The 72,089-nt window shown below is 43.2% G+C and overlaps 3 protein-coding genes across 7 annotated transcripts in view; 1 reads left to right on the forward strand and 2 right to left on the reverse strand.

The window, feature by feature from the left end:
* Positions 1–2,151, reverse strand: part of LOC122878964 (transmembrane 4 L6 family member 5) — a 6,080-nt gene extending 3,929 nt beyond the window's left edge. Inside the window, exon 1 of one of the 3 annotated variants that reach the window (XM_044202538.1) lies at positions 1–210. This exon is cut by the window's left edge and continues 471 nt beyond it. The gene's annotated coding sequence lies outside the window, so the exon portion shown is untranslated. Of the gene's footprint in view, positions 211–2,120 lie in introns of those variants that run through there. The other 2 variants (XM_044202541.1, XM_044202540.1) reach the window with 2 other exon arrangements.
* Positions 2,152–8,122: 5,971 nt separating this feature from the next.
* Positions 8,123–25,838, reverse strand: atp1b3b (ATPase Na+/K+ transporting subunit beta 3b). Its single transcript, XM_044203078.1, has 7 exons — positions 25,482–25,838; positions 19,305–19,433; positions 18,726–18,824; positions 17,418–17,605; positions 16,846–16,896; positions 16,369–16,455; positions 8,123–9,983 (listed from the first exon to the last, which is right to left on the reverse strand). The coding sequence occupies exons 1-7, from the start codon at positions 25,690–25,692 to the stop codon at positions 9,816–9,818; spliced, it is 933 nt and encodes a 310-aa protein (XP_044059013.1). The 5' UTR covers positions 25,693–25,838; the 3' UTR covers positions 8,123–9,815.
* A 4,374-nt stretch (positions 25,839–30,212) lies between these two features.
* Positions 30,213–53,217, forward strand: nyap2a (neuronal tyrosine-phosphorylated phosphoinositide-3-kinase adaptor 2a). Of its 3 annotated transcripts, none has more exons than XM_044203245.1 (7): positions 30,213–30,657; positions 37,821–38,038; positions 38,784–39,097; positions 44,444–45,523; positions 48,592–48,714; positions 48,929–49,038; positions 52,410–53,217. In XM_044203245.1, the coding sequence occupies exons 2-7, from the start codon at positions 37,836–37,838 to the stop codon at positions 52,635–52,637; spliced, it is 2,058 nt and encodes a 685-aa protein (XP_044059180.1). In that variant the 5' UTR covers positions 30,213–30,657; positions 37,821–37,835; the 3' UTR covers positions 52,638–53,217. The 3 variants fall into 3 exon arrangements, with proteins under 3 accessions (XP_044059180.1, XP_044059182.1, XP_044059183.1); XM_044203247.1 differs by having other exon boundaries at positions 37,821–38,035; XM_044203248.1 differs by lacking the exon at positions 52,410–53,217 and adding an exon at positions 49,245–50,822 and having other exon boundaries at positions 30,214–30,657.
* Positions 53,218–72,089: the final 18,872 nt, after the last annotated feature.

A 72,089-nucleotide genomic window follows, 5' to 3' on the forward strand; every position in this document is an offset into this window, starting at 1 on the left:
TTATATTTTCAGTTTACTGTCAGTGTTTAACATCATGGTTTTCATTTATTTGTGCATAAACCATCAGATCTCTTCTCTGGTCACTCACTAACACACAGCTCATCCTACCTAAACATCAAAACAGATTGTTTGTCAGCAACTTTAAAATGACCATTACAGAATTATGTATATGAACATTTTGTAATCTGACACTTATACAGTTAAATTGGGAATTGTTGGGTCTCTGTAAATAATATTATGAAGAGTTCGGTCTAGACTTGCTCTATATGAAAAGTGCAATGAGATAACTTCTGTTATGAATTGGTACTATATAAATAAAAGTGAATTGAAATTAAATTAAAGTTTAGTTCAGTTTAGGCAACTAAAACAATTTGGTTAAAGCTACATTCATTTGGTTTTTTGGCTACTTTATGGCTAACATGTTAACAAACAACTGTGACACCCAGCAGACACAGAGCAACATGATCATCACCTTGGAGTGGTTTCACTATGAAACTTAATCCCTTAATATTTAACTTTAAATTATATAAATGTACCCAACAATTAAGATGTAATTATGGCATTTTATTGGATAAATTAATGGATTGTAATTTATTCCATAAAAAGGCTTTTAAGGTTCCCTGTAGAGTTTCAGACCTCTAGTAGACTAGAGACTATGGGGATGTTTTTACATGAGTGTGTGAGTTTATATCTGTTTTTGTGCACCTTCATTGAAATATTAAGGCAGAAATTAAGTGGTTTCAAGGTGTTTTCTTACCTGATCCAATCAAAAATCCCATAAAACACCTCCTATTACAATTAATGTATCAATTAAGTTGTCTCAAATTGGGCAAACCTGTTAAATACCTGAATACTGAATAAGAATCATTTAAAATGTCATTAATTGGCAGCTGAAATGAATGACACTCACCATTCATGGATTTGTCAAATATTTACAATTAATATGTAAATTAAGGGCTTTTGAAGTGAAGAGGTTTTAACGGCTTTAGTTTTTCAAATTTATGGACAAATTAAGAATTTCTGACTACCAAACACACTGATTTAGATGAAAGTGTTTATGTTCTAAGGGTAAATCAAGGATTGATTAAAGGTATTTTAGGGGGGTTTTGTTTCACAGTGTGATGGACGTCAGTCCGGTCTTCTCTCTGTCAGCTCTGTGTTTGGTCTCCAGCAGCTGCTGAGGGAAACATCTGGCTCTTTAGCAGCTAGATGCTCCGCTATGTTCAGCAGCTGCTGAGGGAAACATCTGGCTCTTTAGCTGCTAGATGCTCCGCTATGTTCAGCAGCTGCTGAGGGAAACATCTGGCTCTTTAGCTGCTAGATGCTCCGCTATGTTCAGCAGCTGCTGAGGGAAACATCTGGCTCTTTAGCAGCTAGATGCTCCGCTATGTTCAGCAGCTGCTCTCTGACTGCGTCTGGCTGCTGTTTGCTGCTGAGCAGGAAGCGTTCAGAGGCTTTTTACAGCTTTTACTCTGAAAACAGCTGAGACCAAACCAGAAAGGAAATGTGCTGCAAAACCAAAACTAGGAGCTAAAAGAGGCTAAAAATCTCTAAAGAGCAGCAGAGATGGAGATTATACACTGTGGGTTCAGAATGACACATTACATAGAGATTAAAAATCTTGGAAAAAAAGGATGAATAGGGTTGCAACAACCTATTATTTACATTATTGCCTATTTTTCAGATTAATTGACTAAATGTTTAGTCAATAAAACACAATTTAAATGTCCTTCTCAGTTTCTCAGAGTCCAACATAAAGATAATCAGTTTAATTATATAAAACAGGGAAAAACAACAAATCCTCACACTGGTGAAACCTAGACCAGTGATTGGATGGTGTTTTTGCATCAAAACATTAACTGGAATAATTAATTAATTAATTAACATCAACAAATCCATTAATTGACAAATCATTTTTACTTTTGAAAAAGTATTTTAACCTGGTTAAACATGATTATTATTCACCAGTTTAAATGGAAAAATAATGACATCATGTTAAATTAATAGATTTGTTCCTGCAGCATCCTGAGCTCAGAGCGGAGAACCTGCTGCTGATAAAAATGGTTCACTGTCTGCAAGTGAATCACTGTCACATGTTGATCTGTTTGATAATAACTCACCCTGAAGAGCTGCTGCTGTGAACAGACGGACGATCCAGTTTAGAGTCAGTCTGAGGAACAAACTGAGACTTTTATAACTGCTAACACACAGAGACACACCCACTGCCATGTATGGAAACAGGAAGCATCCTGAGCAGGCTTCTATGCTTACATTTATTTTTAAGAATTTTTTTGAGAAATAACATTAATGCATCTTTTTTAACATTAAACATACAGTGCGCACAAGACGGAGGAGCAAACTAAGAGATTACTAAAGAATTTAGAAATATAGGATGTACATGGGATCTGAATAAGGTCAAAGATGCATCGTGCTTCATTAATGCATCTGTTTCCAAACAGCGTTGAGGCTACTAATTCTAGTGAGGCGTTGCAATTAATATTGGGGTTTGTTAGCATATTATCCAATCCGAATACACTTACTTAATCTGGTTGCAGTATCAAATCTGAATCCATTCACGCGAAAAGCAAAAACACGAAATTCATACGCCTTTTGGTGATACCAGGCTGTCTACAGGAATGAATGGGGCACCATCTTGGAATGCAGTATGCAGTTTTTCATAATAAAAACATTGCTGACACACACAGTCAACTCTCAAAGCATCCTGGGTAAAATAGAACAAGATAAATCCTGGTTAATTTGGAGCATTTTTGTCAATATGTGGACAATAGCTCCAGGACAAGAACACAGACTGAGAAAGACCTTCACCAACAGTATGAAGGAGGTCAGAGGTCACTGAGGCAGTAAATACAGGGATCTTGCTGGATGGAGAAGTGAAAGATATAAAAGTATAACATTTAATTTTTTCTCTCGACTCTCTCAGAAAACTTCTAGAACGAGTCCACGTCATCTTTTTCTCTATTTTCAGTTCTTCTAAAATCAGTCGTCTTATTTTAGCCCATCTGTGACACTGTGAGTCACTCTGTTGGTATAGAGGACAGCAAAGACTCATGGGAAACCTGATCATGTTTGACCTATCATCCAGTATTGACACCATCAGCTGTATGTGCAACACACACACACACATGGGATGATGTGTTCTGGTTTAACTGATCTGGTTTCAGCACTGAAACTGATGCAGATTGTTTCACATGTGACGATTCTGAACTGGTCTTGGTCCGGTTGTTTGAAACGTACCAGAGTTTGAATGGAAGTGGACCGAGAACCTCCTTTTCTTCAAACAGCTGGACTGAGACCTTCAATATTTGGTTCAAGTAGCTTGTGAAAAATAAGTTGTGTCAGATTTAGTATCTACAGCTGTTCAATGTATCAGATGCATTTTTAATATTAATTTAAGTAAATATAAGTATCAGATCAGACTAAGTATCTGCAGATAATCAATATTAAAGGACTCAGATCTGGGCCAAAACAACCTTGACCGGGACGTCCCTAGAAAGGACTCAAATTTGCAAAATATCACTAACATGCTTCCTGCTCTGAATCACAGGAAACAAGACGCTGAAAATGAAACTATTACAGAACTTTACAATGACTAAAGAATATCAAACATAATTTCTCAGCATGAGTCAAAAACACAGGAAACCAGGACTTGTGGGAAGTTGAAAAACTGGATACACGGGACATTTTATAAGCCACAGTCCAACCCACAACCCAGCAAGGACTGACACAGTGTGAACCATGACGTCTCTGATCCACGAGGACGGTGGTTTGGTTTGATGAGCAGAGCTTCAGACGCCTTCAGGGTCACATGACCACAGGGAAACCACAGAAACCTCAGAGTGGTAAAGAAACTTCCTCAAGTGTTGGCCTGCAGACAGAAGCAGCTTCACGTCTTACACTGGATTATATTCTGACAAGAGTCAAGACTGAGGTATGGAAGCACATTACAAACAGGAGAAAAAACATACAATAACAAAAAGTGAATGAAAAGTGAGGAATGAAAAAAAATATTCATGGAAAGTCATGAATATGATTTCGTAAGGCAAAATTACATATATGGACAAAAAAAAAGCTCCACCTGTCTCCGAGGATCTTAGTCAACTTCTATCACTGCACCGGACCTGCTCTGCTTCTGACTGGCTGGTGAAACCTCCTCCTACGGTAGGGCAGGGATAGATAGGGTGTCTACCCTATCTGCAATTTTAAGCAAAACAGTTAACACAAACCATCGTAACACAGTTAGCAAGGTTGCATTTGCTGTGGGTGAATAGGCTAAGATAGTAGGCTAGGCTAGGCTTGGAACTAAGCTAACAGGGCAGCAACAGAGGTTACCCCCTAAGATTGTTTACAAAAATGAAAAAAAGCAAGTCTAATATGATATGGACTGAAGATTAAGAGAGGAGTGAAGATTAAGGAGAATGAAGAGATTAAAATACAGAAAATCGAGGATGGAGAAAGAGTAGACAGCGGTTGCCAATCTCACGAAAATTCCAGTGTGCGTCACAGAAAACAGCCATCTTGTGCTCATATTGTAGATCCTGTAGTCCAATAACACATGAAACTCTAGTATAGCACACAGGGAAAGACCTTACTGCTGTGGAACCTAGTTTTACGGATTTGAAATGTCTCCTCTCTGGCTGGGAATAGGCCGGATCTAGTGCAGGTGGTGGATTGATACAGACTTCATATACTTGGGCTCCCCTCACCGAATCTGGAACCAAACTCCCGGATGGGCGCAGGACTTTTTTTTCCAGAGTTGCAAGGTTGAAAGGTGTCAGGCAGGTATGGGCATACTCAGGAGCCCCCACAGAGGGAAGCTGTGTTCGAAGTAGTTCAGAGTATCTGGCCTTCTTGTAGTCTCTGGGTGGGGTCCTGGAGAGTACGCTGTCTGGAGACTCCATAGTTCTGCGGGGAGACTTCATCGATCACACTTGCGGGAGTTGACCAGCCTGTCTGATCTGAACCTGAGTGGTGACTTGTTGATGGACTTCTGTGCTGGTTGTGGAGAGTCCATAACAAAGGCCATGTTCATTAATGAGTTACCTGCTACAGAACACCTCAGGATAAAGGCTGATGATGTTGAACATCTTGGAAACTCAGGGAAAGAGAGGTCAGCTGATGACAGAAATTACGAAAGTGATCAAATGAACAAATGCTTACCCTCAAGATAAAAAGTATAGATTTTATTAAAAGTATTTAGAAAAATTATAAAATTTGGTGAACTCTTCAGGATTGTTTAAAGAAACCGTTGGACCGAAAGTCCAAAGTTCGAATATATGATTTAAAATATGATTTAAAAAGAATACTAGTTACCAAAAAGAGTTTATTCTCTTTTAGACGTTACATATCATTAAGTGTTCCAAGTTCAAATGTTGATAGTCAAACTAATGAAATTAAACAAGTGAATGTGAGCTGCTTCACAGTGCAGAGTGTGTGATGGTGGACACAGTGAACTTTGATCTTCAGTCAGCAGCATTTCTGTACAGAGGAGAGACTCAAAGCCTCGGAGCCAGAACAGAGCCTTAACCCAGGATAAAGAGGTTCAGTGGATGTGGGGTTGAAGGTGTGGAGGTGATCAGTGTGTCAGAGGAGACTCTGTAGAAGGACAGAGTGCCAGCAGGACTGTCCACATACACTGCTACTCTGCCAGAGGAGGAGGTGGAGGAGGATGTTTCTCTCTTAGTGTGACAGAGTAACGACCATCAGAGCAGCTCAGACTCTGGGACTGATCATTCCTTCCAAACACTCGTCTTTCCTCTCCTGCTGATTCCTCTGTAAGTCACTGATATAGAAACTCTTCCTCTCCGCTCGACCTCCCAGTAACAGCGACCAGTCAGACCATTTCTACACAGCAGCTGAGGCCAGTACTAATATCTGTCTTGATGATCAGGATATGACTGATCCTCCTCCACCAGTGTCGCCTTCCTGTTGTTGTCAGACAGTTTGAGGTTTCTGTGTACTGTGTTTGTGTCCAGTTTCAGTTCACAGGCATCGGATGGAGAGAATGAGACACAGTACAGCTGCAGGTTATCATCTGTTGATTTGTAGGTTTTTAATCACTGATTTATTAAACACATCCAGAGAAGAAAACAAAATCTGTCAAACTAGTGAAGTATGAACTTACGATCAGCACCTGAAGGCACCAAAACTCTATAATTGTCATGGCCGACCGACCGACCGACCGTGAGACTTCGAGTCAGCCTCTCAAACCCCTTGCATTGTGAAATAAACCATTTAAACTTAGAGCCTTTGTCTGAGTTCTGTTTTGGGGTCCTGAGCATTACTCAACGCAACAATAATTTAAACTTCTGTAATATCAATGACAGTCAAAAGAGCCAGAAGAAACTGAATTAGCTTTCTGTTGGCTCAACACTAAATGTGTTTATTACTTTTGTTGGCTCAATGTGTACGGAAGCCCTGAGAGACAAGTGAGGAAAAAATTCTGGCGATCCCTTTTCTAAGTCTGATCTAAATGATTTTCTCTCTTGTGTTTATGACCAGAATAATCTTTCTAAGTTACTTAATTTTTTTTAATCTGTGAAAACAAGTTAGGGTTAGGCCTAACCCTTTTGTCAGGATAATTTTTCTAAGTGCTTGTTGTTGTAATACTTATTTTTGCCACAACAGGCTGAAGTGCACAACTACCCCATGTTCTAAATAGGACTAAAAACATTCATGTTCATTCATGCAAAATGATCCTGACAAAAGTTTTTCACCTGTTCTTAAGTCATAAACACAGCAGAGAAAACAGTCTGATGTTCAGCTCCTACTTGAGGTCTTAGGTGATGATGGTGCCCAGGAAGCGGAAGGTCTCCACAGTGTCAACCGGGATGTCACACCGGGTGATGGGGGCGGGTGGGGCTGGGTTCTTCCTAAAATCCACAACCATCTCCACTGTCTTTAGAGCTTTGAGATCCAAGTTGTTCTGACTGCAGTAGGTCACCAGGTGGTCAATCTCCCACCTGTAAGGGGACTCATCCCTACCAGAGATGAGCCTAATGAGGGTGGTGTCATCCGCAAACTTCAGGAGCTTGACGGACTGATGACTGGAGGTGCAGCTGTTGATTTACAGGGAGAAGAGCAGAGGGGAAAGGACACAGTCTTAAGGGGAACCGATGTTGATGGTCCGGGAGTCAGAGACTTGTTTCCCCAGCCTCACGTGCTGCCTCCTGTCAGACAGGAAGTCTGTGATCCACCTGCTGGTGGAGTCAGGCAAACTCAGCTGGGAGAGCTTGTCCTGAGCAGAGCCGGGATGATGGTATTAAAGGCGGAGCTAATATCCACAAATAGGATCCTGGCGTAGGTTTCTGTAGGTGAACGGCAGGGGATCTAGGAGTGGGTCAGTGATGGTTTTGAGGTGGAACAACACAAGGCGCTCCTACGATTTCATTACCACAGAGGTCAGGGCGACAGGTCTGTAGTCATTAATTCCTGTGGTCCTTGATTTTTTGGGGATGGGGATGAAGGTGGAGGTTTTTAAGCAGGCTGGAAAGTGACCAGTGAGGTGTTAAAGATGTCTGTGAACACCGGAGACAGATGATCAGCACAGTGCTTCAGGGTGTAGAGACAGAATCTGGTCCGGCTGGAGGAGGGAATCACAGGGGATGGTGTCAGCACTGTCTCATTGTCTTTCAAATCAACAGTAGAACTCATTCAGTTTGTTGGCCAACTACTTGTTAGTGGAGTGGGGGCCTTTAGGTTGTTGGTGATCCGTCTGAGATCCCTCCAGACATTCACAATGGAAAAGATATTCCGAGCAACTGAGGACTGCAAAAATAAGTCCAAATCTCCAAGGAATAGAAAAGAAAGTTGGTCAATTTGACACTGCTATAACAAATTTGGCAGAGCATGTCAAGATGCAACAAAGTGTGAGTAAAGCCGATGTGGCGGATGCACTAAAATGCAAATATTAGAGAAGAATATAGCATCACTACAATCAGAAATGGACTATATGGAAAATAAGAGCAGACAGTCAAACCTGTTAATTGTTGGAGCTCCGGAAGGATCCGAGGGAGCTGATATGGTGGCTTTCATTCATTGATCAGGTCAGAGTTCATATGGTCAGTAAGACTTTGAGTGACAAAAAAACTCTAACACACAGAAGTAAATAACAACATTGCTGGATCTTTATTTTCTATTTGCAGTAGTGTAGATGCATCTTCATCTTGTTTCTTGTCACTGTTCCTTCAGCAGACAAACATAAATAATATAACCACAATTCAATCTATTTCAGACGAGTATCTTTCATTCAGGATAGAAACCACTTTAAACAACACAGATGTCATGATGAAACTTATTTACTGAAGATTGATTGATTCTCTGCTGATGATGTCATCTTGTTCAATAATCACAAGCAGTAGTTAGAATCACACTCAATTCACATTTTAAAAAAAATGTACATTTGGTTGTATAGTTAGGGTTTCATTGGGAGGAACTCATTAGATCTATAAAGTATTATTAGTGTTATTATTAGTATTGTTCCTAACAGATGACCAGACAGGTGGGGGATGGGGGCAGCACCAAGGCAGCGTTCTGCTTCAGTGTAATGTTAATCCTCTAGATGGCGCTCTTTAGTGCAGTTATGTATCTGCCTTTAATCCCCGTACAGAGCGCCCTCTAGAGGACCTGTTATGGCATCATCATCAATAATAATAATAATAATGATAATAATAATTATTATTAATAATTATTATTATTGTTGACCCAGATTAATGTATTTTCTACAGACAGTGTTACACTGGAATATTTTAAACATTAAACACACAGGAAACTAGAATTAGCATTCAGGTGAAACATTAAACACACCATGAGATTTCTTTTTACTCATCTATGAAAAGTTTGTATTGACAATGAATTTTCTTTTAGCAGTTGTTTGCATAAACTGCAATATGCTGTTTAATTATAAAACCTTTACACACAGGCAATCAGTAATCAGATGACTGTCATACGATCCTGCTGCTACACTGACCTGTTCTTTGTCAGGACTTTTTAAACAAAAACCCTGACAAACATTATTAAAAAGTTTACATGGTCAAAATTTTCAGCTTTCTGCTGCAGAACTACAGATCTGTTTTCTCTTCATCCCTGAACCTGAAAATGTTCACAATCAGGTTACAGTTAAAAACTGAGAATAATCACATCTTCAGTATGCTAAATATTGTAAAGGCAGTTCCTGTGGCATTAAGTGGAAGGAGAGTAATGTAATTACAGACCAGCTGAATGTTAGCCTAACTTTTAAAATAATCAGAGCAAATCTAAACTGATAATTTAGTTTTCTGTCTCAGTGTGATTTCACTGAAGTTTCTGTAGTGAAGTTAGTTTCTGCTGCGCTGCTCTGTTACAGACTGCTGGGATCATATCTTTGTTTTTATTACATCACTATTATACATACGTTTGAAAATAACACATTGTGCAGCTGGCTCACATGTTTCCAGAACAGACCTGATCCGCTCCAACTGTCTGAACAGGTTAAACTGGAGTCACACTGGTTTCTGTTTGGTCTACTAAGGAGGAGATTTGTAATAAAACAAGTAAAACATCTGGAGCAGGGTTAGGGTTAGACAGGTCTGAACCAGATCAGGACTGAACCAGGATCAGGTCTAAAAGGGTTCTGGCAGCGTAACCATATTTAGCTCTCATTGGTCCAGATCTGGTTTCCTCATAAGAGTCTGAACAGGATGAACCAGATTCAGACATCCAGGATTAGATCAGGTCTGGATTACAAAGTTTGCCGGAACTGGAGATTTATTTCCAGTTTATATCTAGTTTGTGGTATCCATGGAAATTGGTGGGTCCGGTTACTCCGACACTTTGACCCGGAAAGTGACACGACCCATAAACTTGTCCCGGTCGTCGTCGTTACGCAGGTCTGAACCCTCAATTTTACACTCCACCGTCTGCTCAACGTTATAGTCTTCTTTTGTTAACAACAACTGCACTGCGACCACAGGCTGCACGTAGTCGGGCTGTCAACAGAGAGAAAGGTGGGGTTAACATGAGAGAGGTGGGGTTAGTATGGGGAGAGGAAACCAATTTATAAGGCAAAGTAAAGAAAGCTATTTAGATCACTGGAAAGACGAAAATAAAAGACAAAGTAGATTAGAACGTTTTCTGGCCGTAAAAGAGATTATGAATTGGCAGAATATCAAATGGACTTCATTGGCAAGTGTGGAAAATTATTTGTTTTGTGTGTGTTTTTATGTTTTGTAAAAGGATGTAGTAGTGGTTATGCAGTACAATATTTGTATTAATTTGTATGTAATTCCATTGTGTAAGCAGCCCTGCTGAAATTGGCTGTCCTGTGTGTTGAGGGAAAAACATTTTAGATTCTGCACTCTCGTTGCGAGCACTGCCAGACTACACATCAGTGTAGAACAGACGGCCTGTGACCATCAGAACAGCTCTTGATGCCAGATCCAGTTGAGGCAGGTTCTGCTGCATATGCAATGGACATATGGAATGTTTTCATATATCATAGATGGTTATTATTTATTTATGTTACTGGTATGATAAAATACATAATCATTTTTAAGAATCAAACTAACTTGGGGGGAAACAACCTTTTAGTTATGTAAGAGGGCGACACACACAGGGAGGTTTCATAGTTTAAAACTTTGGATATTATGTTTAGTTCCTCAGTTGTAGAGGCGACATTAGATTCTCTCTCTCTCTCTCACACACACACATGTAACAAATTAAAATAGAAAAAAATTTAGACTTGCACTTAAATACAAATAAGTGAGAACTATATAAAACACTGCAATATTTTTTTTTTTTATATGCATGAATGTAAGTGTGTGTCCTCGGGTTGTGGCATGTTGATACATATTGATCAGCAGGATCGGCCCCGCCTCCCTCTCCTCGGAGTATTTTTAATGTTGAGCTCATTGAAATCTGAGATTACAGAGTTGAACTTCTTAAAGTAAACGTTCCTTATTTCATTGAATGTTGTACATTGTAGGAGGAAGTGCATGTGTTTCAGCCTCACCTGTCCAACAGCGACCACAAGTTCTGCTTTCTTTTGGCTGCCAGGATTGTCTGTGTCTTCCTGTTTGGATGTCCAGTTTGTGGACACTGAGCCTGCACTTGGTCAGGATCTGTCTCTGCTGTCTGTCTCTGACAGCAGAGAGAGATTCTGCCAGTTCATCGTCTCTTTTTAGGGCCAGATAACTTTCTAATCTATTTTGGATTTTACTTTCTTCTGTCCAGTGATCCAGATTCAAGTTTCTTTACATCGTGTTGTAATTTGGTTTCCTCTGATTGGTGTTTGGAAAGCAGTGCTGCTGTGAGACTGGTCAGAGTGTCTGAGGGGGGGCAGTGAGTGTCAGCACCAGCTGACATAGGGGACTCTTTTCTGGGCTCAGCTCCTGGGTCTGGAGGGCTTTGGGATGGAGGGGGTCTCGGGGGATTTAAGGTGATTAAAACATGCGAGCGCTCTCTGTTGAATGTTAATTATCAGCGGGTCTCTGCCTGATTCTGCTCCACATGCATCTGTTGGTGTTTTTCTGTGTAAAATATATCTGCAGAGTTCTGCATGTAGAGATTCTGTTGGACGTTTGTCCCGGCGGGTAAAGCTATGATGACTGAGTGGACCCCAGACTCACCACCAGACAGTGTCATCCAGCCCACTGCGCTATCAAATATTTGAAGCCAAATTTAATTGGAATTTGGAAATTATAAACTTCTCTCTTAATTGCATTTAGAGCTCTTCGAGCTTTTTCTTTTAGTGCATTCACTGCCATGTTGAAACTCCCTGATGCCGTTATTGTCATGGTTTTGGGTCTTGAGTCATTTCCTGTTTTATTTTGTAATCCTCACCTCTCGTGTTTTGTGCTTTACTTCCTGCCTTTGTGTCTTTCCCTCCAGGTTCGTCTTCGTTCTATATGTCAAGTGTTCCTGCGTTTTGGGATTTTCCTTTTCTGCCTGTCAGTTTGGATTTTGATTCTTGGTTGCTTGGACAACTCCCCTGGTTGTGACCGTTGCCTGCGTGGATTCCGTGTAAGCTTTTTTCCCCGTAATAAATCATTGAACCTTACCAGCTCTGCCTGCATTGTCAGTATTTGGGTCCAATCCCTTGTTTTCCCAGCCACCCTGCTTGACAAGCTGTAACAGTATGAACCGACCATAAAATGGACCCAGCGACTTGCTTTTTGATTTGGTATAGATTAAAAACACCTAGAGGATTGTCACCTGTGGAAATTCTAGACAGTCAGCTCTTGCCACTGCTCGCAGAAAGGTGTTTACTAAACCTTGGCTGTGGAGCTCATTACCAGAGTGGGTGATGAGATGTATTAGCAAGCCTTCACTCAACCCTGCTACAAACCAACCAGCTAGCAACCTGCCTGTCCAGAGTTGGCTAACCACCTGCCTGCTTCCACCTTGGACAATTCCCAGCAGTCTTTTTGGAGGACCTGGTTAGACTCAGCTGCTCAGTACCACAGAGACTCAGCTGTTCGGTGTCACAGAGCTGTCATCAGTCCTGCCGACTCCTGCTCCAGTTTCCCTGTTGGTGGACTGGTCAATTCCTGCTCTTGGTTTCCAGTCAGCAGCCTGGCCAACACCTGCCGGGGTGGTCACTAGTTCCTAGGTCGGAGCTACGTCCTGTATTAACTGCAGCAGCCTCCTGATCCTCCCGAGCTGCAACAGCCCTCTGACCCTACTGAGCAGCAGCAAGCACCTGTTCCTGTGCTTCAGCAGTCTCTTGTTTCCCTGGCTCTCAGCTCTGCACTCCAGCCACCAGCTCAACCTCCTGAAGAGCTTTGCCTCCGGCCTGCAGTCTGACCTCCAGCAGGTTTTCACCTTCATTGCTGGCCTCCAGAGGGCTTCTGTCTTTGTCACCGAGGAGACATTTTCACTAGTGTCCCTTAGGTTACAGAAAGATAGTATTCCCATCCACCAAACTGAAAGGAGTAACCCAGGGCAGAGATTCACTACAATAATTATAAAAAAAAAAAAAAAAGTGGAAGGTTGTCGCTCAAGACAGTCATGTGTGCAGCATATATCCTACCATCAGAATCTTCTTATTATAATGAAAATAGTTCCTCCATTCTTGAAGATGAGATCAATCACTACCAGGCCCAGGGAAGCATACTGATCTGTGCGAACCTTAATGCCAGGACAGGTATAGAACCAGATTCTATGAACCCACAAGGAGCCAAACATACCTGCCCATATCAGCATCCCCCTCCCTTCACATTCACACAGGAAAAACTTGGCAAAAAGCGGGCACCAACTACTGCAGCTATGTCTAACACTGGATCTGTAAATCTCTAACGATCGGCTTCGAGGGGACTCCTCGGTCACTACACACACAGCTCTCTTGGCAATAGCATATTAGATTATAGCATTACAGACCGAGACCCCTTCTGTGAGAGCATTCACAGTCAGGCCCCTAACACCCTTATCTGATCATTAATAAAATTACACTACATTAGTGGGACAGTAATAGCCCCTCATGCAGCAGAACCCAGTAAAAGGAACTATATGAAAACAACAAGAGCAAGACGACTACCAGAAAGCAATAAGACAAACAATTCAGTTAGACCATTTTCTTTCAACCTCATACCTGATTTGGGAGGAGGAACTTGGCAGCTATTGGCAGAAGGTCTTATCGTTAAACTGAACACTCTTCTCTTCATTTTATTTTCCTGAGACGCTGAGTGCCCACGCAGGTGTCCAATTTAACTTAATGCGCCAGCTAAAGATGCTCTATAATTACAGATTGTATAATTTTCTGAACTGTGACTGAAACATTATTTTGCTCTCTTTCAGCTGTGCACTGATGTAATAGCATAAATCAAGATCTTTTTTGTTCTTTTCATGTAGACATGAAATATCTTTATCCAGAAAGTGTGATATTATTTACTTATTGTTCTGTCTTGAGAATTCTTGTTTTGTTGCTGTCTTTATGACATATTGTCTTTGTTCTGTAACTTTTATACGTTTCAAAACATCTTGCCAAAGGACTGCAGTTGAAAATTAGCCATCTGGCTAACACTGGCACATTTACAGAAATAGATTTGTCCTTATAAATCCATGTAAAGTTTGCTGTGTAGCGTTAATTAGGAGCCTAATTATTTATGTGTGGAAATAGCCTGTCTGGTCCTTCCCAAATAAAATACATAAAATACACAAAAGCAATAAAATAAACAGCCAGTTCAGGTAAAATCGGGATCTGCTTCCTGATAAAAATGTGTTTTGAGACTTAGACGAAGACACTGACTCAGAAAACCTAAATTCTTCGGGCAGGTTGTTCCAGAGCCTCGGGGCCCTGATAGCAAAAGCTCTGTCCCCCTTAGTTTCCATCCTGCACTCAGGAACAGACCGAAGATCTCAAACTACGTGAAGGTTCATAAGGGAATACAAGGTCTAAAATATAATCTGGAGCCAGGCCATGAAGAGCCTTAAAAGTAATCAACAAGATCTTAAAAATCAATCCTAAAAACAAACAGGGAGCCAATGTAAAGAGGCTGAACCAGGTGTGATGTGGTCGCACCTCTCGGTCCTGGTTTACAGCCGAGCAGCTGAGTTCTGTACAGTCTGCAGTCGTGTTTTTAGATTAAGACGAGTGAACAGGCTGTTACAATAATCAAGGCGTGAGGAGATAAAAGCATGTACAACAGTTGGGTGCACGGTGGCAGAGCGGTTAAAGCTCCTGCCTCCCAATAAGGAGATCGTGGGTTCGTGGGATCGATTCCCGGACCAGACCAACATCACGCAATCTCTCTGGGTGGAGTCTGCATGTCCTCCCCGTGTTACCGTGGGTTCTCTCCGGGTTCTCCGGCTTCCTCCCACCGTCCAAAGACATGCATGTGTAGGTTAATTGATAACTCTAAATTGCCCGTATTGAATGAATGTGAGAGTGAATGGTTGTCTGTCCTTGTCTGTGTCTGTGTTAGCCCTGCGACGAGTTGGCCACTGTCCAGGGGTACCCTGCCTAAGGCCCAAAGTCACTGGGATAGGCTCCAGTCACCCGCGACCCCTAACGGGACCAAGCGGTAGAAAATGGATGGATGGCTTGATATGTTGTGACAGGTTACCAGTAGATGGCAGTATTTGTTTAGTGATGTGTTGGGGCCCAATAACAAGGATTTCAGTTTTATTTGAGTTGAGCTGAAGAAAATTTATCGACATCCAGTGTTTTATGTCAGACAGGCAGTCCTGCAGAGAGCTCAGCGTACTGAGGTCAGTGGGCTTGACAGGGAGGTACAACTGAGTGTCGTCTGCATAACAATGAAAAGAAATACCATGTCTGCAGATTACATCACCCAAGGGAAGCATGTACAAGGAGAACAGTATTGGTCCCAGAATTGAGCCTTGAGGCACACCATACTTGATATGGAAAAACGATGACATGAAGTTATTAATGCTGACACAGAATTTCCTATTGGACAGATAAGATGAGAACCAGTCTAGTGCAGTGCCAGATATGCCCACCCAGTGCCTCAGTCTGTCTAAAAGAATGCCAGGATCAATTGTGTCAAAGGTAGCACAAGAATTGAACACATGCGTCTGCATTCATTAAAATGTCATTAGTGACTTTGAGAAGGGCTGTCTCCGTTCTGTGGTGTTGACGGAAGCCAGATTGGAACTTGAGAATGTGAATAAGCTTATGGCCACTTTTTAATAGCTATTGTTCGTTGTTGGCTACGTGAGGTAGCACACTACAACCTTGATTCTGAATTTATCAGTCCTAAGCCATGTCATTGTTACAGACAGGACTGATGATGTTTTTATTGTCTTTATAATATTTTTTCATAGTCAATTTTCTATTTATGCTTTTTGACTTACAGTGCTTGCTTTCATCTTTCCCCCCCTTGTACTATGATTGATTATTATGACTATTATTATCACTACTACTACTACTACTACGATTCAGGCCTTTGGAGCGATGGCTTGAAACCTATAAGATTTATAGAACGAAGACAAGATGTCAAAGACAGCAACAACACAAGAATTCTCAAGACAGAACAATATAAGTAGTATCACACTTTCTGGATGAACAAAAACAAAAGATCTTGATTTATGCAGCCTATGTATTTATCTAACGATAGCTTGGTATTGATCCTGTGATGTCTCGTTTTTGAGTCTGACAAAAAAAGAGAAACAGCTCTGTTTTTCCGTTTTTGCTGCCAGAACGTACACGGACTCTACTCCTTTCTGGTATTTTAGTAGTTCATATTGAGTTTAACTCAGCAGTGTGCGAGTTCAGAAACTGATACCTTCACCAAATACATGAGTACATTCTGTGAACGGCGCTCTTTAAGTGCGTTCATGCACAACACTGCGACCTGTTATTTCCGCCCACGTAGTTGTTGTATGTAGATTGACAATGCAATTGCATTTACTCACATGGGCTTTCTTGCCGTAGTACGGGAAAAACATTTTGTCCAGACGACCTTCTGATGGGAAGTACTGCATCTGTAACGGACTGTCTCTCTTCCAGAGAGAGAGAAATAGATTTAGGCTATTTAAATATGAAGAGATGACAGAATGAGGATAAATTACACATCAAACTATTTCTACCTGGTGTTCAACACAAAAACCATCCAGCTAAACATTCAAAATATGAAGCTATAAAATAGCTAACAATTAAAAAAAATAAAAAATGTTTGTCAGGCTTCAAGAATGATGAGTTATTTTTTTATTATTGTATATTTCTGTTTCGATATCTAACTGAATTTTCTCATTCTCTGATTGGCTAACTAGTTGCTCATAATTAGTCAGGAATAGACTTAAAAAGTGATGACTTATGGGATAGCTGTTAGGAAATTAATTGTGTGTGTGTATGTGTGTGTGTGTGTGTGTGTGTGTGTGTGTGTGTGTTACCTTGGCAGTACAGTTGATGTAGGGGTCTCCTCGTGGTTTCAGTCCGATGACCTGCAGAGAGAGACACACACACACACGTTATTTATTATAGTCTTGTTTGTTAATTTAATTTACAAATTCAAAAAATAAAATAAAAAATCTCTCTGGACACAGTGTTAGTGTTACCTCAGTTCTAAAATCAGAGCTTCAGGTATATTAACCTGCAGGTAACCATAGTAACCTTACAGATGCTTCAGGTAACTTAGTGATGAAACTAACCTGACTTAAGACTTTAAAACACGGAGGGGGTTTTAAACACAGCAGATTTTTGTTCAGTTAACGTGATATTAGAGACAGAACTGACACGTTTCTACATGCAGAAGATAATGTCATAATGCTCTTCACCTGGTTCTTAATTTCTCATTTTAAATACAGTTCCACTTTATTGTACATTAACTCTGACAGAACAGCAAATGAAACAATACTTCATTACTGTATCTGGAAACAAAGAGTCGGAATGAGGTCTGTCGTTTTTTTAATAAGCAAACGATTTTTGATCTAAAAACATCCTGAATGAGAAGTGTTTTACTGACCCGGTTCATCTTGATAATGATGCATGGTTTCCCCTCAGCGTATCCGAAGCTGGCGTCAGGCAGACCGGAGCACTGACGCAGAGTACTGCGTTTAAACTGACACACTTTCTTTATCAGCTCGTCATCCTGTTCAGTGTATTCACCCACCAGACACAAGTCGTTACGCTCCTGCAGACTGTCATTGTAATCTGCAGAGAGAAAAAACAACAAAATAGCTTTTAGCTAAAAGCTTTTATTTAAATTCTTTTATTCTGCGCACCAAGCTCCATAGGATCGTCTACGAATGGTGATGCCATTTTCCAAGAGAATTGATTGGTTAGTAGCCAATATAGGCGGTGCTTCTATACTCAATCTGTTATCTCAGACACAACATTATGTCTGAGATAACTACTGCTGTAGGAGGTCAGAATAATAAAGTTCTGTTCATTTAAGAGTCTGTACGTCAGAGCTGATGGTTCTGTTATAAACTGAAGTTCATTTGTCAGATAAAACATCAGCAGCTTCGGTGACTGAGAATCGTTTATCATCTGATCTTTTCAGAAACTCAACTATGTTTACATATACAAGAAATTTCTCAATGTTGCACAGAGTGCCAAGAACATTTTACAGGAGGATAGAAATAGACAGACAGCTAAAAACAAGGACAACAAAGCTGGACAAAGATAAGTAAAAGCAAATACAACTATAATGTACATACAAGTAGACAAAAAAAGCGTATATAAATAGATATAAAAAGCAAAAAATTAACAACCACATACTGTTGTAGTCAAGCAGGAAACAAGGGTTTGGCCCAAACGCACACTGAGGCAGAGCAGGAGCAGTTCAATCATTTTAATGGTAAGAAAAAGCTTACATGGGTAACAGGCAGTGGTCAAAACCAGGGAAGTAGTTCAACAAAAGGCAAGCACATCCGACAGGAGCAGGCAAAGTCCAAAATCCATGCACGTGCCAAGGGTAACATACGATAAGTCCAGCAGAACACAGGGACCCAAGGGCAGGACGCTTGACAAACAACAAAGACGACAAGACAAGCGAAGCACACAGACTAAATACAACCTAAAGACAACGAGACACAGGAGAGACTAATCAGGGCGGAGAAAACAATCAAAACTGGCGGGAAAAGCAAACAAAGACAGGAAGCAAAACTACCAGACACATCAAAATAAAACAGGAAATAACATACATAAATCCTCAAACCATGACACATACAATGTCTATATACAAGTTAAACTGATGCCATGCAACCTTCAGATTTTGTGCTGAAACTTCGCTTTAACTCTGAAGAGCAGGATGTGTATTTGTACTCACGCTGCAGGAGGTCGTGCAGTTGTTCGATGTACTGGTTGTAGTTTGTCGGGTCACTGCGGTTGAAGGAGATTTCAGATGCGTGAGGGCGAATCACCAAACCTGCAATCAACAAAACAAATCTATAATCAATAATCAAACTGTGAAAATAGAACGACTGAAACTGAGAAATTATTTTAACAGCAGAGTGATTCAGAGAAAACAATCAACAACAAAACAGTAATTTCCATAAAGGTTGTCATGGCAACAACTGCTTCATCCTCTATCTGATCCTACTGACTGATTCATGTTGTTAACTGACATCTGTTGCTTCACACCTGTCCAGCAGGTGTCCTCACTGTGTTTTCACCTAAATAAGTTTGAACTGATTGTGATGAGTTTTCTGTCTGCAGCTCGATTTATTATTTATATCATAGAAATGAACTGAAACAAATGTCTGTCTGCATTCATTTCACTAACTTATTTGACACTTTATTTAAAGTAAAAGTCTCACTTAGATTAAAATCACTTCTTTAAGACAGACCTGGCACAGGAAGTGTAGTGTTAAGGGTTAAACATGAGACCCTATGATAATGAACTCACCTGGGTTGGCCACTCGGTCCTGATGGCGGGGGACATTTTCGTCCAGAGTCTGTAACATCACCCACATGGTGAGAGTGAACATTCCTGCCAGAAACCCATAGAAGACGAGGTAGAAGAGGAGGATGAGACCTGAGGGAGAGAATTCAAAAATGACTTTATTTAAACACAACAGAGGAAACAAACACTGAACAGTCCATCTTCAGGAACCTGATCCTTCCTCTTCACTCTCACCCAGCAGAGTCTCCTCATATCAAATTACATTTAATACATTTAAATACGTTTCATCTAAACTTTTGATTTCTCCTTCATGTTACTCCCCCCCGAGCGAGGATTGTAACACAAACACAACAGTGTACCTGTCACATTCTGCCTATGCGTACCACTGCCCTTCCCCGTGCATCCACCAGATGCCCTCGGCCCTTCCCTCACTGCGCGTGTTGTCAATCTCAGACGAACACCAGTACTGAACTGCTGCAGTCTGACTGACTGACGCTGCCATTCGATGACTGATGGTCTTCAGTCTTAATCAGTTTTAAAAGTAAATGCGAGGAGGTGCTGACTGAAGCTTCTGATTAGATCTGTGAATCTGTTGGTTTTAATCAGTTTTAAATGTAAAAGGAGTTTCTCGTGATTCCTGTCACAGTTGGAGGTTTTCAGGAGGATTAACATCTTTAAATACGTACTGCACACTTTCTGTGTTTCTTGAGCTGTAAACTAAATTATATGACTGTACTGTGATGAAACACATCAGCGCTGGTGATCATATTGACATTCGAATTTATGAAAATCTGCGTTTCATGGTTTGAAAATGGCTCAACACGCCATCTTCTGTTTTAAATCACCCTGAACCTTGCAAGGCCAGTGCTGACACCGAGTGGACTTTACGTGTAAGTGTTAACACCCTCTAATCAGGTGTGGCCGATCCACCTCCCCCTGCCTTTGAGTGGGAGTCTCATTTTCAAATATATGAAAATATGCCTCATTCATAAGAATTTACGCTAGTTATTGCGAACGCTCTACTTAGTACTTGTCAGTTTTGGCGCAGTGGTTCGGACCTGCGCTCCTGACGGCTGTACCGGACCGCGTTCGTTGCCTTGATGATGATCCCGCGATAAACAGCAGAGCTACGGCTACGTGCTGCCGCTCCCCACACCGGACAGCCTCTCTGAGCCGCCGCCGTTAGCTCAGCTACAGCACAGGTACGCACACACCTTTACAAAGGGCCACCAAGGCCTCCTGACTGTCAAAGCTCCAGCGTGTCTCCAGCGTGGACCGCCAGAGTCCGGCAGCAGCTGCTCGGTGTCTCCTCACCTCCCACGGCTCACATGAGGCCACGCCCCCTACAGTGCACTCCTGCAGTCCTCTGCTGCATTTTTCAAACATGCTGGGAGGGAGGGAGCTAGCAGCATTTGGGGGGTGAAGTTACACTTTAAATATTTTGTTGCGATTAAATGCAGCTTGTTATGGGTCACACGCAGCCAGCCCAACTCCTGACAAGACAACTTCAGGGAAATAAAATCCCTCAGGTCCATGCTGTTAGTGAGAGAGGTTCATGTGAACTGACTCCAGCTAAATATAAACACAGAGCTATAGAGGTAGTTGTGACATGCTGCAGTGCATTATGGGTAATTCAAATGTGCTGAATAGTGTGTGTGTGTGTGTTATTAATATATGTGTGTGTAGGTGTCCAGTACATTTCTCAGTTCATACCAAGAACACTTTTTAAAGGAGTGGAAGACACACACACACACACACGCACACACACACACACACCACACACACACACACACGCACACACACACACACACACACACACACACACACACACACACACACACACACACACACACACACACACACACACACACACACACACACACACACACACACACACACACACACACACCACACACACACACACACACACACAAACACACACACAGGCTCTAATTTCAGCTCTGACTTGCAGCAGCTCTGTGTGTGTGTGTGTTTGTGTGTCTCGGTGTGTATCCAGGTCTTTCTTGCTAGTTTGTCCCCTGTTGGTTCCCCTCCTGTGTGTGTGTGTGTGTGTGTGTGTGTGTGTGTGTGTGTGTGTGTGTGTGTGTGTGTGTGTGGCGTGGCGTGGCCTCCGGTGAACCTCCACTCAGAACCTGACACACCTGCTACTCATCTGCTGCTGTTTGTGTGTGTGTTTGTGTGTGTGTTTGTGTGTCTCTGTGTCTGTGTGTCTCTGTGTTTGTGTGTGATTGTGTGTCGCTGTGTTTGTGTGTCTCTGTGTCTGTGTGTCTCTGTGTTTGTGTGTGATTGTGTGTCGCTGTGTTTGTGTGTCTCTGTGTCTGTGTGTCTCTGTGTTTATGTGTCTCTGTGTTTGTGTGTCTCTGTGTTTGTGTGTGATTGTGTATCTCTGTGTTTGTGTGTGATTGTGTATCTCTGTGTCAGTGTGTCTGTGTGTCTCTGTGTCTGTGTGTGTGATTGTGTATCTCTGTGTTTGTGTGTGATTGTGTATCTCTGTGTCAGTGTGTCTGTGTGTCTCTGTGTTTGTGTGTGTTTGTGTATCTCTGTGTCTGTGTGTCTCTGTGTTTGTGTGTGTTTGTGTGTCTCTGTGTTTGTGTGTGATTGTGTATCTCTGTGTCTGTGTGTCTCTGTGTTTGTGTGTCTCTGTGTCTGTGTGTCTCTGTGTTTGAACACCTGTCTGCAGGTTTCTGATCCAGGTGATGTCACCTGCTCTGAGGTAGGTGGAGATCAGAGGATGCAACATGTTCGTGTAAATCGTTCGGATGTGTAAAAAAAAAAGTTTTTTATTTCTAATGACTGGCCATAAAGCAGGGGTCGCAGGCCATTGGTTCATTTTCCCCTGTGTCCCCTGTTGGTTCCCCTCCTGTGTGTGTGTGTGTGTGTGTGTGTGTGTGTGCTGGCGGGGCGTGGCCTCCAGGGGGAACCTCCACTCAGAACCTGACACACCTGCTACTCATCTGCTGCTACTCCCCTGTTCTCCATCCACCAATCAAGACCATGCAGCATATCTGCCCGTCTTCGCCTGATCATCTGTTTACACTAATGGTACGTCTAGGCCTCTGATCTTGTTTCCTCAGTCCACGACTAATCCTCTGACTCCTTGTGTTCAGGTTCACTCCTCAAACTGACACCTGCCACCGATCTACTCACCGGCTCTCCAGAAGCTTCTCACCACAGGTTTGCCTCTGCTCCACTCCAGCCAGCCCTCCCCGCCCAGCCTGCCTGATCTCGCCAGCTCCACTCCTGCCAGCCGTCCCCGCCCAGCCTGCCTGATCTCGCCAACTCCACTCCTGCCAGCCGTCCCCGCCCAGCCTGCCTGATCTCGCCAACTCCACTCCTGCCAGCCGTCCCGGCTCAGCCTGCCTGATCTCGCCAGCTCCACTCCTGCCAGCCGTCCCCGCCCAGCCTGCCTGATCTCGCCAGCTCCACTCCTGCCAGCCGTCCCCGCCCAGCCTGCCTGATCTCGCCAACTCCACTCCTGCCAGCCGTCCCCGCCCAGCCTGCCTGATCTCGCCAACTCCACTCCTGCCAGCCGTCCCGGCTCAGCCTGCCTGATCTCACCAGCTCCACTCCTGCCAGCCGTCCCCGCCCAGCCTGCCTGATCTCGCCAACTCCACTCCTGCCAGCCGTCCCGCCCAGCCTGCCTGATCTCGCCAACTCCACTCCTGCCAGCCGTCCCGGCTCAGCCTGCCTGATCTCACCAGCTCCACTCCTGCCAGCCGTCCCCGCCCAGCCTGCCTGATCTCGCCAACTCCACTCCTGCCAGCCGTCCCCGCCCAGCCTGCCTGATCTCGCCAACTCCACTCCTGCCAGCCGTCCCCGCCCAGCCTGCCTGATCTCGCCAGCTCCACTCCAGCCAGCCGTCCCCGCCCAGCCTGCCTGATCCCACCAGCTCCACTCCAGCCATCCATATCTACCCAGCCTGCCTGATCTCGCCAACTCCACTCCAGCCAGCCGTCCCCGCCCAGCCTGCCTGATCCCACCAGTTCCACTCCAGCCGTCCATATCTACCCAGCCGGCCTGATCTCACCAGCTCCACTCCAGCCAGCCCTCCCGCCCAGCCTGCCTGATCTCGCCAGCTCCACTCCAGCCAGCCGTCCCCGCCCAGCCTGCCTGATCTCACCAGCTCCACTCCAGCCAGCCCTCCCCGCCCAGCCTGCCTGATCTCGCCAGCTCCACTCCAGCCAGCCGTCCCGGCTCAGCCTGCCTGATCTCACCAGCTCCACTCCAGTCAGCCGTCCCTGCCCAGCCTGCCTGATCTCGCCAGCTCCACTCCAGCCAGCCGTCCCGGCTCAGCCTGCCTGATCTCACCAGCTCCACTCCAGCCAGCCGTCCCCGCCCAGCCTGCCTGATCTCGCCAGCTCCACTCCTGCCAGCCGTCCCCGCCCAGCCTGCCTGATCCCACCAGCTCCACTCCAGCCATCCATATCTACCCAGCCTGCCTGATCTCACCAGCTCCACTCCAGCCAGCCGTCCCGGCTCAGCCTGCCTGATCTCGCCAGCTCCACTCCAGCCAGCCGTCCCGGCTCAGCCTGCCTGATCTCACCAGCTCCACTCCAGTCAGCCGTCCCCGTCCAGCCTGCCTGATCTCACCAGCTCCACTCCAGCCAGCCGTCCCGGCTCAGCCTGCCTGATCTCACCAGCTCCACTCCAGCCAGCCGTCCCGGCTCAGCCTGCCTGATCTCACCAGCTCCACTCCAGTCAGCCGTCCCCGTCCAGCCTGCCTGATCTCACCAGCTCCACTCCAGCCAGCCGTCCCCGCCCAGCCTGCCTGATCTCGCCAGCTCCACTCCAGCCAGCCGTCCCCGCCCAGCCTGCCTGATCTCGCCAGTTCCACTCCAGCCATCCATCCCCGCTCAGCCTGCCTGATATCACCAGCTCCACTCCAGTCAGCCGTCCCCGTCCAGCCTGCCTGATCTCACCAGCTCCACTCCAGCCAGCCGTCCCGCCCAGCCTGCCTGATCTCGCCAGCTCCACTCCTGCCAGCCGCCCCCGCCCAGCCTGCCTGATCTCGCCAGTTCCACTCCAGCCATCCATCCCCGCTCAGCCTGCCTGATATCACCAGCTCCACTCCAGCCAGCCGTCCCCGCCCAGCCTGCCTGATATCACCAGCTCCACTCCAGTCAGCCGTCCCCGTCCAGCCTGCCTGATCTCACCAGCTCCACTCCAGCCAGCCGTCCCCGCCCAGCCTGCCTGACCTCGCCAGCTCCACTCCTGCCAGCCGTCCCCGCCCAGCCTGCCTGATCTCGCCAGTTCCACTCCAGCCATCCATCCCCGCTCAGCCTGCCTGATATCACCAGCTCCACTCCAGCCAGCCGTCCCCGCCCAGGCTACCTGTGCTCACGGACTGCCTGCCTCAGTCTGGGAATCATCCTCGCATCAGGGAACTTCCCTTCACACACCTGGTTACTCTTTCAACGTGTTCGTACAATAAACCAAAGACTAACCACTATAACTCGTTTTCGAGTTGTGCTTTTGGGTCCAGAATCTCTGTATTGTAACAGAACCTGCTTATCTGTAGTGTTGTCTGCCTCCCTACCTGCACGCCTTTTTATATGCCTTCATTGTGGCAATAAATCCTTGAACTGTACCAGCCTGCCTATTTTTCTGCATTTCAGTCCTGTCCCCATTGCGCCGCTCACCAGCTGTGACAAAATCTGATCATTAATTAAAATGATAATTTATTAACATGTTTGAATGTTTACAACCATTTCAGTCAACTAAAAACAAAGTGAGCAGAAAATATAGTCCGATACTACAAAGATATACTGTGATGCACTTTAATATGTACACTTTGACATACTGCAGTATATTATAGTAACAGTAATGAACCAGTATGATTGATCTGATGATCAATATGATGTCATTTAACTTGTCAGATGTATTTTTAAAATTCCAACACAAATGAAAATCAATAATCCTTTCTAATCACAGTCATTGATCACCTTCTCACACACACACACACACACACACATAAAGCAGTGGGAGAGGCATGCTGAAGCTCAGCGCGTCCAGAGCCGCGCCAGACCGGGTCAGACCGCGACCCGGTCTGTGAAGCCTCCTCATGATCAGACAGACAGTCAGTCAGTCTGACAGACAGTGAGACACAGGCAGACAGACCGACACGCGGGTCTCTGAACCGTTTTTGTAGACCTGTCTTACCCCAGCTGCTGGCGGTCCGGCCCAGGAACTCTCCGGTCCTCGGGTTGTAGATACAATCCTTCCAGGATTCCTTCTTCTCCTCTTTCTTTTCCTCCTCCTTTTTCTCCTCCTTCGTCTCCTCCATTTTCTCCTCCGCCTTCACCTCTTTCTTCATCTCCTCTTTCTGTTCCTGGTTCGGCTCCTGGTTCTGGTCCTGCGGGCTGGACAACATGCTGGCGCAGCGGGCCGTGCCGGACTAAACAGAGCCGGGCTAATCAACACTGAGCGGGATAACAGCCGGGTTAAACCGATCCGTCAGATTAGTAAACGGAGCTCGGTCTGTGGCTGACAAACACGCCCCCCCACCACACATACACACACACACACATACACACACACACACACACACACACACATACACACACACACACACACACACACACACACACACACACACACACACACACACACACACATACACACACACATACACACACACACACACACACACACACATACACACGCATACATACACACACACATACACACACACACACATACACACACACACACACACACAGACTGCTGCAGAACGAGGCGCATGCGCAGTACAGAGCCCGGAGGTGAGTTGTTGGGGGTCTACCATGATGATGGTGAGCTGCACTCTGCTGTAAAATAATCCTGTGATCATGTTATAATCATTCCTATAATCCTGTATTAAATCTAAAATATTCAAATAATATTTTAATGATACTCTGACAGTGTTTGAATTATCTCCACAGTGAGTCCATACATACGCATCAGGTTTATTACCTCTGTTCTACATGACACCTGTGTTCATCAATAATTACACCTGATCACAGGCATTTACAGGGTCAAAACATGTATAATATAATATATATATATACAGTATATTATCATATACTATTATTTGTGTTGCTGAAGGAGAAAGATGGTCTTCAGGAAAGATGTCCTATTTCTGTTCTAATTTTAATAAATATCTGAAAATTAAAAATGAAATGCTGCACTTTGTTTGTAAAATTATACTAATTTAACAAACAGAAAGAGAGAATAAAATAATAATCAGCTGCTCTGAAATAATTATGTAATCACACCAGAGCAGATCACATGACCACAGTGACCACACGTTATTGGATAAAAGCAGGACGATGTCATGCTGATGTCACACACACACACACACACACACACACACAAGGAGGGAGGAAGGCACGTGAGGAGGAGAGGACACAAGGAGAGGAGACAAGGAGAGGAGACAAGGAGAGGAGAGAGGACACAAGGAGAGGACACAAGGAGAGGAGACAAGGAGAGGAGAGAGGAGACAAGGAGAGGAGAGAGGAGACAAGGAGAGGACACAAGGAGAGGAGAGAGGAGACAAGGAGAGGAGACAAGGAGAGGAGAGAGGAGACAAGGAGAGGAGAGAGGAGACAAGGAGAGGACACAAGGAGAGGAGACAAGGAGAGGAGAGAGGAGACAAGGAGAGGAGAGAGAGAGACAAGGAGAGGACACAAGGAGAGGAGACAAGGAGAGGAGAGAGGAGACAAGGAGAGGAGAGAGGAGACAAGGAGAGGACACAAGGAGAGGAGACAAGGAGAGGAGAGAGGAGACAAGGAGAGGAGAGAGGAGACAAGGAGAGGACACAAGGAGAGGAGACAAGGAGAGGAGAGAGGACACAAGGAGAGGACACAAGGAGAGGAGACAAGGAGAGGAGAGAGGAGACAAGGAGAGGAGAGAGGAGACAGGGAGAGGACACAAGGAGAGGAGAGAGGAGACAAGGAGAGGAGAGAGGAGACAAGGAGAGGAGACAAGGAGAGGAGAGAGGAGACAAGGAGAGGACACAAGGAGAGGAGACAAGGAGAGGAGAGAGGAGACAAGGAGAGGAGAGAGGAGACAAGGAGAGGACACAAGGAGAGGAGACAAGGAGAGGAGAGAGGAGACAAGGAGAGGACACAAGGAGAGGAGACAAGGAGAGGAGAGAGGAGACAAGGAGAGGACACAAGGAGAGGAGACAAGGAGAGGAGAGAGGAGACAAGGAGAGGACACAAGGAGAGGAGACAAGGAGAGGAGAGAGGAGACAAGGAGAGGAGAGATGAGACAAGGAGAGGACACAAGGAGAGGAGAGAGGACACAAGGAGAGGACACAAGGAGAGGAGACAAGGAGAGGACACAAGGAGAGGAGACAAGGAGAGGAGAGAGGAGACAAGGAGAGGACACAAGGAGAGGAGACAAGGAGAGGAGAGAGGAGACAAGGAGAGGACACAAGGAGAGGAGACAAGGAGAGGAGAGAGGAGACAAGGAGAGGACACAAGGAGAGGAGACAAGGAGAGGACACAAGGAGAGGAGACAAGGAGAGGACACAAGGAGAGGAGACAAGGAGAGGAGAGAGGAGACAAGGAGAGGAGAGAGGAGACAAGGAGAGGACACAAGGAGAGGAGACAAGGAGAGGAGACAAGGAGAGGAGAGAGGAGACAAGGAGAGGAGAGAGGAGACAAGGAGAGGAGACAAGGAGAGGAGAGAGGAGACAAGGAGAGGAGAGAGGAGACAAGGAGAGGAGACAAGGAGAGGAGAGAGGAGACAAGGAGAGGAGAGAGGACACAAGGAGAGGAGAGAGGAGACAAGGAGAGGACACAAGGAGAGGAGACAAGGAGAGGAGACAAGGAGAGGAGAGAGGAGACAAGGAGAGGAGAGAGGAGACAAGGAGAGGAGACAAGGAGAGGAGAGAGGAGACAAGGAGAGGAGAGAGGAGACAAGGAGAGGAGACAAGGAGAGGAGAGAGGAGACAAGGAGAGGAGAGAGGAGACAAGGAGAGGAGACAAGGAGAGGAGAGAGGACACAAGGAGAGGAGACAAGGAGAGGACACAAGGAGAGGAGAGAGGACACAAGGAGAGGAGACAAGGAGAGGAGACAAGGAGAGGAGAGGAGAGAGGAGACAAGGAGAGGAGACAAGGAGAGGAGAGGACACAATCTTCATATGTGAGGGTTGGACAGCAGAGACCGCGAACAGGTCTAACATGATAATGACTGAATGAATCAGCAGTCAAACGTTTTCTTCTGTTAGATCCCGAGTCGTGACTTCCTCTCTACTCCTGTTCTATACTGTTTTACTTGTTCCTGTTGTGCTTCAACAGAATGTGGAAAGTCACCTGTCCGGCAGGTAGGAGTTGGTGCAGGTGTTTGAGCTGCATCATATAGTTAAACTCATCTCATCGGCGGTGCTGGACCCAAACTCCTGGAGGAGCTGGACTCTCTCCTTCTCCACAGTTCTTCAGTCTTAAGGGCACCAGCTGGGTGTTGTGATTGCCTCTATGAGACTGAGGGTCTCTGACTGTTGTTTGTGTTTATACTCCAAAGACCAGTTCAGAGTCTGTGGGTGGAGTCCTGAAGAGGGCACCACCTGGGGATGTAGTTCACCTGCAGGACTTCTTCACTCACATGGGAAACAGATTGGGAGGAACAACATGCCTGATCTGAACCAGGATGCTGTTTCATTATTATGGTTTATCCATAATTAACACCATGTTCTAAGGTGAGTCCGAAGTGTACCTGGTACCAAAACACCTGAGGCCAATCAATGATTACTTGTAGTCTTTTGATCTGATCTGCAGCTTTATGTCTTGGACACTCGAGTAAAGAGAGGAGCAGAGCTGTCAAGTGATCACCACCTGGTGGTGAGTTGGATCAGGTGAGGGGGAAGGCTGCCGGACAGACCTGGTAAACCCAAACAGGTTAACTGGGTGAACTGGGAACATCTTCAACTTCTGCCTCCAGAGGAATTGTTTCTGCTTCCTGGGGAATCTGAGGACACGGAGTCTGAGTGGGCCATGTTGAAAGTCTTCAATGTGGAGACGACGGCTCAGAGTCGTGGCCAGAAAGTTATACGTTGAGGAGAAAACCAAAGAACCCACTGGTGAACGCCGGCGGTGATGGAGGTCATCAAACTGAAGGAGTTCCTATTTTGGCCAAGGGGACTCCTGAAGCAGCAGGCAGCTATCAGGAGGTCAGACGGACTGCAGCTTCTGTAGTAGAAGAAGAAAAAACTCAGGTGTGGGAGGAGTTCACGGAGGCCACGGAGAGGTTCTGACAAACTCGGACGAGGGGCAGGATTAGTCCAGACTGTGGACAGCAGGGAGGAGAACTGCTGACCTGGACTGAGGATTTTGTCAGGTGGCGGAAGAAACACTTTGCGGAGCTCCTGAACCCAACTGACGCTTCCTCCATAGAGGAGGGAGAACTGGAAGACTCTGGGGAAGTCTTGTCCATTTCTCAGGTGGAGATCACTGAAGGAGTTAAAAAGCCAGGTGTGGAAGAGGATCAACCTGAGACGCTGAAAGCTCTGGACATTGTTGGATTGTCTTGGTTGACTCACTGTCACAAAATGCCACAAAATAAAAGTCCTGATTTGCTCATGGGTATTAGGGCTTTTATTTTGTATTTAGTATTGTGTTCTGGACACTTCCTGCCTCCAGTAGTCAAATTTCATTCTGCAGCTTTGAGATCTGAATGTGAATTTGTGACATCACATGATGTCATTGTGATAAAACATCATGTGACATCATGCCAGGTAATGTCATCAACACACACACACACAAACAAGAACATGGCTGCTTTCTTTGTGTATAAAAATATAAAAACTATAACAAAACAAAGAAAAAAAACCTTTATGTGACATTTAATTCCCTCTCCCCCCCCCCCAGCAGCAGGGGGAGGAGTCAGCAGGGTTAGGATGCTGTCAGGTTGCCGTGGTTTCAGCCTCTCGTTTCTTGTGGAGACCGTCGATGGGTGTGCGTGCAGCTGAAGGGTGTATGAGTGTGAGATGTGTGTGTGTGTGAGCCGTGATTCTTACAGCTGTGAGGATATATGACGGAGGGACGGAGGGAAGGAAGGGAGGAAGGAAGGAAGGAAGGAGGTGTTGAAGGGTGGATGTGGATTAATGTTGTTGCAGACGAGAATCACAGCGAGTCATCGTTTCCTCTGAGCTGCAGAGATCTGTGAGGACGACAGGAGCTTCATCACTCCATCTTTGTTTCAGCACAGGGAGACTGAAGGAGGGAAAGAAGGAGACAGTGAAGCAGACACTGAAGGAGACACTGAGGGAGACACTGAAGGAGACACTGAAGGAGACACTGAAGGAGACACTGAAGAAAGGATGGAGGGAGTTTGAGTCCACACTGATCCTCCGGTAAGCCTCCTCTCACCTCCTTCATTCAGCTTCAGTCTGTCGTGTTTCTTGTGTTTCATGTTTGTTCTTCTGGTTTTATTGTGCGTTCGGTTGACTCTGGTCAGGCAGACTTTTTCTTTCTCTGCTGGTGAAAAATGTTTGTCATCGAGTAGCTCCTGACGTCACTGACATTGTCAATACAGTCTGTTCAAAACATATCTGGCTCCTTCACACCCTGTTTGTATTTCAAACTGTGAAATCAGAAACAGCAGCATCTCACTTCAACATGGCCGCCATCTTGGATCAGACCTGAGAACAAAGTTACAGATTAAAGGAAAATTCCAGTTTATTTAAAACCAGACTCTTATTTTGAAAGAGTTGTCCATCAGCTGGGAATAAACGAAGGTTAACAAAGACGAGCGTACCTGCAATGTTTTTACTAATCCTTCTGAACAGAAGGTCAAAGTTCAAACAGGAAGTGGCTCTGTGTCAAACACGTTCCAACACAGCCACCCATTTAGTCTGATCAGTATTATTGATTAACCACAAACACCGAACTGTGTTTATGTTTCTGCTTTCATGACCAACAGCAGAGTTTTTCAGCTCAAACACAAAAAGAAATAAAAATAAACCAGACTTCTGTTATAGATCACAGGTTTTTCATCATCAGATCAGTTACGAACAAATATAATATCTGTTGTGTTTTCTTTTTATTGCAGGTTTTCAATACATTAATGGCACAACCTGAATGATCAATACAAATGATTGACAGGTGTGATTGGGACGCAGGATGGAGTTATGTTTCAGGGTCAGAGGTCATTATCAGAGTTAAACTTTTACAGTTAATGTTGAGATTTTTACAGAAAGCTTCAAAAAGATTCACACGTTAACTGAAACTCTGTCAATTTATTTAATCTGACAGGAAACAGTCCAATTTTCTCTTCAAAGCTCAAAGGTTTCATGTTTGGGTCAAGAAGACTTTATGTCAAAACTTCAATAGAGAGCTGAATAATTTAGAAAATCATGAAGTTACAAGTTACATAAAACAGGTGTGTCTCCTACTCTCATGCTGTGGTTGTGTGCAGAAAGATTTTGATTTGTTGAGTTTATGTTAGGATGTGGGTAAATACTGCTGCTGCACTGTTGGCATATGGCTGATGATGGTTACATCTGAAATAAGTGAAATGAGGGAGGGCACTCACAGTTATCTATGCCTGTACAGATTAAATAAACAGGACCTTCAGGCAGCAGTGAGCCCCTGAAAAGGTTTCTGAAAGCAAGGGAAGAGTGGGCCGCTGTTGTTACGGGGGGGTTAGAGCGGAGCAGGACGGGCTGGGGGTGTGCCTGGCCTCGGAGGGCTGGGTCACTAACTACTGGGAGGGGATTATTCCAATACCATAGACACTAAATTGGTGAAGTGGTAAAGTGGAAGTGGCTACTGTGGCTGGGCTCAGGGCGGCAGTGCTTTATCTTCCTCTGAGGAGGTGAAGCTCCCTCTCCCTAATAGGTCATCCTCCTCCTCCTCTCCACCTCTTCCTCATCCTTTCTTCTGCTCTCCTCTCCTTTACTCTCTTCCTCTCCTCCTCTCCTCTTCCTCACCCGTGGACAGGAAACATTACATCATGCTCCTCTGAGAGATGCTGCTGTTGCTAGGTTACCACCAGCTGACTCCCTGTTCCATTTTTAGAAGGATGCTGAGAGACAGAGAGGTGGGGGAGGGGAACGATGGAGAGACACCGAGAGAGAGACAAGGAGACAGACAGAAAGAGAGAGACACAGAGAGACAGACAGAAAGAGAGACAAAGAGACAGAAAGGTGGGGGAGGGACAGATAGAGAGAGAGACGGACAGATTTTTTTGATTTTTAAAAAACCTTTTTTACAAATTAAAAAATGAATCAACCAGGACACATTTATCACACACAAACCAAGGGAGAAATCACTGACTTCGAAAAGGTTTTAAAAACGTATGCCAATGCAGAATTAAAGACCAAATCCCCTCCAGTGACTGAACAATGGCTGCAGTGAAACACCACTGTGAAATAAACTCATCTATGTTCTTCGGGGAAAAGAACCTGAAATCCACTCGGACTCTGGCTTTCATCAGTGCAACAAAGGCAGTAAATCCGCCCCTGAACCTTTTATAAATCGACAGTTTAGCTTGTCCCACTACAAAATGTAGAAGTTGCCACTTTTCTGCATCTTTCTGCTTGTAGCCAGCGCCAAAGAAAAAAACAACTTCAGTCCATTTCTCATTACAGTTTGAGAACACGGTTTGCAGAGCTTCAAAAAGTCTTTCACATTCCAGGTAATAATGAAAAATGGTTTCTGGCAACTGACAGACACTTAACAGATACAGTTGAAGTTGTCGACTGCCAGCGCTCCCTGCAGGATCCTCCGCTGCAGGTCACCTGATCTTTTGTTCAGTGGGGCTTTATAAAGCCCCCTCCACACTGGCCTACAACCATCTGCCACATTTAACTTAGTCCCCGATACAGTGTCCTTTCTCCCATTCAGCATCCTTTTATTCAAGGATACAACTCTTTACAAGACTTTCCCATCGAACGTGCACAGATTCCTTTTAGCAACAGAATTAGAGACCAGCAAGAGTCCTGTTAGTCCAGTCTGGTCTATTTTGAGACCCAACTGAGGGAAAGGATCTCTATTATGAGGAGTCTCAGTCCTCACGGCATAGACCTGCAGCATGTCCAGTTCACCGGTAGTGAGTCTTTTTAACCATGCATTCAGAATGTATGTTGGCTTGACCTCAAGCCCAACAGCAAAGTCATTGCCTCGGTGTCATGAAGCCTCGGACCTGCAGCATCCACTATGTGCTTCAGTTTAATAGTTCCAGCTGAGCATAGCCTCCAGGTGAGACCAGGTTTGCTGCCATCCTGAATATCCAGCCTGGCCCCTTGGATTAAAGGCTCCTCTAGGAGCCAAAACAATGATTCTGTAGGTTCCAGTCTGCACCACTTAAAGAGACTCCAGGCTCTGAACAGTCTTTAAAAAAAGGGGGGCAGGTCATGCACACTTTTAAAGTCTGTTAAAAACAGAGGCATCTAAACCCTCATAAGAGATCATGGGTCCCTAGGAGGTAACGCTGTATGAACTGTATTCTAAATGCTGCTGCTTTGCTCTCTAGATGCAATAAAACCTGCCCTCCCTCTTTTGGTAGGTATAGTACACTCTGTGGCACCCAATGCAGTTTATCCCCCAAAAAGTTCACCATACATGTTAGCTTGTGCCAGAGGTTGGAGGCTGCCAAGTTATTAATAATTAAAACTCTTCCTCTTTAAGATATTTGTGGCAGCAGCCATCTCCTCCACCAGTCCCTCCCAGTTTTTCCCAACAGTCTGGTCATCTCTTAAAAACACTCCTAGGTACTTCCAAATCATCCCAAGTTAGCAACACATTGGACCTGTGTGTGGCCCTGCCGGGCACACAGTAGGTTTGTGTCCGGTGGATGACCTGGTCCATCACCTTCTTCAGTCTGTTGGACAGTTTGTAATCCGCACAAGCCAGAGAGACCGGACGCTAGTTCTTTATCTCGTATCTCTTTTTCCTCCTGCAGCCCTGGGACAAAGACGAGTCATTAAGGCATTCAGTGGAGACTTCAGTGACGTCATCACACAGTTCGGTCCAAAAAGCCATGTAAAACTCCGGCAGGTCCATCGAACCCAGGGGCCTTCCCCCCTTGTATGCTCTGCAGTGCTGTAAACAGATCCTCTGTAGTCAGAGGACCCCCCAACTCCTTGTTGGTCTCTGAGACTCTGGGCAGCCCGCTGCAGAAAAAAATCAAATTCCCCTTCATCCTCAGTGTACTCACTGCTGTACAGGTAAGAGTAAAAGTCCACTGTCTGCCGGATCTCACCGGCAGTCAGCAGCTGTCCTGTAGTCAATCGCAGAGCATGGATGAACCGGCTCTGTCCTTTCTTTTTACCAGACTGAAGAAAAACTTTGAAGGTGAGTCCATCAGAGCAGCACTCTGAAAGCGAGACCGGACCAGTGCCCCCTGTGCCTTAGAGCCCAGCAGGTCAGACAGAGCAGGCTTTTTTCTTTTGAGAACTTTAATATGCTCTCTCTCTCGTGTGGAGTCTGCTAAATCTTGCAGCTCCACTATTTCTCTCTCCAGAGCTTTCGTAGACCTGGTCCATGGCCAGCGCCAGGATTTTTTCTTTCCCGGTCCTAAGGGGGAACTTGACCAATACGTAGGGGTACTAAGAAAATAGTCGATTTTCATGACTTCAGAGTTACTTAAAAGTAGATATGGCACACAGCGCATTGGACATAAATGTAGTTTTTAATTAAATTTGGCCAAAGAATATTTAACAAAATAGCTATAAGCCTAATACAAGTGACTGCACGTGTTGCACAAGCACGCAGCCAGGGATCGGATTGGGAACAGAATGGCTGGTTGTTAACTTTTACATATTTCTTTATTTAAAAATAAAAAATACTAAAATGCTTGAGGGGGCTTAACTGGGTACACCCAGATTCGTGAAGGGGCTATAGCCCCCCCTAGCCCCGGTGTAGTGCGGTGCCTGACCTGGTCATGTCCCTTGTGACATTGAGTATGTACTGTAGGCACAGTTGTTTTATTGTACCCCTCCCTATATCGCACCACTGAAGGGTACACTAAAGAAGTGTATTCAGATTTAGTCTTTGTATAGTTACTCCAAAACAGACTTAAAGCATTTTTAAAAACATTGTCAGAAAGGAGGGCCACACTGAAATACCAATAGGCACTGCTACATTTTATATCTTTAACAAAAATTAAACCCTGTACAAGAGAATGATCTGAAACATTAATGAAAGTAATTTTTACATTTTCAAACACAGCTTGTATTTTCAACAAACGAACCTCAATAATTTCTTCAGTGACACAAGAAATGGGTAAAAAATCTCTAGAAAACTAGACACCAACTCCACCGCTGTTACTACTCTTATGGCTGAGGAAAACTTCCATCCCATCCTCTCCTCCATGTAGGTTCATTCTCAGCTGTGCTGTGTGTTTCTTGTAGAAAAATAACATTTAACTTCCTAACCTTAAACAAATTGAAAAGAGAAGCTTTCTTGAGATTATTTTCTGACCTGTTTTATAGTGTATTGTATTATATTTTTTGCTAGTACTTTCTCCTGTGTGCACTGACGTAAAGGTGAGCTGCTGTAACAAAGAGTTTCCCTTCGGGGATCAATAAAGTGTTTCTGACTCTGATCCTCACTGGCATCATTAATGTTTTAGGAGCCCAGCTTTATTTCACACATGTTAATGATAAAGCAGCATTTAAACAAGACAGAGAGGAACACCATCATTCGCGATTTGTGACCTAACTTTTAGCATCAGTTTGGCTGGCCAGTGCATTCTGTGGTTTTCGTGAAAAGTCTAACTGAGTCAAGGAACAGCTTTAAGTCTGGGAAGAAATCATCCACTAGTCTCATCCCTTTTGTGTCTTGTAAAAAAGACTGGAGTCTATTGAAGGAGTAAACACTCTCCACATCACCTGTATGTTTCCACTCAGTTCATTCTCCTGTGTGTTCATTAAACTGTCCTCTGACTGAGAGGAGGTACACGTTAGCTTTATCTTTGACTCTTTTGTAACTTGTTCACTGTTTGGTTTGTTGCCTGGATTTTGTCTTTTGGTTGACAACTTAGAATTAATGATGAAGTTTCCAACTTCTTCCTTCTCAAACGACACTGACTCCATCACTCCAGTTGCTGTGTAACTCATTTAGTTCTTTCTGTTCACCATGCTGACTCATTAGACTTTCCACGACCTCGTTCTCCCGATCGCTGTCATCTCTGCTTTCCTCCTGTGAATCCTGTGTTTCTCTCTCCCTTTGTGTCAGCCTGTGTCTCTATGCCTCGTCCGGTAAAGAGGCTCCGCTGTCGGCACAAGCTGACCGGCTCTCACCTGCTATTTCCGGGCATTAACTAATCAGGTCCCCCTCAGTTCCACACCTGAAACATCTAATTGTTTCCGAGGTCACGTGCACAATATAACCAAAATCATCTACTATAAACTTGAACACCAAATTCAGCTCCTCATTGCTCTTTTTAAGAACCATGAACACTGGTCTCCTAAAAGATATGACACGTTAAGACGTCAGATGAGTAGGCGGTCCTTTAATGTGGCCCAGGACACATTCGCTGCTAAAAGAATGTGGCCATATGCAGCCCAGGCCACCTCCGAATGTGGTCTAAGTGATCGGATCTCAATGCGTCCTCAATGTGTCTTGGGTGCATTCACACCTGCACTTAGAGCTGTCCACTTGTGATCGGATCCCCCAGGATGCATGTTAATGCCAGGTGTAAACAGGGCCAGATAGAGCGACAGAGAGACAAATTAAATCACTTTCTCTGTAATCCATCATCCATCATGAAACCAGTCAGCAGATTGTCCAGTCCGAACTTCACAGCATCGATCAGACCTAATGCGTGTGGAAGAATTTACTCTGTGAAACCAGATGTTTGTGTCCAGACATTTTCCAGATGTTCTTCATTCTTTGATTTCTCTCCTGTCCTGACCGGCACATTAACAACTTCTTCTTCTTTTTATACATCTTATTTCTTATGTTTTTACAAAATACTGCTGCAGCAATAATTCAATCATCTTTATGTTTCCTGACACTAAAACTAAAACAGCAACACGGACACTTTGCCACAAACTGTAAACAAATTTAAACAAACTACTTGCTGAAGGTTGGTCAAATATGGCGTTAAAGGACATTAATGTCTGATGAAAACAAACCGACAGTGAATGATGGTAGGAGAAGTAAACTGTCTTCACACGATTTGTTGAATTAACCACCCTTAGAGTGTCTATGTATGAGTTTGTGTTCACTTAAAGTTTACTGAAACGTCAGTACGCAGAATAACAACTCTTGATGGTAAACAGAGGTGTAACTCACAGCTCCATGATAATCTCAGAAAACAAAAAATAAAATATTAAGTATTTGTAAAAACATTTTGTTTTTATTTGTAAAGTTTAATATTTGACGATTGATTTTAAATTCAAAGTGGATCTTAATTTATCCAGACAGAAACTAGAAATGATTCCTGCTTACTCACCTGGATGAGCTCTGTGTTTTTGTGAAGGGAAACAGATTTAAAAACAATAAATAATATAAGAGACCCTCAGTAAGAGACCCTCAGTGACGTGGTTCTTTCTGATCCTCCTCTCAGGCTCTTAGGGGAGTCATGACGTCTCAGGAGGAGACGTCTTCCTTCAGGAGGTTTTTTCAGTACGTGGAGGACAGCGGCCTTCGAACATACGACGGCCTGGTGATCCAAAACGCCTCCGACATCGCCAGAGAGAGCGACCGCATTCGCAACCAGACCAACTGGACCTACCTGCAGGAAAAACACCAGAAGAAGAGACGACAGGAAGAAGCCATCAAGTGGTAGAAAACACATAAACACATAAACACATAAAACCTGCTCGCTCATGGTGGGATTTGTTGGGTCTCTGTAATTAATATTGTAAAGACTTTGGTCTAGACCTGCTCTATAGGAAAAGTGCAATGAGATAACTTCTGTTATGAATTGGCGCTCTATAAATAAAATTGAACTGAATTGAATAAAACCTTAAAACTGTGACCACTGCTGAATGTAGACACAAATGTTGCACAACATCCCAGAGTGGTCAGTACTTGCATTCGTACCGGGATGGAGCGGTTCTGTCGGGTCAGTCTGTCCAAACAGAAGTAGCATTTGCCTTTTAAACCCTGTTTTGCATATGCAATGGTTATAAATGAGGCCCCAAGACCTGGACCCATCCCTGACAGAGTTACATAAAGAGAAGCTGCAGTACTTCTTGCTTTACTGTTCTGTGACGAAGAGAAAAATAAATGAAAATATGGATGAAAAAGCTCAACAAGTGCTTCCTGTGACAGTTCAGAATCTGATTAAAACGTGTTTATTTTATTCTTCCACCTGTATGAAGGATACAGTACAGTAAAATAAACACAATACTGTATAACAGTGTTGTTTTACATCAGATTAGTTTTGGTTTGTGACACTAACATGAAGCTTGTGTGTGTATATGTATATATATATATATATATATATATATATATATATGAGTGTTGTGTGATTGGTTGATGATTGTATAATTGTACTAATGTGTCTCTCCATTGGTCCATCCAGGATTGGTGAAGATGTTGCCATGGCAACAGACGGGGCATACTCTGGGAAACATTTCAGGATGGGTTTCATGACGATGCCGGCACCACAGGACCGTCTGCCCCCCCCCAGCCAGGGCTTCACCGTCCGATCCCAGTCCCTCCACTCAGTGGGCGGAAGCGACGATGACTCCAACCACAACCGAAAACAACCCCCGCCCAAACCCAAGAGAGACCCCAACACCAAACTGAGCAGCAGCTCTGAAACGGTGAACGGAGGCTCCGGAGTCACCAAGAGAGACACCCAAGAGACAAAAGAGATGCCGGAGCAGGCTGAAGGTGAGAACAAAACACCTGCTGGTTAAACATGACACCTGCTGGTTAAACGCGACACCTGCTGGTTAAACATGACACCTGCTGGTTAAACATGACACCTGCTGGTTAAACATGACACCTGCTGGTTAAACGTGACACCTGCTGGTTAAACATGACACCTGCTGGTTAAACGCGACACATACTGGTTAAACATGACACCTGCTGGTTAAACATGACACCTGCTGGTTAAACATGACACCTGCTGGTTAAACGCGACACCTGCTGGTTAAACGTGACACATACTGGTTAAACATGACACCTGCTGGTTAAACATGACACCTGCTGGTTAAACGCGACACATACTGGTTAAACATGACACCTGCTGGTTAAACATGACACCTGCTGGTTAAACGTGACACATACTGGTTAAACATGACACCTGCTGGTTAAACATGACACCTGCTGGTTAAACGCGACACCTGCTGGTTAAACGCGACACCTGCTGGTTAAACGTGACACATACTGGTTAAACGCGACACCTGCTGGTTAAACGCGACACATACTGGTTAAACATGACACCTGCTGGTTAAACGCGACACATACTGGTTAAACATGACACCTGCTGGTTAAACATGACACCTGCTGGTTAAACGTGACACATACTGGTTAAACATGACACCTGCTGGTTAAACATGACACCTGCTGGTTAAACGTGACACATACTGGTTAAACGCGACACCTGCTGGTTAAACGCGACACATACTGGTTAAACATGACACCTGCTGGTTAAACATGACACCTGCTGGTTAAACGTGACACCTGCTGGTTAAACATGACACCTGCTGGTTAAACATGACACCTGCTGGTTAAACGCGACACATACTGGTTAAACATGACACCTGCTGGTTAAACATGACACCTGCTGGTTAAACGCGACACATACTGGTTAAACATGACACCTGCTGGTTAAACATGACACCTGCTGGTTAAACGCGACACCTGCTGGTTAAACATGACACCTGCTGGTTAAACATGACACCTGCTGGTTAAACGCGACACCTGCTGGTTAAACATGACACCTGCTGGTTAAACATGACACCTGCTGGTTAAACGCGACACATACTGGTTAAACATGACACCTGCTGGTTAAACATGACACCTGCTGGTTAAACGCGACACATACTGGTTAAACATGACACCTGCTGGTTAAACATGACACCTGCTGGTTAAACGCGACACATACTGGTTAAACATGACACCTGCTGGTTAAACGCGACACCTGCTGGTTAAACGTGACACATACTGGTTAAACATGACACCTGCTGGTTAAACGCGACACCTGCTGGTTAAACGCGACACCTGCTGGTTAAACGTGACACATACTGGTTAAACACGACACCTGCTGGTTTAAAGCGACACATACTGGTTAAACATGACACCTGCTGGTTAAACGCGACACATACTGGTTAAACATGACACCTGCTGGTTAAACATGACACCTGCTGGTTAAACGTGACACATACTGGTTAAACATGACACCTGCTGGTTAAACATGACACCTGCTGGTTAAACGTGACACATACTGGTTAAACATGACACCTGCTGGTTAAACATGACACCTGCTGGTTAAACGTGACACATACTGGTTAAACATGACACCTGCTGGTTAAACATGACACTTGCTGGTTAAACATGACACCTGCTGGTTGAACGCGACACCTGCTGGTTAAACGTGACACATACTGGTTAAACGCGACACCTGCTGGTTAAACGTGACACATACTGGTTAAACATGACACCTGCTGGTTAAACATGACACCTGCTGGTTAAACATGACACCTGCTGGTTAAACGCGACACCTGCTGGTTAAACGTGACACATACTGGTTAAACATGACACCTGCTGGTTAAACGCAACACCTGCTGGTTAAACATGACACCTGCTGGTTAAACGCGACACCTGCTGGTTAAACATGACACCTGCTGGTTAAACATGACATACTGGTTAAACATGACACCTGCTGGTTAAACGCGACACCTGCTGGTTAAACATGACACCTGCCGGTTAAACGCAACACCTGCTGGTTAAATGCGACACCTGCTGGTTAAACGTAACACATGATGGTTAAACGCGACACCTGCTGGTTAAACCCGACACCTGCTGGTTAAACGTAACACATGATGGTTAAACGCGACACCTGCTGGTTAAACGCGACACCTGCTGGTTAAACGTAACACATGATGGTTAATCGCAACACCTGCTGGTTAAACATGACACCTGCTGGTTAAACATGACACATGCTGGTTAAACGCAACATCAACTGGTTAATCGCAACATTTGCTGGTTAAACGCGACACATGCTGGTTAGACGTAACTCATGCTGGCTAAAAACCTGACACCTGCTGGTTAAACGTAACACATGCTGGTTAAACGCAACATATGCTGGTTAAACGTAACACATGCTGGCTAAAAACCCGACACCTGCTGGTTAAACGTAACACATGATGGTTAAACGTAACACATGCTGGCTAAAAACCCGACACCTGCTGGTTAAACGTAACACATGATGGTTAAACGCGACACCTGCTGGTTAAACGCGACACCTGCTGGTTAAACATAACACATGATGGTTAATCGCAACACCTGCTGGTTAAACATGACACCTGCTGGTTAAACATGACACATGCTGGTTAAACGCAACATCAACTGGTTAATCGCAACATTTGCTGGTTAAACGCGACACATGCTGGTTAGACGTAACTCATGCTGGCTAAAAACCTGACACCTGCTGGTTAAACGTAACACATGATGGTTAAACGCAACATCAACTGGTTAATCGCAACATTTGCTGGTTAAACGCGACACATGCTGGTTAGACGTAACTCATGCTGGCTAAAAACCTGACACCTGCTGGTTAAACGCAACACATGCTGGTTAAACGCAACATATGATGGTTAAACCCGACACCTGCTGGTTAAACGCAACACATGCTGGTTAGACGTAACACATGATGGTTAAACCCGACACCTGCTGGTTAAACGCAACACATGCTGGTTAGACGTAACACATGATGGTTAAACGCGACACATACTGGCTAAACACAACACCTGCTGGTTAGACGTAACACATGATGGTTAAACGCGACACCTGCTGGTTAAACGCAACACATGCTGGTTAGACGTAACACATGATGGTTAAACGCGACACATACTGGCTAAACACAACACCTGCTGGCAGGCACGTCCACAGATAGACCTCAGGTGCCTAAGCCTCGGAATTGTTTGCCACTGTTGTGAAAGTGAACCACTATAAAAACATCTTAATACAACCAGCCTAACTTTAACACATTAACAACAAGCTAGTCCGGCATAAAATAGCATCGTCGATGGAAACCAGTGAACTTCGGCAGGCTGGGTAGTTATTTTGTCAGGCAAGTGGAACAAATAAATATGCATTACGTGGTTAATAGTCTATGCAATCATATTTAGAATTACATTTCTACAGCCATCTGAAGGCAGCAGAACCGGTATGTCATTCTATGTCATTTGAGGAAGGGGTGAGTATTTACAAAGCGATGCGTAAATTCAGAATTACACAGACTTATTTGGTTTTGTACACATCAAACTGCTCGGCTATAACTTAAAGTTTATACAGTGGAAAACATCATCAGTCGTCACTCTGCATCTTCATCCAAAAACGCCAGGTAGCAGCTGCCTGCGTCCTGTCCTTTGTAACGGGTCTAAACATAGCTCCTGAAGCATGCTTTTATTTCCAACAGAGGAAGGCCCGTGGCTGTGATAAATACGGTGTGGTCGAGCAGAAACATGGCTGTAATTGTTTTGGTTAAATCTGATTGTAACGGACAGGAAACAAGTGTGCGTTTTCTGTTTTATTTTGTTTTTTTAACTCAATTTTTCCACATTTCTCTCTGGAAATGTGAGTAATAGGTTATCGTACTGAAGAGTTTTCAGTTTAAACCATCATGTAGCTAAACAGCTTAAAAGACTCACATTTTTAATTGTTGCTTCATTGTAAGCATTTAAATGTATTTTTGACTAACTGAATACAATTTAATTCATAATTTAATTAATTCAATTAGTTATTTAATTTAATAAAAATTATTTAGGGAAAATATATTAAAGGGGTGCACGGTGGCAGAGCGGCTACAGCTCCTGCCTCCCAATAAGGAGATCGTGGGTTCGTGGGTTCGATTCCCGGACCGGACCAACATCACACAATCTCTCTGGGTGGAGTCTGCATGTGTTACCGTGGGTTCTCTCCGGGTTCTCCGGCTTCCTCCCACCGTCCAAAGACATGCATGTGTAGGTTAATTGATAACTCTAAATTGCCCGTATTGAATGAATGTGTGAGTGAATGGTTGTCTGTCCTTGTCTGTGTCTGTGTTCGCCCTGCGACGAGTTGGCCACTGTCCAGGGTGTGCCCTGCCTAAGGCCCGAAGTCACTGGGATAGGCTCCAGTCACCCGCGACCCCCTAACGGGGACCAAGCGGTAGAAAATGGATGGATGGAATATATTAAAGGCAACCAACAAAACAATGGAAACAAGCCTTACTATGTTACAAAGTTTGTTTGCAACTTCACTGTTGAAAAGGTTTCAGTCGTAGTCGTCTGGACGCTGTTTTCAGAATCAAGACGTTTCAGCTCCCATCCGGAAGTCGTTCTCAACTGTGAAAATGGTCTGGTCTCAATTTCACAATTGAGAATGACCAGATGACTACGACTGAAACCTTTTCTACGATGGAGCACTCCTGGACGAATGAGGGACGACACCGTCTTAACTTCACTGTTATTGTATGAATGATTGTCCTCCAAAATATCAGCATCATTATGCACGGAAAATACGCGAAAGGAAACATTCTGGCCACATATTTGTGCAGTATAAAGATACACAGATGGATATGGAGAATATAATCTCGTTGCTGGTATTTTGGTCCAGGTCTAGACTTTTCATTTGTATTTGAGAGACCTGATGATAAACATGTCAGTTATTCGTTTTGATCATCCGCTGATTGTAGTGCAATGCACAGAAAGCAGAGGCTTAAGAAAAAGAGAGGGAGAGGAGGGATATTGGTATTGGTATTGGCATATATTTTGGCCTATAAGAGAATTTGCAGTACAGAAAATAAGAAGTGAGTGGTCCTTTTTTTGTTTGAGCACCTGCCCCCCCAAATGTCTGTGCACGTCCCTGCCTGCTGGTTAAACCTGACACCTGCCAGTTAAACATGGCATCTTTTGGGTTAAACTCAACATTTGTTGGGTTAAAGGGACAGTCCCGTGTTTTAGATTTTACTTTAGGGAGTTGTACAGCTGCTGTCTTCAAGTTTTAACATCACTGTCTGTCTGTCTGCAGCTCGATGCCATCTTTACAGTGAGGACTACAAGAAGATGCCTCCACCCAAACCCAAAAGGAACCCAAACACTCAACTCAGCACCTCCTTTGATGAATCTTACATCCGTAACCATGGCAACAAGAAGTCTTCCTTGCGATGGGACAAATCTTCCTCCCAGAGTCAGAGTCCAGCGTCGAGAGACACGGACGACGAGGAGCCCGTCTACATCGAGATGGTGGGAAACATCCTGCGAGAGCTAAAAGGTCAGGAAGCTGTGGAGGACGAGCAGAGCGAGTCGGTGTACGAGGAGATGAAGTACCCGATGTTGGAGGACTTTCTGCAGGACGCCAACTCCACCATCATGGACCCTGAAGCCTGGTCGTCCCGTGGCTCTATCTGTGACATCCCTCCACCTTTCCCCAACCTCCTGACTCACCGCCCACCGCTGCTTGTCTTCCCCCCCGCCCCTGCTCAGTGCTCCCCCAACTCCGATGAGTCCCCCCTCACCCCCTTAGATGTCACCCGGCTGCCCATGATAGACAACGTCTCCTACAGCAAGTCGGGTGGTGTCGAACATCCGCAGAGCTCCACCCACCACCGCAAGGAGAGAGACCGGGATCGGGATCGAGACCGAGAACGGGATCGGGAACGTGACCGAGAACGGGATCTGCCCTCCACCCACACCATCACTTCCTCCGGCCGTTCGTCAGCTCCGCCTCTCCCCTCCAACTTTTACAAGTCCTCTGGCTCTGCACACGGTGGTCATGGTTACCCCCGCAGCCAATCAGCATGTCCATCTCCAGTCAGCATGGGTCGCTCTCTGACTCCTCTGAGCCTGAAGAGACCACCGCCATACGACGCTCTGATGGCAGGAGGAAGTATGCCCCGCTCTTCATCTTCCTCTTCCTCATCCTCACACAGGGCCGTGGAGGGTGGAGCTAAACTCAGTAACTCCTCCTCCACCCACGGTTCCATGCAGAATGTGTCGATGAGGTCACAGACTCCCACGAGCCCATTGGAAGAACTCAACAACCTGTTTACGTCAGGTAGACAGGTGGCAAAAAAAGGAACCAGAGGCAGGAAGAGCAGACAGAGTGAAGGTAAATACTCAGTACTGCATCTGTACTTCAACAGTACTGCACCGATACTTATACAACCAGAACTACATCCGTTTCAAATCAATTTTATATCAATGTTACATCCGGTAGACATGGGCTGAATAAAGGCTCAGCAGGCAGGAAGAGCAAAGAGAGTGAAGGTAAACACTCAGTACTGCATCAGTACTTCGACAGTACTACATAAGGACACTGTCAGTACTATGTCACTACTGTTTTATATCAGTATTACCTCAGGCAGACAGGTGATGAAGAAAGGATCAGGAGGCAGGAGTGGCAGAGTGGCATCTTAAATTGCCATCAGATTAACGTAAATGAGTGAATAGAGGCTGTTAATAAGTCCGAGCAGGTTCACTCTTCTCAAACCTTCTGTCTAAACAGGTTTTTAAAAACATAAGCAACTTCATTCTTCACTTAGGGTAAACGATTACCAAGACACTCTCACCACGAGGTCCTTTACTAGTTTTATTACTAACTTTATATTACTATACCTGTATAAATGGATGTTGTTGTCATCAGCTGACCTGCCGTGTTCCTGAGTCCGCTTGTTGATCTACAGCAGAGTTTGAGACAGCTACAGGTGAAACAAACAAAACACAGAAATATTCAGTAACTTCCTCCATGAATAGAAAAGATAAATACAGAGTGTCTCTGAAGATTTTATCTACCAAGAGAAAATGTCACATGACACAGTGTACAGCTGTCATGTGACAATAGGCTCGTTGAAGATGATCCAGGCCTGCGCAGAATCTATGCAGCTGGTTAGATTTCTGACCGACGTGATCCCGACTCGCTCTGATGTCATGTAAACATAAGCAACAATAACCTGACGAGATCAAGGTAAATTACCTCAGTGCATGATGGGAAACGCCTGGATCTCCGTGATCTAAGACCTGATTGGTTTAGATGTTGGCTCAACAACAGGACACTTTATAGAAACTTATAGAAGATTTTGATTTAATTAGTCAGATTTTGTTCTGTGAAGGTTTATTCTGTTAACAGAATAAATGTTGTGGGTTTGATGGTGACTTATCAGTTAGTGAGACTGAATACTTTTAGCTTTTATTACAGACAGTTCTCATAGACTGCATACAATCTGTGATAGTTGAAGTCTACAATATGAAAATTACTTTATTCTTTAAGTATCTCGTGGGATGTGAGGATTCTAAAAATAAAACGGATGTGAAGCCCTGAATATCTGACAGATTAATAATGACATGAACAAATTAACTAAATAAACTATTGTCCTGTTTTTCTGCTCTCCTCTCCCTTTGTGTATTTTTACTATTGATTCATGTTTTGAATTTATGTATGTCACTCAGGTCGGCCAGCTGTCGGCAAACTGATATGATGGCCTGTGTCGCATGAGAATTCTAGTCTAAATTTAATACAAAATAATGTAGAAATATGGAGATTTAAACTCTTTAACATAAATGCTGTCATGATGATCACAAATACCCTGTAGGTCTCTTATAAGCTCCCCAGTCATATTGATTGGTCTGATAAAGTTTTATTAAACAGGAAGTGAGTATTTCTGTGACTTCTTGTATAAACTGGTGATGCTGTTGGAAACGTCTGACTGCAGCTTTTTGTCGCTTCCTGCTGCTGCAGCTTCTGATCGCAAACACTTTCCGGGAAAGAAGTTAATTTCCAACCAGCTTAATCACTTCAGGTTCGGGTCATTAAAGGGAAAATTCGGCACCTTATTTGTGGATGTCCAGTCAGTGTTGATGGTAAATGTAGTCAATTGGAGCAATAAATTCCTCAGTGTGTGCTATATTGACCGAGTAGATCTTCCTGCGTCCAGCACCGTCATTTGACAGGACGGTGATGAAGTTGGAGGCGAGGAAGAACTACAGGCGATTTCAGGATTTCTAGCTTCCGCCTCTGGGCAACCAAGGGCCGTGCTCTGGATGCCACTCAAAGACAGAACTTCCTTGTTGTCTTCGCTTGTATTGCAAACTAGCTACATTTCCAACAGCAAAAATGGCATCCCAGAATAAGCACGTGTGCAGAGGATGTTATGGACGAGGATGCATTTTACAGGTTTTTTTGCTGACTCGGATATTCAGCCGTTTTTATTAGAGCCGGAGTATATGCTGAAGAAATGCAGCGAAAAGAGGCCGAGGCTGCAGCTGCATCAGCTGTGCAGGAGGATCTGGCTGGTGGGGGCCCTGCAGAACCTGAGCCGCTGAGAGAAAACAGCGGCCGATGCTGCCTTTGCTCAAATTGCTCTCCGATGCCAACAGAAACCGACTTATTCTGCTGCAGTGAATTTCAGCGTGGGCAGCTTTTGCTGAATGATGTCGCCGACGCCAACCCCCATGTGTGCGTTACTATGCATGGAAGTTTTACACCACACTTGGACAGAGGTGTGCTGGAGACCTGCTTCATGATCCCGAAGATAAACTGGAGAAGACAACCAAGCCCAGCAGGGCAGAGAGGGCAGATGAGTGAGTATTTTTGTCACCTAACACTCTGTTTTGGCCAGCAAAGTAACGGCTTACGTTACAGGTGGTACTCCGGGCTTTGTTAGACTAATGTTGTAATATTGAGGGACAGTCAAGAGAACGAGAGAACTATGCTGGATGCCAGAAACTGTTTTTTCATGTTGCTTTTTGTGGCACGGCTCCGCTGGCAGTGCCGCTGAGGAGAACTCCGCTTTCTCGGTCAATATAGCACACACTGAGGAATTTATTGCTTCACTTTACTACATTTACCATCAGCACTGACTGGACATCCACATAAAAGGTTTCCCTTTAAATCTCATTAGAAAGAACCTAGAGAGTGCTTTTACTTCTTATTCTTTCTGTATCTTACAGGTTCTCATACGTTCTTTATTATTTTAAGTTCTATCTTTTCTCTTTTTTCTCATCCTTGCTTCAGGTTCTGCTGGTTCTCCATCTGTCTTTGAGGTTCTTTGTCTTACAGATTGATTACTGTGTCATCTCGGACAAAGACTTTTCTGCTCAGGTCAGAAACAAAGCAGACGCTTTTATTGTCTCATCGTGTCTGTCTCTCTCTCCTGTCTCTGTCTTGTTGTGTCTCTGTAGGAGACTCCAGGTCTCTGCCCAGACATGACAGTAAAGACAGAGACGGACAGTCCAGTCCAGTTTCCAGCAGGATGGGAAGGTCGTCCGTCAGCCCCACCATGATGCTTTCCGGAGGAGGAGGAGGTGAGTCAGTCACCAACAACACCATCAGCGGCTCATCAGATTCTGAGGATTAACCCAGTTGTGTTAGTGTTTCCTGATTCTGTTGAAGTGATCTTTATCCTGACTCTGATTTCTAGAAGGTCCCAGACAGGTGAACGTCAGGTGACACATAACAGGTGAAGCTGGTTTCTGCAGTGATTTGTTTGTGTTGATCTAAAAATAATCTTATCTACAGAATCAAAGTCAGTGTGTAAACTTGGCCGTTCAGCCTCGACGTCAGGCGTTCCTTCACCAGGTGGGACGCCACGTCACCTGCACGAGCCGCATCACCCCGCCCTCAGCCAGGTACAACACCTGTCTGTATACCTGTCTACCTGTCTGTTTGTCTTCTATCAGTCTACCTCCCTGTCTGTAAACCACCTGTCTGTCTACCTGTCTGTAAACCACCTGTGTTACTTGTCTGTTCATTTAGATCCATTTTGTAAATCAGGTGACAAACAGCAGTTTTATTTTAAATAGAAAAATAAATAGAGACTTTATATTTCACACAGGATTCAACTTGACTGAACAACAGAACGTAAAACATTTTACAGACGGACGAAGCTTCGATCCATCAGCTGACATCTGAACTGTAAACATGTAAACTAGTAAACAAGTTAACATGAAACATGTGAACAAATAAACATGTGAAAGTGTGAACAAGTAAACATGCAAACGAGCAAACATGTGAATGTGTAAACAAAGTGTTTTCTTTACTTCCTTCAAAGGACATTTTGTAATTTCAGTTTTGTGTAAAATATTTGGTGTTTAAATTAAACGTTTTTTGTATTGTGTCTCAACATGAATCTAAACGCTGACACTAAAATGAATCTGTAGATATTAACAGTGAAGTAATACTTTAATGCTGATACTAACAACGTTTCATTATTGACACTAACATTAGACTAACGCAAATAGAACTCACACTGAAGCACTTTAATAGATTAAATCACTTTAACTTAAATTATTTACCCTTTTAAATAAACTAACTCTAATCTCACCTAACTAACTCCGCCCACCACGGATTAAACCCTGCCCACTCATGCACCTGACTAAACCCTAACACGGCTGCCATTGTACCCTCAGCCCGTCCATCACTGTTAGCCCGCCTCAGCCAGCCACGCTTCTCTTATACTTCACAGAGAATTCATCCTTTTTTAAGCACGTTGTTGTTTCTTGTTGTGTTTTTTTAAATGAAAAACAAACATTTGTCTTCTGTTCCTTTTGGACTCTCTCTGGTTGTAATGCTGTAAATTTAATATCTGTAACTGTGTGTGTAAGTGTTTGCTGAGGAGTCTCTGACAATAAAATATTTAATTTCACCAAATTCTGAGTTAAAACATCAGCCTGAAGCTTCCGAAGAGTGTGAAAACTCTGAAACATGATGACTTTTAATTTATGCGTAGAATCTGTTTACAATCTGTTTCTATTCTGACACATTAGACCAGGGTTCGAATTACGGGGGGGATTGGGAGGGTCTGACCCCTTATATATCCTTCTTACCTGTAATTGTAAATATTACAATATATTTCCCATATCCATGCCTGAAGAATCTTGTAACACGATTTCAGACGGGCCATACCATTTCTGGGCTTGACGTGGTTAAACGTCCTGCCTGCCTGCCTCACTCCCATCATTGCAGCGGCTCACATTAAAGTCTTTGCTCGCATGCGTCGCGCCAGCCACTGGAGACGCTGTAGGTTAATGCGAGTAGCGCGCTATCTAGCTAGTTTATACACGTTGCTTTCTGCGTGACTGGCTGGCAGTGTTGCTCTACAATGCTGTGATCATTTCTGGGCCCTGTACATAAGCAGTCTCTGTCACTGTTGGAAATTTACTTTTTTGTCCACCTGCCACTAAATATTTTTACCAGCCACTTTCTTAACCGGTGCTCTGTCGACATGTGCTACCTATGGAGCTGCTTAGTCAGTCTCCCTGAAATCTTAAACAGAGATATTAGAATATAGTGTTTCAGCATGCTCCCCATATTCTTACAGTACACATGGAGTGAGTAGTGGTGTGATAATAATGTGATATTGGTCGAGATACGCTGCCCCTGACATCTTAAATAAAGAAATTATAATATTGTATTGAGTATTGAAATGCTCCCCATATTCTGACAGTACACTTACCTCTGTTTGTAATCAAAAACAGATCATAATCATAATATGTCATAATACTGTGAGAGTTATATCTTTATCTAAATATGGAAACTCTTAAGGAAAATACTGATATTGTCTCACACACACACACACACACACACACACACACACACACAGTAGTAGGTGCAGTGCTATTTGTTCTGGTACCCGAGCGCACCTGTGACGCCCACGTGCACGCCCACGGTTAGGTTGTGGCTTGTTTCGAAGGTTATGTAACCGCTGTTTCTAAAGGAGTCAACGAGAACTGACCACACGACTTTCTGAGGAGTCTCATCGTGTTGAATATTACGCGGCAGCCAAACAGCTGGCTCAGCAGTGTCGGGCGAGACCGGATGGAGGAGGTTTTCATTAGCAGCACTGAGCAACAACTTACAGGCGGAGAAACACAAGTGGTTTGTGTCTTGAATGATTTGATTTACTTGTGCCGAGCAAATGAAGCCTTCCTCTCTTGGTACATTTCTCTCATGCATCTGAATTTATTTATTTTTTACAGTTAATTGAGCCAACTGAACGCATGAATCTGTAGTGGTTATTAGGGCAGTCACTAAATGCCTTGCGTTTCATGATGTTAAGCTTATAAGTAATGTTGATTGATATCATGTCAGATGACATTGGAGCCATTTTGCGCCTTTTGGAAGGGGTGAGAGGGGCAAAGACCAATGTGAGGCCCTTCTCCATTTTGCTTAATGCACTTACAGCTGGTGAACAAAAAATATTTAGAGGCAGCTCTTTTCAGTTAACAAAGCCACAGAACTAAAGGACCTTCAGTCCGTTAGAAGAAGACAATACGGCAAGAAAAAGATTAGAAGTATATAATCTTTAATTGTTTCAAGACAAAAGTATGGCACATGCATAGACACCGACCAGAGTGACCGACAGACCGCGGTCCACCACACCGAGCCAACCAGCCGTGAGCAGCTGCTGTCAGACTCTCCGTGTCCACGCCGGGAACGCAGAGCTGATGACAGCGAGAAGCACCTTCACGGCGCTTTGTAAAAGTTTCCGTGGGCAGCTGAGCTAACGTTAGCGGCTCGGAGCGGCCGAGAGGCTCTCCGGTGCGTCTGCGGGGGAGTGTCGGCACGCGGCCGAAGCCTCGCCGCTTACCATGCTAGTGTCAGGCTACAGCTAGCCGGGGTCCTGATATTTATACTTGGCGGCAGCTGATATGAAATATAGCCGACCTCGCAGTCACGATGAGATAATGTGACCCGTTTATTTGTTTATAACAAAGATAGTGACTCGAATTGTACGTCATTTGGTTTTAGCGGGTGATAATAAAAATCGTTAAATATAGATATTTAACTGGACGGCCCACATGGATTCTCGTTGTATAATTCACACTGTGAATTAGACTTTCTGAATGTTAAACTGGAGTTGGAGGAGCAAAATGACTATAAAGTGGAAGTCCCAGATGACATTGCTGAAACTTCAGCAACGTTTTCAAAGAAACGCAGTAAGTGTTTATTGAGTGACAGGGTATGGACTTGTTGATGTCGAGCTGTTTTCCGTTTCCAGATGCCGTGGCTGTGCGGAGACGCCACCATGATGGAGATGATCGAGAAAAAGAGAATTTTGTGTCGAGAGATTAAAGCTCGTCAGCGGCCGGAGAAGAATCTGTGCAAACAGGACAGTATGCCCATCCTGCCCAGCTGGAAGAGGAAGCAGCCGCCGCCATATTCTGCCCCGCCCACCGCCACCGCCACCGGACAGACCACCACGGTGTTCTGGGACACCGCCATCTGAAACACACTTCAGCACAACACAGACAGGAGCATGTAACACAACCACAGATACAGCGATGATGATGATGGTGATGATGATGATGATGATGCAGCCCACCGCACCGACACCTCGCTCAAGTTTCAGAAAAGATTTTCTTTCAGTTTGCTCTTATTGTTTCAGACAGACTCTGCTTCCCGTCACTGCTGTCAGCCAGAGTTTAGTGTCAGCACTGAGAGCTGTTAGCATTCACACGTCAAGAAGGAACTAAATGAAGTCGTTAACAGCAACGAAGGAGCAGCGTGAATATTACTTTATTTATTATTATTACAGGGGTTTATACCTTTTGATTAAACCCTCATTAAGCTTCTCTCTTTCGGTCCTAAAATCCTCGATCACACAGTGTGTGAATCTGGTTTGAGCCGAAATAAAAACACTGACAGCTTCAAAATAAAAACAACAAAAAGTACAGAAGACAGAATTCACACAAAGATAAGCAAAGAAATTAATTAGCAACATGATTTTTAAACATTTATAGATCAAACTGATTAGATTATTGTTTCCATCTATCAACTAATCAAATAAAACTAATTAATTAATACACTAATCATTAGGTCTGAATCTTATGGCATCAGAGGAGCTGCACATGTTTTATTATATATCATTTATCTTATTTTATTTTTTAAATCATAAATCAAACAAATCTTATGAATAGTTTTAGAAATTTCACATCGACACATGAAGTGACCTCAAATGGGCCTCGAACCAGATGTTGAGACACAAGAGAAATCATTTGTTTAATCTTTTATTTCCTGACGCATTTTATTACTTTTATTTTAATTACTTCATTCAAGTTTCTACAAAACATCCAAAACGTTTCAATCCAACACACACACACACACACACACACACACACACTGACACACACACACACACTGACACACTCACACACACGCACACACACACACTGACACACACACACACACACACACTGACACACACACACACACACACACACACACACACACACACACACACACACACACACACACACACACACACACACACACTGACACACACACACACTCACACACTGACACACACTCACACACACTGACACACACACACACACACTGACACACACACACACTCACACACTGACACACACTGACACACACTCACACACACTGACACACACACACACACACACACACACACACACACACACACACACGCACACACACACACACACACACACACACACACACACACACACACACTGACACACACACACACTGACACACACTCACACACACACACACACACACACACACACACACACACACACACACACACACACACACACACACACACACAGACACACACACACACACACACACACACACACACACACACACACACACACACACACACACACACACACACACACACACACACACACACACACACACTGACACACACACACACACACACACACACTGACACACACACACACGCACACACACACACACTCACACACTGACACACACTCACACACACTGACACACACACACACATACACACACACACACACACACTGACACACACACACACACACACACACACACACACACACACTGACACACACACACACACACTGAAACACACACACACGCACACACACACAAACTCACACACTCACACACACACACACACTCACACACACAGTTGTGTTTCCATCCCTTCAGAGGACACTCCATTGACTTACATTTATTTCTTACCCTAACCCTTAAAGCAAGTCTGACTGACTTTATGGGGACGTGCGTTTTGTCCCCAAGAGGAAGGCGAGTCCCCACAACGTGACTGTGTAAACAGAACATGAGTAACACACACACACACACACACTGACACACACTCACACACACTGACACACACACACACATACACACACACACACACACACTGACACACACACACACGCACACACACACACACACACACACACACACACACACACACACACCCGTGCAGGTGTTCTCCTGCCGTCCAATCAGAGTGCAGGGAGGCGGTGGCCATACAGGTGTAGCAGAGCTTCCTGTCGTCTTTGTACTTGTTATTTTTCTATCTGACCGCTGAAAAGATTCAGATGTCGTAGCAGAAAGCTGTAAAAAGAAAATAATATTTATAAACTCTTCTCTGTGTGAAAAAATGACCTGAATCTGTCGGTCAAACATCTTTTATATCTAAAAAGAATCTGTGACGCTCGTCTGTGTGTGAAAGACAAAGTCAGTAAGTGATGATGTTTTTATATTTAAAAAAACCTTTATTATGATGAAAAAAAGCACTATTTTAAAATGAGAATATTTTGGCATGTTGTTGGCTGGTTTGGTGTCATCCATTGTCCCAGAAACAGACTGGACTCCAGTTTAACTGCAGACTTCATCTCATCTGATAATATGACGTGCTGATGACGAGTTATTGGCAGCTTGGTTTGTTCGCTCGGACGACGGCACCTCTGAAGAAATGTCTGATGATGACCGAAGACGAGGTCAGCGCTGTCGTGAGACACCGCTAAAAGTCACATTAACGCGTCCCGAAAACATGAACAATCAGCCAGCGAGGGACTTTATTTCACCTGTTTTCAGCGGTCTGATCCATAATCTCTGATCCTGAAACAAACCGCCTTAACGTCAAAAACAAGAATTACAACCAAACAAAGCTTAATGTAAATATATATTTATTTTATTAATTCATTAATTTATTAATTAATTAAAAAGTTAAGTCAACTTACAGTCTAGTTTTTATTTGCAGACCACTTCAGAACCTGAAGACATTAAAGTCCCTCAGCTCATTAAGTACTTTAGCAGACTTCCCAGCATGCATTGTTTGAGCGTTAAAAGCCTCCAGTGAGACAAAAACACACTGAACTTCAGCTTAAACTTCAACAGCCAGACAGGAAGTTCATCGGGGTCGTCAGACTGAGGTGGAGGTCGCCTGAAGGCGACGTGAAGGTCACGTGACGTCTGAGTTCATGGGGCAGTGGATGAATGAAAGAAATGACTTCATGAATGCAGTGTATTGATTGATGGATGGATGTGAACGAGCTGATTGATTAGCATGATGTCAAGTCAAAGGTAACATGAGACTGAAGCAAAGCATTCTGGGATACGGTGGTGAAACCACAGGGAGATTTAATGTTTTCATACGCACACACACGAAATCCCACTTCAGAGTCTGACAATGTTCAGAAACCCGGTTCATCGTTTTTTCAGAACAAAATCGTTTTTGTTCGTTTCGTTAAAAACGAGATCGGCTGTGATTTATTTTGATTTATTGATTAGTGCACTTCTTCCGTTTCTGAAACTTCACACAAACGAATGAAGTGAAAAACTGTTTCTAAAGTCTTTATTATGAAGAGATTTGATCGGATTATTCCTTCGGACACGTTCAGCTGGAAGTCTTCATCAGACTCCGACTATCAATAATATTTCATCATGATTAAAATCTGCAGTGAGGACTGTTTGTGTGGATCTATGATCAATATATTTATGTCTTGTTATGAAGCTGAAGGTTTTACACACAAAGTAAAAACACAGAGGTTTTATTTTTCTTTTAAAGTTTCTCAGTCTGCATCCACCCAACTCCTCCACCCGAAAGTCTGATTAAAATCACCTTTTAACCACCGTTTGTTTGTTTAACAGGAAAAACTCTCAACATGACGACTGAGGAGGCGATGATGTGACGAAATCACCAAAAACACCACGATCAATATCAAACATCTCTCTTATTTAATATTCAGTGACATTTCTGAACTGAACTAATCAGATACTGTGAGCACATCGACAGAAGATACACAAAGGTTATTAATCTGTAGATAACATCTAAAATACCGAGATCAATGAATATTACAGAAAACTCAGAGCGTCGTTTCCCAAAAGCATCTCAAGGCTCCGATGATCGTAAAATCCATTTTACGAACCTTCTTAAGCTTAAGAAGCGTTTTCTGAAAACATCGTAACTGAATGACGGTAGATTAACAAGTGACTCCAAACTACGTCCATTTCAGTTTTTATTGTTTTTGGTCTTTTTTTCATGAACACTGGTGTTTGTTAAGTGATGTCAAATGAGTGATCATGTCTAAATTAGAAAAGAAGGAAATAAAATTAAACTAACAATTAAAATAAATTCAACAGTTGATCTTTGAGTTTCTGTCGTCATCGTCCTCCTCTTCCTCTCTTCTCTGATATCTTCCTCTCTTCTTCTCTGATATCTTCTTCTCTGATATCTTCGTCTCTTCTTCTCTGATATCTTCCTCTCTTCTTCTCTGATATCTTCGTCTCTTCTTCTCTGATATCTTCCTCTCTTCTTCTCTGATATCTTCCTCTCTTCTCTGATATCTTCTTCTCTTCTTCTCTGATATCTTCCTCTCTTCTTCTCTGATATCTTCCTCTCTTCTCTGATATCTTCTCTTCTTCTCTGATATCTTCCTCTCTTCTTCTCTGATATCTTCTTCTCTGATATCTTCGTCTCTTCTTCTCTGATATCTTCGTCTCTTCTCTGATATCTTCTTCTCTTCTCTGATATCTTCTTCTCTTCTTCTCTGATATCTTCCTCTCTTCTCCTCTGATATCTTCGTCTCTTCTTCTCTGATATCTTCCTCTCTTCTTCTCTGATATCTTCTTCTCTTCTTCTATGATATCTTCCTCTCTTCTCTGATATCTTCCTCTCTTCTTCTCTGATATCTTCGTCTCTTCTCTGATATCTTCCTCTCTTCTTCTCTGATATCTTCTCCTCTGATATCTTCCTCTCTTCTTCTCTGATATCTTCCTCTCTTCTCTGATATCTTCTTCTCTTCTTCTCTGATATCTTCCTCTCTTCTTCTCTGATATCTTCGTCTCTTCTCTGATATCTTCTTCTCTTCTCTGATATCTTCCTCTCTTCTTCTCTGATATCTTCTTCTCTTCTTCTCTGATATCTTCGTCTCTTCTCTGATATCTTCCTCTCTTCTTCTCTGATATCTTCCTCTCTTCTTCTCTGATATCTTTGTCTCTTCTCTGATATCTTCCTCTCTTCTTCTCTGATATCTTCCTCTCTTCTTCTCTGATATCTTCCTCTCTTCTTCTCTGATATCTTCTTCTCTTCTTCTCTGATATCTTCGTCTCTTCTCTGATATCTTCCTCTCTTCTTCTCTGATATCTTCCTCTCTTCTTCTCTGATATCTTCCTCTCTTCTTCTCTGATATCTTCTTCTCTTCTTCTCTGATATCTTCGTCTCTTCTCTGATATCTTCCTCTCTTCTCCTCTGATATCTTCCTCTCTTCTTCTCTGATATCTTCTTCTCTTCTTCTCTGATATCTTCGTCTCTTCTCTGATATCTTCTTCTCTTCTCTGATATCTTCCTCTCTTCTTCTCTGATATCTTCTTCTCTTCTTCTCTGATATCTTCGTCTCTTCTCTGATATCTTCCTCTCTTCTTCTCTGATATCTTCCTCTCTTCTTCTCTGATATCTTTGTCTCTTCTCTGATATCTTCCTCTCTTCTTCTCTGATATCTTCCTCTCTTCTTCTCTGATATCTTCCTCTCTTCTTCTCTGATATCTTCGTCTCTTCTTCTCTGATATCTTCGTCTCTTCTCTGATATCTTCCTCTCTTCTTCTCTGATATCTTCCTCTCTTCTTCTCTGATATCTTCCTCTCTTCTTCTCTGATATCTTCTTCTCTTCTTCTCTGATATCTTCGTCTCTTCTTCTCTGATATCTTCCTCTCTTCTCCTCTGATATCTTCGTCTCTTCTTCTCTGATATCTTCGTCTCTTCTTCTCTGATATCTTCCTCTCTTCTCTGATATCTTCCTCTCTTCTCTGATATCTTCGTCTCTTCTTCTCTGATATCTTCTTCTCTTCTTCTCTGATATCTTCCTCTCTTCTCTGATATCTTCCTCTCTTCTTCTCTGATATCTTCTTCTCTTCTTCTCTGATATCTTCCTCTCTTCTTCTCTGATATCTTCCTCTCTTCTTCTCTGATATCTTCTTCTCTTCTTCTCTGATATCTTCCTCTCTTCTTCTCTGATATCTTCCTCTCTTCTTCTCTGATATCTTCGTCTCTTCTTCTCTGATATCTTCGTCTCTTCTTCTCTGATATCTTCCTCTCTCCTCTGATATCTTCGTCTCTTCTCTGATATCTTCGTCTCTTCTTCTCTGATATCTTCCTCTCTCCTCTGATATCTTCCTCTCTTCTCTGATATCTTCGTCTCTTCTCTGATATCTTCGTCTCTTCTTCTCTGATATCTTCCTCTCTTCTTCTCTGATATCTTCCTCTCTTCTTCTCTGATATCTTCGTCTCTTCTTCTCTGATATCTTCGTCTCTTCTTCTCTGATATCTTCCTCTCTCCTCTGATATCTTCGTCTCTTCTTCTCTGATATCTTCGTCTCTTCTCCTCTGATATCTTCGTCTCTTCTTCTCTGATATCTTCCTCTCTTCTCTGATATCTTCGTCTCTTCTCTGATATCTTCGTCTCTTCTCCTCTGATATCTTCCTCTCTTCTTCTCTGATATCTTCTTCTCTTCTTCTCTGATATCTTCCTCTCTTCTTCTCTGATATCTTCGTCTCTTCTCTGATATCTTCGTCTCTTCTTCTCTGATATCTTCCTCTCTTCTCTGATATCTTCGTCTCTTCTCCTCTGATATCTTCCTCTCTTCTTCTCTGATATCTTCTTCTCTTCTTCTCTGATATCTTCGTCTCTTCTTCTCTGATATCTTCCTCTCTTCTCTGATATCTTCTTCTCTTCTTCTCTGATATCTTCGTCTCTTCTTCTCTGATATCTTCTTCTCTGATATCTTCGTCTCTTCTTCTCTGATATCTTCCTCTCTTCTCCTCTGATATCTTCGTCTCTTCTTCTCTGATATCTTCCTCTCTTCTTCTCTGATATCTTCTCCTCTGATATCTTCCTCTCTTCTTCTCTGATATCTTCGTCTCTTCTCTGATATCTTCTTCTCTTCTCTGATATCTTCTTCTCTTCTTCTCTGATATCTTCCTCTCTTCTTCTCTGATATCTTCGTCTCTTCTCTGATATCTTCTTCTCTTCTCTGATATCTTCTTCTCTTCTTCTCTGATATCTTCCTCTCTTCTTCTCTGATATCTTCGTCTCTTCTCCTCTGATATCTTCCTCTCTTCTTCTCTGATATCTTCTTCTCTTCTTCTCTGATATCTTCCTCTCTTCTTCTCTGATATCTTCTTCTCTTCTTCTCTGATATCTTCGTCTCTTCTCTGATATCTTCCTCTCTTCTTCTCTGATATCTTCTTCTCTTCTTCTCTGATATCTTCCTCTCTTCTTCTCTGATATCTTCCTCTCTTCTTCTCTGATATCTTCTTCTCTTCTTCTCTGATATCTTCCTCTCTTCTTCTCTGATATCTTCGTCTCTTCTCTGATATCTTCCTCTCTTCTTCTCTGATATCTTCCTCTCTTCTTCTCTGATATCTTCTTCTCTTCTTCTCTGATATCTTCGTCTCTTCTCTGATATCTTCCTCTCTTCTTCTCTGATATCTTCTTCTCTTCTTCTCTGATATCTTCGTCTCTTCTCTGATATCTTCCTCTCTTCTTCTCTGATATCTTCCTCTCTTCTTCTCTGATATCTTCCTCTCTTCTTCTCTGATATCTTTGTCTCTTCTCTGATATCTTCCTCTCTTCTTCTCTGATATCTTCCTCTCTTCTTCTCTGATATCTTTGTCTCTTCTCTGATATCTTCCTCTCTTCTTCTCTGATATCTTCCTCTCTTCTTCTCTGATATCTTCGTCTCTTCTCTGATATCTTCCTCTCTTCTTCTCTGATATCTTCCTCTCTTCTTCTCTGATATCTTCTTCTCTTCTTCTCTGATATCTTCTTCTCTTCTTCTCTGATATCTTCGTCTCTTCTCTGATATCTTCGTCTCTTCTTCTCTGATATCTTCCTCTCTTCTTCTCTGATATCTTCCTCTCTTCTTCTCTGATATCTTCTTCTCTTCTTCTCTGATATCTTCCTCTCTTCTCTGATATCTTCGTCTCTTCTTCTCTGATATCTTCGTCTCTTCTCCTCTGATATCTTCGTCTCTTCTTCTCTGATATCTTCCTCTCTTCTCCTCTGATATCTTCGTCTCTTCTTCTCTGATATCTTCCTCTCTTCTCTGATATCTTCGTCTCTTCTTCTCTGATATCTTCGTCTCTTCTCTGATATCTTCCTCTCTTCTTCTCTGATATCTTCCTCTCTTCTCTGATATCTTCTTCTCTTCTCTGATATCTTCGTCTCTTCTTCTCTGATATCTTCGTCTCTTCTCCTCTGATATCTTCCTCTCTTCTTCTCTGATATCTTCTTCTCTTCTCTGATATCTTCGTCTCTTCTTCTCTGATATCTTCGTCTCTTCTCCTCTGATATCTTCCTCTCTTCTTCTCTGATATCTTCCTCTCTTCTCTGATATCTTCGTCTCTTCTTCTCTGATATCTTCGTCTCTTCTTCTCTGATATCTTCGTCTCTTCTCTGATATCTTCGTCTCTTCTCCTCTGATATCTTCTTCTCTTCTTCTCTGATATCTTCGTCTCTTCTCTGATATCTTCGTCTCTTCTTCTCTGATATCTTCGTCTCTTCTCTGATATCTTCGTCTCTTCTTCTCTGATATCTTCTTCTCTTCTTCTCTGATATCTTCTTCTCTTCTCCTCTGATATCTTCGTCTCTTCTTCTCTGATATCTTCCTCTCTTCTTCTCTGATATCTTCGTCTCTTCTCCTCTGATATCTTCCTCTCTTCTTCTCTGATATCTTCTTCTCTTCTCCTCTGATATCTTCCTCTCTTCTCTGATATCTTCCTCTCTTCTTCTCTGATATCTTCCTCTCTTCTCTGATATCTTCCTCTCTTCTCTGATATCTTCCTCTCTTCTTCTCTGATATCTTCCTCTCTTCTTCTCTGATATCTTCCTCTCTTCTTCTCTGATATCTTCGTCTCTTCTCCTCTGATATCTTCCTCTCTTCTCTGATATCTTCTTCTCTTCTTCTCTGATATCTTCTTCTCTTCTTCTCTGATATCTTCGTCTCTTCTTCTCTGATATCTTCCTCTCTTCTTCTCTGATATCTTCCTCTCTTCTTCTCTGATATCTTCCTCTCTTCTTCTCTGATATCTTCGTCTCTTCTCCTCCTCTGATATCTTCCTCTCTTCTCTGATATCTTCTTCTCTTCTTCTCTGATATCTTCTTCTCTTCTTCTCTGATATCTTCGTCTCTTCTTCTCTGATATCTTCCTCTCTTCTTCTCTGATATCTTCGTCTCTTCTCCTCTGATATCTTCCTCTCTTCTCTGATATCTTCGTCTCTTTTTCTCTGATATCTTCCTCTCTTCTCTGATATCTTCCTCTCTTCTCTGATATCTTCTTCTCTTCTTCTCTGATATCTTCGTCTCTTTTTCTCTGATATCTTCCTCTCTTCTCTGATATCTTCCTCTCTTCTCTGATATCTTCTTCTCTTCTTCTCTGATATCTTCTTCTCTTCTCCTCTGATATCTTCCTCTCTTCTCTGATATCTTCTTCTCTTCTTCTCTGATATCTTCTTCTCTTCTTCTCTGATATCTTCGTCTCTTCTTCTCTGATATCTTCCTCTCTTCTTCTCTGATATCTTCGTCTCTTCTCCTCTGATATCTTCCTCTCTTCTCTGATATCTTCTGATCTCTTTTTTCTCTCTGATATCTTCCTCTCTTCTCTGATATCTTCCTCTCTTCTCTGATATCTTCCTCTCTTCTTCTCTGATATCTTCCTCTCTTCTTCTCTGATATCTTCCTCTCTTCTTCTCTGATATCTTCGTCTCTTCTCCTCTGATATCTTCCTCTCTTCTCTGATATCTTCTTCTCTTCTTCTCTGATATCTTCTTCTCTTCTTCTCTGATATCTTCGTCTCTTCTTCTCTGATATCTTCCTCTCTTCTTCTCTGATATCTTCGTCTCTTCTCCTCTGATATCTTCCTCTCTTCTCTGATATCTTCTTCTCTTCTTCTCTGATATCTTCTTCTCTTCTTCTCTGATATCTTCGTCTCTTCTTCTCTGATATCTTCCTCTCTTCTTCTCTGATATCTTCTTCTCTTCTCCTCTGATATCTTCCTCTCTTCTCTGATATCTTCGTCTCTTTTTCTCTGATATCTTCCTCTCTTCTCTGATATCTTCCTCTCTTCTCTGATATCTTCCTCTCTTCTTCTCTGATATCTTCCTCTCTTCTTCTCTGATATCTTCCTCTCTTCTTCTCTGATATCTTCGTCTCTTCTCCTCTGATATCTTCCTCTCTTCTCTGATATCTTCTTCTCTTCTTCTCTGATATCTTCTTCTCTTCTTCTCTGATATCTTCGTCTCTTCTTCTCTGATATCTTCCTCTCTTCTTCTCTGATATCTTCGTCTCTTCTCCTCTGATATCTTCCTCTCTTCTCTGATATCTTCGTCTCTTCTCTGATATCTTCGTCTCTTCTTCTCTGATATCTTCCTCTCTTCTTCTCTGATATCTTCCTCTCTTCTTCTCTGATATCTTCGTCTCTTCTTCTCTGATATCTTCCTCTCTTCTTCTCTGATATCTTCGTCTCTTCTTCTCTGATATCTTCGTCTCTTCTTCTCTGATATCTTCCTCTCTTCTCTGATATCTTCCTCTCTTCTCCTCTGATATCTTCCTCTCTTCTCTGATATCTTCCTCTCTTCTCCTCTGATATCTTCGTCTCTTCTTCTCTGATATCTTCGTCTCTTCTTCTATGATATCTTCCTCTCTTCTCTGATATCTTCCTCTCTTCTCTGATATCTTCCTCTCTTCTCTGATATCTTCGTCTCTTCTTCTCTGATATCTTCGTCTCTTCTTCTCTGATATCTTCGTCTCTTCTTCTATGATATCTTCCTCTCTTCTCTGATATCTTCCTCTCTTCTCTGATATCTTCCTCTCTTCTCTGATATCTTCCTCTCTTCTCTGATATCTTCCTCTCTTCTTCTCTGATATCTTCCTCTCTTCTCTGATATCTTCCTCTCTTCTCTGATATCTTCCTCTCTTCTATGATATCTTCCTCTCTTCTCTGATATCTTCCTCTCTTCTCTGATATCTTCCTCTCTTCTATGATATCTTCCTCTCTTCTCTGATATCTTCCTCTCTTCTATGATATCTTCCTCTCTTCTCTGATATCTTCGTCTCTTCTTCTCTGATATCTTCGTCTCTTCTTCTCTGATATCTTCCTCTCTTCTTCTCTGATATCTTCGTCTCTTCTTCTCTGATATCTTCGTCTCTTCTTCTCTGATATCTTCCTCTCTTCTCCTCTGATATCTTCGTCTCTTCTCCTCTGATATCTTCCTCTCTTCTCTGATATCTTCCTCTCTTCTCTGATATCTTCGTCTCTTCTCCTCTGATATCTTCCTCTCTTCTTCTCTGATATCTTCGTCTCTTCTTCTCTGATATCTTCCTCTCTTCTTCTCTGATATCTTCGTCTCTTCTCTGATATCTTCGTCTCTTCTTCTCTGATATCTTCCTCTCTTCTCTGATATCTTCGTCTCTTCTCCTCTGATATCTTCCTCTCTTCTTCTCTGATATCTTCTTCTCTTCTTCTCTGATATCTTCGTCTCTTCTTCTCTGATATCTTCCTCTCTTCTCTGATATCTTCCTCTCTTCTCTGATATCTTCTTCTCTTCTTCTCTGATATCTTCGTCTCTTCTTCTCTGATATCTTCTTCTCTTCTTCTCTGATATCTTCTTCTCTTCTCCTCTGATATCTTCGTCTCTTCTTCTCTGATATCTTCCTCTCTTCTTCTCTGATATCTTCGTCTCTTCTCCTCTGATATCTTCCTCTCTTCTTCTCTGATATCTTCTTCTCTTCTCCTCTGATATCTTCGTCTCTTTTTCTCTGATATCTTCCTCTCTTCTCTGATATCTTCCTCTCTTCTCTGATATCTTCCTCTCTTCTTCTCTGATATCTTCCTCTCTTCTTCTCTGATATCTTCGTCTCTTCTCCTCTGATATCTTCCTCTCTTCTCTGATATCTTCTTCTCTTCTTCTCTGATATCTTCTTCTCTTCTTCTCTGATATCTTCGTCTCTTCTTCTCTGATATCTTCCTCTCTTCTTCTCTGATATCTTCGTCTCTTCTCCTCTGATATCTTCCTCTCTTCTCTGATATCTTCGTCTCTTCTCTGATATCTTCGTCTCTTCTTCTCTGATATCTTCCTCTCTTCTTCTCTGATATCTTCCTCTCTTCTTCTCTGATATCTTCGTCTCTTCTTCTCTGATATCTTCCTCTCTTCTTCTCTGATATCTTCGTCTCTTCTTCTCTGATATCTTCCTCTCTTCTCTGATATCTTCCTCTCTTCTCCTCTGATATCTTCCTCTCTTCTCTGATATCTTCCTCTCTTCTCCTCTGATATCTTCGTCTCTTCTTCTCTGATATCTTCGTCTCTTCTTCTATGATATCTTCCTCTCTTCTCTGATATCTTCCTCTCTTCTCTGATATCTTCGTCTCTTCTTCTCTGATATCTTCGTCTCTTCTTCTCTGATATCTTCGTCTCTTCTTCTATGATATCTTCCTCTCTTCTCTGATATCTTCCTCTCTTCTCTGATATCTTCGTCTCTTCTTCTCTGATATCTTCGTCTCTTCTTCTCTGATATCTTCGTCTCTTCTTCTCTGATATCTTCCTCTCTTCTCTGATATCTTCCTCTCTTCTCCTCTGATATCTTCCTCTCTTCTCTGATATCTTCCTCTCTTCTCCTCTGATATCTTCGTCTCTTCTTCTCTGATATCTTCGTCTCTTCTTCTATGATATCTTCCTCTCTTCTCTGATATCTTCCTCTCTTCTCTGATATCTTCCTCTCTTCTCTGATATCTTCCTCTCTTCTCTGATATCTTCCTCTCTTCTTCTCTGATATCTTCCTCTCTTCTCTGATATCTTCCTCTCTTCTCTGATATCTTCCTCTCTTCTATGATATCTTCCTCTCTTCTCTGATATCTTCCTCTCTTCTCTGATATCTTCCTCTCTTCTCTGATATCTTCGTCTCTTCTTCTCTGATATCTTCCTCTCTTCTTCTCTGATATCTTCGTCTCTTCTTCTCTGATATCTTCGTCTCTTCTTCTCTGATATCTTCCTCTCTTCTCCTCTGATATCTTCGTCTCTTCTCCTCTGATATCTTCCTCTCTTCTCTGATATCTTCCTCTCTTCTCTGATATCTTCGTCTCTTCTCCTCTGATATCTTCCTCTCTTCTTCTCTGATATCTTCTTCTCTTCTTCTCTGATATCTTCCTCTCTTCTTCTCTGATATCTTCGTCTCTTCTCTGATATCTTCGTCTCTTCTTCTCTGATATCTTCCTCTCTTCTCTGATATCTTCGTCTCTTCTCCTCTGATATCTTCCTCTCTTCTTCTCTGATATCTTCTTCTCTTCTTCTCTGATATCTTCGTCTCTTCTTCTCTGATATCTTCCTCTCTTCTCTGATATCTTCGTCTCTTCTTCTCTGATATCTTCCTCTCTTCTCTGATATCTTCCTCTCTTCTCTGATATCTTCTTCTCTTCTTCTCTGATATCTTCCTCTCTTCTTCTCTGATATCTTCGTCTCTTCTTCTCTGATATCTTCTTCTCTTCTTCTCTGATATCTTCTTCTCTTCTCCTCTGATATCTTCGTCTCTTCTTCTCTGATATCTTCCTCTCTTCTTCTCTGATATCTTCGTCTCTTCTCCTCTGATATCTTCCTCTCTTCTTCTCTGATATCTTCTTCTCTTCTCCTCTGATATCTTCGTCTCTTTTTCTCTGATATCTTCCTCTCTTCTCTGATATCTTCCTCTCTTCTTCTCTGATATCTTCCTCTCTTCTTCTCTGATATCTTCGTCTCTTCTCCTCTGATATCTTCCTCTCTTCTCTGATATCTTCTTCTCTTCTTCTCTGATATCTTCTTCTCTTCTTCTCTGATATCTTCGTCTCTTCTTCTCTGATATCTTCCTCTCTTCTTCTCTGATATCTTCGTCTCTTCTCCTCTGATATCTTCCTCTCTTCTCTGATATCTTCGTCTCTTCTCTGATATCTTCGTATCTTCTTCTCTGATATCTTCCTCTCTTCTTCTCTGATATCTTCCTCTCTTCTTCTCTGATATCTTCGTCTCTTCTTCTCTGATATCTTCCTCTCTTCTTCTCTGATATCTTCGTCTCTTCTCCTCTGATATCTTCGTCTCTTCTCCTCTGATATCTTCCTCTCTTCTCTGATATCTTCCTCTCTTCTCTGATATCTTCGTCTCTTCTCCTCTGATATCTTCCTCTCTTCTTCTCTGATATCTTCTTCTCTTCTTCTCTGATATCTTCCTCTCTTCTTCTCTGATATCTTCGTCTCTTCTTCTCTGATATCTTCCTCTCTTCTCTGATATCTTCGTCTCTTCTCCTCTGATATCTTCCTCACTTCTCCTCTGATATCTTCTTCTCTTCTTCTCTGATATCTTCGTCTCTTCTTCTCTGATATCTTCCTCTCTTCTCTGATATCTTCGTCTCTTCTTCTCTGATATCTTCCTCTCTTCTCTGATATCTTCTTCTCTTCTTCTCTGATATCTTCCTCTCTTCTCTGATATCTTCTTCTCTTCTTCTCTGATATCTTCGTCTCTTCTTCTCTGATATCTTCCTCTCTTCTTCTCTGATATCTTCGTCTCTTCTCCTCTGATATCTTCCTCTCTTCTTCTCTGATATCTTCTTCTCTTCTCCTCTGATATCTTCGTCTCTTTTTCTCTGATATCTTCCTCTCTTCTCTGATATCTTCCTCTCTTCTCTGATATCTTCGTCTCTTCTCTGATATCTTCCTCTCTTCTCTGATATCTTCCTCTCTTCTTCTCTGATATCTTCGTCTCTTCTCCTCTGATATCTTCTTCTCTTCTTCTCTGATATCTTCTTCTCTTCTTCTCTGATATCTTCGTCTCTTCTCTGATATCTTCGTCTCTTCTCCTCTGATATCTTCCTCTCTTCTCCTCTGATATCTTCTTCTCTTCTTCTCTGATATCTTCTTCCTCTCTTCTCTGATATCTTCCTCTCTTCTCTGATATCTTCCTCTCTTCTTCTCTGATATCTTCCTCTCTTCTTCTCTGATATCTTCGTCTCTTCTCCTCTGATATCTTCCTCTCTTCTCTGATATCTTCGTCTCTTCTCTGATATCTTCGTCTCTTCTTCTCTGATATCTTCCTCTCTTCTTCTCTGATATCTTCCTCTCTTCTTCTCTGATATCTTCGTCTCTTCTTCTCTGATATCTTCCTCTCTTCTTCTCTGATATCTTCGTCTCTTCTCCTCTGATATCTTCGTCTCTTCTCCTCTGATATCTTCCTCTCTTCTCTGATATCTTCCTCTCTTCTCTGATATCTTCGTCTCTTCTCTCCTCTGATATCTTCCTCTCTTCTTCTCTGATATCTTCTTCTCTTCTTCTCTGATATCTTCCTCTCTTCTTCTCTGATATCTTCGTCTCTTCTTCTCTGATATCTTCCTCTCTTCTCTGATATCTTCGTCTCTTCTCCTCTGATATCTTCCTCACTTCTTCTCTGATATCTTCTTCTCTTCTTCTCTGATATCTTCGTCTCTTCTTCTCTGATATCTTCCTCTCTTCTCTGATATCTTCGTCTCTTCTTCTCTGATATCTTCCTCTCTTCTCTGATATCTTCTTCTCTTCTTCTCTGATATCTTCCTCTCTTCTCTGATATCTTCTTCTCTTCTTCTCTGATATCTTCTTCTCTTCTTCTCTGATATCTTCTTCTCTTCTTCTCTGATATCTTCTTCTCTTCTTCTCTGATATCTTCGTCTCTTCTCCTCTGATATCTTCGTCTCTTCTTCTCTGATATCTTCCTCTCTTCTTCTCTGATATCTTCCTCTCTTCTTCTCTGATATCTTCTTCTCTTCTCCTCTGATATCTTCGTCTCTTTTTCTCTGATATCTTCCTCTCTTCTCTGATATCTTCCTCTCTTCTCTGATATCTTCGTCTCTTCTCTGATATCTTCCTCTCTTCTCTGATATCTTCCTCTCTTCTCTGATATCTTCGTCTCTTCTCTGATATCTTCCTCTCTTCTTCTCTGATATCTTCGTCTCTTCTCCTCTGATATCTTCTTCTCTTCTTCTCTGATATCTTCTTCTCTTCTTCTCTGATATCTTCGTCTCTTCTCTGATATCTTCGTCTCTTCTCCTCTGATATCTTCCTCTCTTCTCCTCTGATATCTTCTTCTCTTCTTCTCTGATATCTTCTTCTCTTCTTCTCTGATATCTTCGTCTCTTCTTCTCTGATATCTTCCTCTCTTCTCTAATATCTTCGTCTCTTCTCTGATATCTTCGTCTCTTCTCCTCTGATATCTTCCTCTCTTCTTCTCTGATATCTTCGTCTCTTCTTCTCTGATATCTTCGTCTCTTCTCCTCTGATATCTTCCTCTCTTCTCTGATATCTTCGTCTCTTCTTCTCTGATATCTTCTTCTCTTCTTCTCTGATATCTTCTTCTCTTCTTCTCTGATATCTTCTTCTCTTCTTCTCTGATATCTTCCTCTCTTCTCTGATATCTTCCTCTCTTCTTCTCTGATATCTTCGTCTCTTCTTCTCTGATATCTTCGTCTCTTCTTCTCTGATATCTTCGTCTCTTCTTCTCTGATATCTTCGTCTCTTCTCTGATATCTTCGTCTCTTCTTCTCTGATATCTTCCTCTCTTCTCTGATATCTTCGTCTCTTCTTCTCTGATATCTTCGTCTCTTCTTCTCTGATATCTTCGTCTCTTCTCTGATATCTTCGTCTCTTCTTCTCTGATATCTTCGTCTCTTCTCTGATATCTTCGTCTCTTCTCTGATATCTTCGTCTCTTCTTCTCTGATATCTTCGTCTCTTCTCTGATATCTTCGTCTCTTCTCCTCTGATATCTTCCTCTCTTCTCTGATATCTTCCTCTCTTCTCTGATATCTTCCTCTCTTCTCTGATATCTTCGTCTCTTCTTCTCTGATATCTTCCTCTCTTCTCTGATATCTTCGTCTCTTCTTCTCTGATATCTTCGTCTCTTCTCTGATATCTTCGTCTCTTCTCTGATATCTTCGTCTCTTCTTCTCTGATATCTTCGTCTCTTCTCTGATATCTTCGTCTCTTCTCCTCTGATATCTTCCTCTCTTCTCTGATATCTTCCTCTCTTCTTCTCTGATATCTTCGTCTCTTCTCTGATATCTTCGTCTCTTCTCTGATATCTTCCTCTCTTCTCTGATATCTTCGTCTCTTCTCTGATATCTTCCTCTCTTCTTCTCTGATATCTTCTTCTCTTCTTCTCTGATATCTTCGTCTCTTCTCTGATATCTTCGTCTCTTCTCTGATATCTTCGTCTCTTCTTCTCTGATATCTTCGTCTCTTCTTCTCTGATATCTTCGTCTCTTCTCTGATATCTTCGTCTCTTCTTCTCTGATATCTTCCTCTCTTCTTCTCTGATATCTTCGTCTCTTCTCTGATATCTTCGTCTCTTCTCCTCTGATATCTTCTTCTCTTCTTCTCTGATATCTTCTTCTCTTCTCTGATATCTTCCTCTCTTCTCTGATATCTTCGTCTCTTCTCTGATATCTTCCTCTCTTCTTCTCTGATATCTTCTTCTCTTCTTCTCTGATATCTTCGTCTCTTCTCTGATATCTTCGTCTCATCTTCTCTGATATCTTCCTCTCTTCTTCTCTGATATCTTCTTCTCTTCTTCTCTGATATCTTCCTCTCTTCTTCTCTGATATCTTCGTCTCTTCTTCCCTTCATCTCCAGTGTCAAGTAGGGTCTCTCTGCAGACTGGAGACTTTGAATGTGCGGGGTAACTGTCAATCATTTTTTAATTTGGCCAATCAGAGGCTTACAATCCTCTGTCAATCAGAAACTAGTTTCACCAATAAGCAGCCTGATCCAGTTGTCCATCACATTTTAATTCAGCTCTAATTCTTTAAATAAAGTCTATGGTTTAAACCGAACGATGTCAGTAAGGAGGCTGTGACTGCGGTATTTTGATTATATTTAAAATTGTAGAATTGTGACTGTTCGCTGCCCTCTGGTGGTCACACTGTGTAACTACACTGAAATAGATGGTGTAATTACACGATGTGTAATTACACCATCATTGCCTGGTTTAAAGAAAACAGGAACATCGTGCTGTCTAAAGACCCATCGTGTGCAGCACAGATTCCATCACATACAACGTAGCCAAACATTTGACTACAATCTTGGCTCCGTTGGTGGGGAACACAGTACATCATGTGGAAAACACACAGAAATGTGTGGACAAAGTGAAACATCTCCAGTTGGACCCAGATGACGTAATGGTTTCTTATGATGTTGTGTCCTTGTTCACTTGCATCCCGACCTCAGAAGCAGTGACAGCGGTGAGGAGAAGACTGCAGGAGGACTCCACCTTGCAGCAAAGGACCAAGCTTACACCTGAACACATCTGCAAACTATTAGACATCTGTCTCAACACAACCTACTTCCAATTCCGGGGACACTTCTACAGACAGATTCACGGCTGTGCTATGGGCTCTCCGGTCTCTCCCATCGTGGCCAACCTGTACATGGAACAGTTTGAGAAGAAGGCATTATCCTCGTTCCCAGGCACACCACCAAGTCATTGGTACCGCTACGTGGATGACACCTTTGTGAAGATCAAGAAACAAGACTTGGAAGCGTTCTCAGAGCATATTAATACGGTGGACCCCAACATCAAGTTCACGCGTGAGGACGCCAAAGAGAACCGCCTGGCCTTTCTTGATTGTTCTACACTCAGAGGAGAGGACGGAAAGCTCCAGATAGAAGTGTACAGGAAACCAACACATACGGATCAATACCTGCTCTTTGACTCACACCATCCACTACAGCACAAGCTGGGTGTAGTCCGGACATTACAACACAGAGCCCAAGAAGTGCCCACCGGCTCAGAGGGTAAGAAGAAAGAGGAAAGGCATGTCCAGAGTGCACTCTCAGCCTGTGGTTATCCTACTTGGGCTATCAACAAAGTTAAAAGAGACAAAAAACAGGACAAAAGGGAAACAGAACCAAGAAGGAACGGCGTCTCCATCCCTTATGTATCTGGACTGTCTGAAAAACTACAAAGGATCTTTAGACAGCACGATGTTCCTGTTTTCTTTAAACAAGGCAACACTTTAAGACAGAAACTCGTTCACCCTAAGGACAAGATGCCCACACAAAAACAGAGCAATGTAGTTTACTTAATTCAGTGCAGTGAGGAAAACTGCAAAGAACGGTACACAGGTGAGACCAAACAGCCACTTCACAAAAGACTTTATCAGCACAGACGACACGCTAACTCAGGATTGCAGAGCGCCGTGCGTTTGCATCTAAAAGCTACAAACCGCACATTTGAAGACAGCGAGGTGAAGATTCGAAGTAGAGAGAAGAGTTGGTTTGAAAGACGAGTCAAAGAAGCCATTTTTTGTGAAAAAAGAAAACCCCTCTTTGAACAGAAATGGTGGTCTGAGATTCAATCTGCCCAAAGTCTATCATAGTGTATTAGC

The sequence above is a fragment of the Siniperca chuatsi genome, linkage group LG7 (assembly GCF_020085105.1).
Source record: "Siniperca chuatsi isolate FFG_IHB_CAS linkage group LG7, ASM2008510v1, whole genome shotgun sequence".
NCBI lineage: Eukaryota > Metazoa > Chordata > Actinopteri > Centrarchiformes > Sinipercidae > Siniperca > Siniperca chuatsi.

Excerpts from the sequence above, each read along its gene's own strand:
- atp1b3b (XM_044203078.1), bottom strand. The coding sequence starts at position 25,692 with ATGTTGTCCAGCCCGCAGGACCAGAACCAGGAGCCGAACCAGGAACAG. Across the intron at positions 19,434-25,481 it reads CCGGACCGCCAGCAGCTGGG|GTCTCATCCTCCTCTTCTAC; the intron begins GTAAGACAGGTC and ends TCTCTCCCTCAG. Across the intron at positions 17,606-18,725 it reads ACTGCACGACCTCCTGCAGC|ATTACAATGACAGTCTGCAG; the intron begins GTGAGTACAAAT and ends TTCTCTCTGCAG.
- nyap2a (XM_044203245.1), top strand. The coding sequence starts at position 37,836 with ATGACGTCTCAGGAGGAGACGTCTTCCTTCAGGAGGTTTTTTCAGTAC. Across the intron at positions 38,039-38,783 it reads CAGGAAGAAGCCATCAAGTG|GATTGGTGAAGATGTTGCCA; the intron begins GTAGAAAACACA and ends TGGTCCATCCAG. Across the intron at positions 45,524-48,591 it reads GAAGAGCAGACAGAGTGAAG|GAGACTCCAGGTCTCTGCCC; the intron begins GTAAATACTCAG and ends GTGTCTCTGTAG.